The sequence below is a fragment of the Eupeodes corollae genome, chromosome 1 (assembly GCF_945859685.1).
Source record: "Eupeodes corollae chromosome 1, idEupCoro1.1, whole genome shotgun sequence".
NCBI lineage: Eukaryota > Metazoa > Arthropoda > Insecta > Diptera > Syrphidae > Eupeodes > Eupeodes corollae.
This window is the reverse complement of record NC_079147.1, coordinates 269,819,361-269,891,449: the sequence shown is the minus strand read 5'-3', so window position 1 is coordinate 269,891,449 and position 72,089 is coordinate 269,819,361.

The window sequence follows — 72,089 nt, the reverse complement described above, 5'->3', positions numbered from 1 at the left end:
TTTAACAAAATATTGATAACAATGTAATGTGTAAGTTCAGTAATTTAAAGTAAATATCTTTCTTTGTTCTCCTTATACTTGAGTCCAAAACCATTTCTTATCAGTTTTTTGCTGTTTTAATAATATGTATGTTTTGTTGTTTTTTTAAAACATTTGTTTGTTGGAGTTTTCCAAAAAAAAATAACTTAAAAATACCAATACAATTTTTCATATGATAAAATAGTTTGTTTTAAAAATCTACTTTTGTTAACGAGATTTGTGTTCACAATTTAAGTTTCATTTCTTAAAAGTTATATTACTTATATAAGCAGATACAAATCGGATGAATAAAAGTAATTTTAAGTCAATATTTTATATTGTTCAACTTTTACCAATTTTGGGTACTACTTTTTGTAGGTTTTAATTTTGTATAAAAAAACCGAACGATTTTTATTTAAAATTTACTGAATGCCGAATACAATATTTTCTGTGAGCCAAAATTAGTTTGAAGCCAATATTTTTAATTTTTGAAAGATATATGAGACGATAATAAATGTTTACCATAAGTTTTAGAGATTTTTTTTTTTGGTCTTTATTTTTTTGTAAAAGAACTGTCAATTCGATTTTTCACATAATTTTACTGAATGTCAAAAACAATATTTCGTTGCATACAAAATATTTTTTGTTTGTAAAATATTCGAGCTTACAATAATTTGTTTTCAGTTTTTTTTTTATTTATAAGAAAACCAGTAAGTAAGTAAGTAATTCATTTATTGATTTTATAAAGTAATAACATGATTATTACAAAAATGAATTTATAAGCTATGGAATTGCCGTCAGCTTAGTTGGCAATAATATTTTAACAATTTAATTTCTTTTTTTTTTTTTTTGGTTTAAGAAGTTTACATTACAATTTTGTTTTAATCAAATTCAGTTATCAATAACATTCTATAATTATATGCACTTTTTAAGAATAAATAAAGATTTTTCCAGTTCGGGCCATTTAGCAAATTAACTGTTTCTTGCACCGTTAAATATTTAGCTCCTAAATATTGTTGTCTTTGTACTGCATAAATTGGGCACACTCCAATAAAGTGAAAGCAGTCCTCTTTTGATTTGAGGTTACACAATGTGCAAAACCGATCAAAACTTCCATTATATGGTGCACCGTTTAGCCCAAGGACCTCGCATCTAGTTTTAAATATTAAAGAGATTTTTTGGTAACTATGCGAATCACAAAAATAGTTATCAGCTTCTAGATTATAGTTGAGTTTTGAGTACAAGAATCTGCTATCCGACTGCTGGGCTTCCGCTACAAGCAACGCTCTTTGATTATCTTCAAACTTTTGTATTGTACGATACAACCGATCTTTTATTGTTATTCTATCGCCGGGAATTATGTTGGTATTTTCTCCATAGACTTCGCCAAGATTTCGCCATTTCTCCATCCACCAATCTTTATTTCGGATTTCATACTGTAGCATTTTCCATACGAGTCGTGATTCGGGGAAGTCGAGTACTTTTAGAATATAGTCGGCTTGTGTTTTAAGAGTACTAGTAAAAATTTTGGGTAAACCTGTTTCTAAGTAAATAGCATAATTTGGAGTTTTTATTGGTAGGTTGAACAATTTTTTGATGAAACTTCTTTGCAGCTTTTCCATTTCTTCAAATTCATTAGTTCCCCATACTTCTGCAGCGTAACACAATGTCGATTTAACGACTGAATCAAAGATTTTGTACTTTGTTGACAGACTAACGTGTTCATTGAATAAAACATTTTTCCAAGTAGAGTTTATAAGTTTCTGGCAAGTTTTAGTTTTTTCTTCAAAATGTGTTTTGAAATCAAGTGTTGTATTAAGCTTTACTCCCAAATAAGTATATTCTCTCACAACATCAAGACGGTTAATTCCCAAGAACCAATTATAGTTTTGTGTTGGGTTACCCCGATTATTTCTTGAGAAAACCATTACCTTCGATTTATCTGTGTTAATGATAAGTCCCCACTTCTCACAGAATGAAACAAGGCGGTTTATCATCAATTGTAGATTTTGCGGATTTTCAGATAAAATTACCAAATCATCGGCGTACAAAAGAACATTTACTATGGTGCCTGCAATTCTGATTCCACCAGGTAGTTCAGTCACAACATCGTTTATAAAAAGTGCAAATAACAATGCACTAAGTGGGCATCCCTGCTTCACACCACTATCTGTTTCAAACCAATCCGATATATTGTTTCCATCCCAAACAGCAGCATTAGTTCCACAATACATTTCTTTGATGATCTGAATGAATTTGGTAGAAAGTCCGATTTGCGATAACTTGTACAAAAGCGCGTTTCTATGAATGAGATCGAAAGCCGCCTTAAAATCTACAAAAAGTGCGTACACCTTTTTGTTTCTCGCTTGAAAACCTTTCACTATTGCAGTTAGACTAAAAATGTGGTCGATAGTCGAGTAGTTTTTTCTGAATCCTGCCTGTAGTTCGGTCATGGTGTTGTTTTCATCAATCCATTTTTCTTTCAAGTCTAGCGACTAGAATTCCACAAAAGAGTTTGCCAATGGTGTTCATAAACGATATGCCACGGTAGTTTTCGGCTTTATCTAAAGCGCCTTTTTTGTGTATGTTGAAGATTACAGAGTTTTTAAAAGATTTTGGTACAATAGAGTTCGAAAAAATGTTGTCATACAATTTTTTGAGGTGCAACAGAAATACTGGCGTAGCATTTTTAAAAAATTCGTACGGGATACCATCTTCTCCCGGTGCCTTTCCATTTTTTGATTTTTTTAAAACATTTTCAATTTCCACCAAAGAGATTTCACAATCCAGAATATCATCGACGATAAGAGGTTCGGCAGTTAAAAAGGTTATGTTTCTTTGATCACGAAGTAGAGTTTGAAAGTACAGTGATAGGTGTGCTGCAGAAACGCCTGTAACTATTTTAAATTTAGAACCATTTATCTCTTTTGTTGCTTTCCAGAATTCTTTTGAGTTTTTAATATTTGCAAGTTGAATAGCTTTGTTGTTTTCCCAGTTGATTTTCTTCACACGACACATATTTTTATAAGAGGTGTTGGCTTCAGCATACCATTTCTTTAAAACTTCGGAATCTGTTTCTCTCCATGCGTGTAATAGAGCAAAGGATTTCTTACGGAACTTCGAGCATTCGGAGTCAAACCACTTTTGCTTGTAAAATTTTTCTCCAGTTGTCATTTTAATTGAAGAAGAACTCCTAATGCATGATATTACTTGCGAAGAGTATTCTTCTACCGACTCTGTGTTCAACACCGTATTTGAAAAAAAGTTGTCTATAGCTTCATGGTATATATTTATTTTTTGTATTTTCCAGTTCATTCTTGGGAGCAAATTAAGAGTTTTTTCGTTTCTTATAGCATTATTAGTCCATTCAATAACTATAGGTAAATGATCGGAATAAGTTTTTGTTTGAACTTCAAACTTGGTTATAAGATCTACCCAGTCGTTATTTACTGCACAATAGTCTATCACAGATTTGCCTTGACCTCCAATGAAAGTATAATGACCTTCTCGATCCCCTTCGGTACAACCATTTAGAATACATAAATCATAGTTTTGAAGAATATCAAGAAGTTTTGTTCCATTTTGATTGTAGACGGTATCTTTGGATGTGCGGTTGTTATAAATGTTGGTAAGGTTTGTTTCTTGTAAGACAGTAGTTGCCGTCTGCATGTTTCCTATCCTTGCGTTTAAATCTCCAATTACCATTACGTTTTTACTCGATAAGTGAAATAGTACATTATTTAATTCTTCAGCATCTTCGATCCAGTTATTGCAGTTGATATAAAAAGGTACTATAACATATTATTCTGTAGTAAATGTTTAACGACAGTATATCCGCATATGTCCACAAAGTCGTATGTTTTTAAGAGTGAAGTTCTGATCCCAAAAAGATTTCCGCCGCTTGCCCGGCCTTTCTTAGCTGTACGTGTTGCTGCTACCCAATGTAATTTATATTGACTAAAGTAGTTTGTAAATTTAATAATATTTTCCTGTGTTATATGTGTCTCGAATAAAAAAAAGATTTGAAAACTTTGTACATATTTAAAAAAATCTACATATAATTATTTATTATTTAAACCTGATATATTATAAGATAAAATATTTTGTAAACTAATAATACTTGAGCTGACGGTTTTTTCATATCAATGTTGAATACTACTATTTCTACTACTTTCTGCTCCGTTCGAAGAAGTTGCCATCACTGATGTTATTTTGCTATTTGCTTGTTGGCTGTTTGACATCAATGTCAGTTTGACAGCTTCGAAATTCAGTTCTCCAAACATTTTTATTAGCACCTGTTCTCCATCATTATTGTTGTGAATTAATTTATTGTTATTTGTTAAATAAAATATATCCTTTCCAATAACTAAAGCATTGTTTTTTAATAAAATTGGTGCATTGGGTTGTTTAGATTTAATAACCTTTCTATAACTTAACAGAATCCGTCGTTTGTGCTGTAGTTGTTTGGTTAGGTCGCGCTGGATATAGCAACTTGTGCCTTTCAACTTTGTTGCATTTTTAAGCATTCTCGTTGCCAAGAAACTTGAGCCAGTGGATAGTTTCAATTTAGTGATGGATTGATTTTCGCTTAATTTAATAGCTGGTGGCATTTCGTGTTTATCCTGTGTACCAAGCAAAAGGTCAACTATGCCATCAACTGTTTTTTGTACGTCAATGTCGTTTTTAGGGATGGTTAGAATAACATTACTTGCCTTTAGTTCCCGGTTTTGTAATTCTAGTTCCATTTCTAAATTATTGCAACGGGCTTCAATATGTTGGACTTTTGTTGTTAACTCTTCATTTTGTTTTTTTAATGCGGTTATCTCAGATGACAAGGTTTGGAGGTCATCCTTTGTGGCAAGGTTAACGAGCTTTGTTGTAATCTTCGAATCGATTGAACCATCAATGATTGATTTTATTTTAATTAAATCTGAATCAGAAATTGGCATTTTTGTTGAGGATTTAAATATTTTTGCGGCTGGTTTTGAATTTTCTTCTGAGCTAGATAGGTTCGAGTCTTTAGGTGGCGTTTGACAGCTCTTTCTTTTTTTATCGCTCATAGGACTTTACAAAATTTTACAGCACTCAAATATTTGGGTTTTTTCTTAAATAATTAAGATTTACCTGGTGTAAATGTATTTATCAATAAAATTGGATTGAAAAAATGAATTTTTTGTTTTTATTTTTCAAAAAAAGAAATAAATTTGTATTTGATTTTAAATAGAGCAAAAATAATCACAACCGTTTACTTGCACAGCGTTGCCAACGTCCAAGAAAGAAAACCATTAATTGGATTCTTCCCCAAAAAATACTTGTTTGGTATCCCCTTAAAATATATAACATAAAATTTCATTCAAGTCTTTAGCGTTATTGGTTCGTGAGATATTTTGGGTTAAAATGTTCACCTTTTTTTAAATTGTTATGGTAAAGAAACAACGCACTCAATTTTTTTGAGAACCCTTTCTGCATTATTATCGGTATAACAAAACTTATTTGAACACTACTGATGTTTTTTGAGCTATGGACGACGAAAAAAAAAATTGTTGAACATTTTAAAAACGACATTTAAGTCGAAGATCAACTTTTACCAACCTTTAGTAACGTTTTTTTGGCTTTTATTTTTTAAAATTCTACGAATGTCAAGTTAGCACTACAATTTTCGAAATTTAAAAAATTGAGTTGTTTCTTTGTTGTAAATTAATTGTGGAAAAAAAAATTGATTTAAAGAAAAGTTTTATGTGATATATGCTAGGTTGATATCAAGTAATCTTTTTGAAAAAAAAATATTTGACTGTAAACAGTCGCAGTTGCTCTATGTTGCTCGGATTAAATGGAATCCCGATTTATTCGGGAAAATATGCGTCAAGACAAGCTAATAGTCATCTTCTGATGAGCCCAACCATTACACCGGGTCAAAACGCATATACATATGAACAATCATGCTGGTTATATTTTAAATCATATTTGTAAAAATAATCTTTTTGATTTTATTAAAACTAAGTACGCAATTAATTGACAATCATTTGTTGTAAATTAGTTGTGGAAAAAACAATCTAAAAATGTTTTGTACTTTCGTTATTTAAAAAAAAGAAGTATGTAGTATGAACTGGGCACCGTGAGTCCGGTCATAAAACAAGGATATTCAAAAATTAAACGATGCAATCAATCGTTTGCCATCTCTTAAAAAACTTTTATTTAAACTCTAGGGAAATTAAACGTTGAGAAATGTCAAAATTTGTAATCAAACAAATCGGAACGATTACAATTATTTCCTTTGGGAAGTTAATAAAAGACTGCGATGCAACCCACACTGAAAACTTCCCATTGTTCGTGGTTAACATTTATTGGATCATAATGTTTGTAATGCACATGAAGCTGTTTTCAGTCTAGATGTATACAAGAAGTAAGATTAACAGTGTTTTTGGTTGGGCTTTGATTTTTGTAAATATAAATAAATAAATTGGGTGGCGCAACAGTCCATTGGGGAACTAGAGCTAGGTGAAAACTCTCAACCATTCCTGGGACCTACAGTTTTAAGCCGAATCCGAACGGCAAATTTGAGAAAGCACTTTTCATGACAAGAATTAATCTTGTAGAATTTGTCAATTCCTCGCAAGAGGCAGTACCCGTGAAAAACACATTAGGTAGCATAGGCAGGGATCGAGCGCAAGACCTCTCGCATGACATTCTAACGCTTATGCCACGGGTAAAAGTTTCAAAATATTAACAGCAATATTTCCGCTAGATGAAAGTGGAGCGGGTCAAAATGCTGTATTTTAAAAAAAGGTCAAAATTGTGTATAATACTGTATAATACTTACTTACTTACTTAAGATGGCGCTACAGTCCTGTCTGAACTAGGGCCTCATACAACAAACTTCTCCACCCAGCTCGGTCCCTAGTTAGATGTCTCCAGTTTCGCGCTTAGTTATGTGAGGTCACTTTCCGCTTGTGAGCGCTATCTGATCCGCGATCATCCTCTACTGCGCTGTCCTCTAAGTGTGGATTCGAAGACTTTCCGGCCCGGATCATTGGTTTAAATGCGCTCTAGGTGACCCCGCTATATTAGTCATTGGACATTTACCCTTCTTGCTACATCAACATCGCTGTACAGCCCATTCGTCGTTCCATCTTCTCTACCACTCCCCTTCGATGCATACGGGACCGTAGATCACACGAATAAGTTTTCTTTCGAAGCAACCCATCCGCTTTCATCCGCTTTTATCATAGTCCATTCTTCTGCGACGTATAGCACGACAGCGATGATAAGGGTCTTATACAGCAACACTTTGGTCCCTCGAAAGAGGTCTTTACCACTCAATTGCTTTCTTAGCCAAAAGAAACAGCGGTTAGCAAGAGTTATTCTGCGTTTGATCTCAGCGCTGGTGTTGTTATTTCTGTTTTCAGCGGAGCCTAGGTAGGCGAAGTCCTTGACTACCTCAAAGTTACGTCGGTCGATGGTGACATTTTGACAAAACCGTCGGTGTTGTATGTCCTTTCTTGACGACAGCATTTGATTCGGGTTAAGTATCGCTTTTGTTTTTTGTTGGTTTGTACCATTCCATTATGTAGCAATTTGACAAAATCCTGACGATTCTTTAATGTAATGACATTTCACTATGTGTTTATATTTTTAACTTTCCATAGGAAGTTATTGTAATGGGTCCGATTTGTCAAATTGAAAATTTTGACATTTCTCGACGTTTCAAGGTCCCTAGAGTCGAAATAAAAGATTTTTAGAAAGATGTCTGTGCGTGCGTGTGTACGTACGTTTGTACGTCCGTACGTCCGTACGTTCGCGACGTTTTTTCGTCGTCCATAGCTCAAGAACCAGAAGAGATATCGACTTCAAATAAATTTTGTTATACAGATAATAAGGCAGAAAGATGCAGAAAGGGCTCTCAAGAAAATTGCGTGGATGGTTTTTTTACCATAGCAGTTTGAGAAAAAGGTGAAAATTTTGGTTAACCCCAAATATCTTACGAACCAAAAACGCTAGAGAATTTAATTAAATTTTATATAATATATTGTAACGTGATACCAAACAGGTATATTTTTTGAAAAAAATCAATACAACGGTTTTTTTTTAAATCAATAAAACTGAAAAAAAAAATTTTCACCTCCAAAATTTTACGACTGAAATATGATTTCATCTCTAAAACAATTTTGTGCAACGAAGAATAATGTTTTTGACATCTGATAAAATGTTGAGAAAAATCGAGTTGACAGTTTTTTTTACAAAAAATAAAAACCTGAAAAAAAAATTATAAAAGTTGGTAAAAACTGATTTTCGACTCGAATATCTTTTTAAAACTTTGAGATATTGGCTTTAATATACTTTCATCTTTCAAAAAATCTTGTTTTCAACATACAATTAAAGTTTGAAAAAAATCGAATTTACAGTTTTTTTTACAAAAAATAAAAACCTAAAAAAAATGTATAAAAGTTGGTAAAAATTGATTTTCGACGCAAATATCTTTTCAAAACTTTGAGATATTGGCATTATTTTACTTTTATTTTTCAAAAAATCTTGTTGTCAACATTCAGTTAAAGATTGAAAAATCGAATTGACAGTTTTTTTACAAAAAATAAAAACCTAAACAAAAATTTATAAAAGTTGGTAAAAATTGATTTTCGACTCAAATCTCTTTTCAAAACTTTGGGATATTGGCTTTAATTTACTTTTATCTTTCAAAAAATATTGTTGTCACCATTCAGTTAAGGTTTGAAAAAAATCGAAAAAAAAAACAATACTAAAACTTCGTAAAAATTTACTTTCGACTCAAATAGCTTTTCAAAACTTAAAAATATTGGCTTGAAACATATTTTATTTCACAGAAAATATTGTTTTCGAGATTCAGTAATTTTTATATAAAAATCCAACAGTCCGTTTTTTCATAAAAAATAAAATTTACAAAAAATAGTACGCAAATTTGACAAAAATTGATACGAGTACATATAGACAAACTTTTAAGCAAGACAAATCGGCAGACGGGGTGGGAAGTTATCAGTGTGGGTCGCATCCCAGCCTCTTTTTTGAAAAAAAAAATGCCTCCCAATGTAGTTTTGTTAGTTCGTTTATTCTTGACGTTTTATAGAGCTAAAAACAGCTTAAACGTAGGTTTTGTGGTGTTTCTTTTTATACTTAAGGCTATTGTTTAAAAATAGGGTTATATTGTCTATGAATAGCATAAACTGGAGTCAATTGTAGCAAAGATAATATCAAAATTAATCAAAGAACTATAATATTTATAGGCCCAATAAATTTTGTCGAAAATCTATTCCTTCTCATTGTTAGTAGTAATTTCTTATTTAATTCTTCCAAAACACTTAAATGTCAAAAAATTTGTTATTTTTGCATAAATTACTTTCTAGTAAATTTCACTTTTTTCCTAAGATATTTAGGGTGAGTAATAATTATTTTAATTTGTATTATTTATAAAAAAACGGTCGACTATTTTGTTTTTTAATTTTTTAGGTGTCGAAACTTTTTTACAGAAACTTGAATTATTTTACAAAGCTACCGAAAATGACCATTAAAGGGGATTGAATCTAGAATCTAACTTTATATTCTTAATTTTAAATCGAATAAAGCAACAAGGTGCAAGAAAAGCCAAACGAATTATAATAAAATTAATGCACAAATAAAAAGAAGAAAACCTTTTTTATAATTAATTTAAAAATCCTCAAAGTACCTATCGCTGTGCTCGTATACATCAGAGATTTTCCAATTACCTGCTTTGTCAATTTCCACTGTCAAATCGTTAAAATCATCTACTACTGGAATTCCATTGCCACTGACGCCGGCCGTCGCCGTCTCACTATACCACTGTTGCTCCGTTCGTCCTTTCCTTACTTTACTATAATTGAGTCAAAATTCTAAAGTAATTAATTTTGTTATAATTTTGTATTTTCCCATTTTTATTTTTCTTGTTATCTTCTCTTTTCCTTTTTGTATATGAAGTCACGAGCACCACTTGGGAATAAGATGAAGCAGCAGTGCGCTGCTGGTGGCTCCTTGAAAGTCCCCATCATCCCTTCAAAGGGTCTCTGGGATTCTCCAGTTTTATTTTTTCTTCTTCCTACTTAATAAATAATTTTACTGATGGCATAGATAATTAAGTGTCAACTTTGAAATAAGGTTCTCTTTCATTCGCGTGAGTAGATGTCCTTAAAATTCAAATAGGAAACAAAATTAAAGAATTTGGTTAAATAAGTTTTCACAAATTCATTAAGGGCAATATTCTGGGCACAAGCCACTGGAATGAAATTATTTGTGACATTTTGGGGGAGCCACTTATAGGTTTACAATTTCAAGAGGGCAACTAAAATATTTTAATCACTTGACAAGTTAGTATATCCATATTACTTAAGTTATGAATGCAGAATCCTTAAGATATGTTGATGACAAACATTTTTAAGAAAGCAAATAAGGGTAAGGAAATGAATCACATACCTGTGCCAGTGACCTTTTCATGGGATTCCATTGCCGTAGGGATAGAAAAGTCCATCGCAATTTAAGAAAATCTACATCCGTTCAAGTTGTTCCCTTACACATCACAGCATCCTTAAAAGCCATCTAATGACGGTGCATAAAGTATAAACTAACACCAAAAAACCCGTCCATAATTAGCAAAAAAGCGCATCAATCACACATTATATAGCTACTACATTTATATGCACACATTTAATTTTAATTTAATGCGACTGAACAAGAATGTTGAATTACATTTAAATGGATCGTACATCATGTAGCTATAGCTACGTGAAAGAAGCTGTTCCCTATTTACCATAGATTGCCGGTCATTCTGCGCCGGATATCCACAATACAGTGTGTGCGATTTCGTCCCAAGATCGTCATTTAATTTGCATATGAAATAGATTTACATTTTTCCATTCTTCTCAAGCAAACAAGGATACTTTCGTTTGCTTTTAGGCACTTTTTCACTCTAATTATGAGATGGATAAATCTTTGTAAAATGTCCCATTAGGGGTGTTTTTGGACATTCACATTTACAAGATAATGGGATGTCCTTTTTTTCTTTGCTTCTTATACCCTTTTTGCGGGTTTTCCATAGCCTAAGACGCATTCAATTTAAATGGGGTGTTAACAGATTCGAATACATTACTCGTATGTCTTTGGACAATGATAATATACCTTCTTCATGTATATACACCGCATCAATTGAAAGGGTTGATTGATGTATGGACGGTTTTAAAATAAATTGTCAATGTCCTTTTTCTTAAGGTATAAAGTGAAAAAAAAATAAAGAAACAACCGTGAATAAAAGGATTCGCCTTTCAAATGTCCTAAGTTAAGATGCTCGAGGGTTCAAGTTCTCATAATAATTTTTTTTTTCTTGAGAATTATTCAAGAAAGTAACATTAAGGGTCTTTATATTTCTAAGACCGCGGGAAAAATGTTACTTATGGTTACAAATGTTTAAAACTACAAAATTCTTTAAATATAATACACTAATTGATCGACGATTTTTATAATAAAACACAAACCATTTGAGATAACTAAAAGACTTTACTATCGGCTTGAAGTAAAATCAAATCATTTATGAATGGAAATCGATTTGGTTTAAATGGCTACCTCGGGCACGTTTGCTGCCACAAATTCTGTGGACTCAATTTTCGGCAGAAAAGGACGCTTTCGGGCTATGAGCTCTTTAAACGTCGCCGTAGACTTGTTGGCGTAAACCAATGATTTAACGAAGCCTTCTTATGCGATCAATCGCAACAAGGCCGATTGACTATTCCATTTCTTAAGATAACACGCTTATAAAACTTACTGTTTAATAAATCGATTTTTACGTGTGCTCTTTTGCTTATGACTTGTAATAACCAAATCTTTTCCAAGTCCATCCAAATCTTTCGATTCCAGTAAAAAAAAATTAATAATCATGGCACGATAACGCTCGGCATTCACAGCAACATAACGATCGTTATCGTCAAAAAAATACTAATGCATTTAAAAATGCACAAAAAAATATGTTTTGTGAATCATAGTTTATTTTTTAACAAACCCATTATTCCATTGACATAATTGGCTAGAATTAAGGCCGACGATTTTAGTTAAACCCTTAAAAGTTTATATCACCGACTCCAAAATTGTAGTTGGTTTATAGAAGGGTGAGTTCACACATTAAATTTAGAGCTATCAAGTCCTATTGGAAAACCCTTTGAGTATCAGTTTCGCACACAAAATAACTAAAGGATTTTATTTCTGGAGAAGATATTTTCATCGAGTTCATAACTTTCCTAATATTGATTAAACTGTGACAGAATAAAACTTATCCAGATTAGTTTACAAAATAAGACCACGAAAATGATGAAAGAATGCCCGATGAATTTAACCTTATTTATGTTTCCTGATACTTAAAAAAGGAGACCATCTAAACTAAACGAAGTATAGAGGAAGCGCAGTTACTTAATATCGCTTACAAAATCTTCTCCGCCGTATCATAACCCCATCGTAAATAACCTGATAATTCCTTATCAGTGTGGTTTTACAATATGAAAGTCAACACCATATCTTTAACAATTTCAAGGCCGCATATGACAGCATCTACAGGACGTCCTGCCCTTTTGTGCAGGATTAACATAGAGAATTCACACTGCTTCATATAGGTTGAAAACCGAATCTTTCGACGTAAACACAAACGCGCTGCCATGTGATTTCTTTAACATTGTAGTTGAAGGAATAGTGCAGAGCTCGAATACACATTCATAAGACAGTAGAGGAAGGCCACGGACGAGTGGAAAGTCACCTCACCCAACTTGGAGTGCGTAACTATAGACATCTAGCTTTAGGGACCGAGCAAGATGGAGAAGTTTGTTGGGGAAAGCCCTAGTTCACCCTGGGCTGTAGAGTCACCGTGAGTTATTAAGTAAGATCCAAATTGGTTTAAAAAAATTAGTCTACATATGTTAAAACTTAAGAGGATCATACATATATTAATTTCTTACCATTTTAAAACCTTTTTAAAGCAATGTGCGTTAAAAAAAAATTGTTTCCCATATTCCAGCCTTCTAAGTTTTAAAAAAATATTACGTCAGAAAATTACAAGGCATATTGTTTTATTTTTCACACAGCCTGACATGTCTATTAAAAAATTCAATTAATTTTTCATATAGATAATTTGACCGTTAATATTATTACCACTTATTATAGTTTTTGCTATAGGGCCTTCACCTTATTACCGTGCATCTGCTCCATATATCTGTATAAATTTTGTATCCTAGAAGTGCACTCACCATTTTTCAACCAAACATGAAATGCCTAGTTCATGTCAATAAATAAGAAACAAAAATACACTACTTACAAAAACTATCAAAAGATAATGAGATATGAATTTAAATTCAATATTTACATTTTAACGGCTAGTTATATGCACTTAAGTACGCTCTAGATCCATCAAGCAACCATAACATTCCCGCGTATATGGTCTCAACAAAAGTTGCAATAATTTATTAATTACTATCTACTTTAACTATTTTCTCATAGATCGCCTAGAAAAAAAATGAGGAATTAAATAGCATTCAATCACGCAATCTTCTTTTTTGCGAATGAAATGCAAAAGAGAGAATGTATGTCCTTTTTTCAATTAAATGCTAAACACCCGTTAATCTCTCGACCATGGCTTTATGTCATGCTCAGTGAAGTTCATATAATACATATAATATGGTTAAATTGTCGTTACAACCCATTCGTGCTAAACTTAAAGGTATCCTTTGGTCCTTATTGAATTGGAGAGTATTTTTTCGTTTTTGATAAACACGAATTAGCTTTAGATCTATAGATGTCTTTAATACCAAATAATTATGCAGCCTGCCAAGAACAATAATTTATTATGGGTAAAGAAAATTGTTTTTGGAAAAAATGTAACTTCTGAAACGTGAGAATATAGTGTCTTTCAGCTACCCGGGTATCGGGTTTTAAGTTTCGTTTAAGTTTCTGGTACCCAATGCATTTACGGGTACCCGAAAACTTATCGAGTATGTACTCGAAAACTGGTCGGGTAGAACACAGAAAAGTTATTATTTGTTTGTTCATTGAATTTCTGAATTAAGTGAAATTCTGATCACAAATTATTTCCGAGAAAATAATGACATGAGAATGTGTATTTTCTTTCATTTAATTAATTATTCAATGAATAATTCCTTCACAAATAAACAAACCCAACTCCTTGCAAAAATAGCTTCTTTACTGCATTTACTTCAAAAGGTAAACAAATTTCGTTCTTGTTGATACTACGGCTCCCTTTTCCGCCTCTCAGACTGAAAGAATTTTCTCGTATATGGTGTATATGTATTTATTTATTTATAATCTGTCAAAAAATTTAATTATTATTATGATAAAAATATAAATATAAAAAAATGGTTAGTGTCCTTCAATGATTTATAATTTAGGCGACTGTATATTCTTATGAGAATCAACAAGAAAGAATAAAAGTAAATTGATTTATTAACCAAGCAGTTACAAAAGTTAATTTGTTCGATTGTTTTTCTTTACATTAATTTTTTGAAAGATGTGCACTTCGTTTTAAAATATAAAAAATAATTAAAAAGCTAATATTTTATAGGTTGGAAAAAATGCATTCAATTATATTAGGTGCTTGTTTTTATGTTAATGTTCACATTTAAAGTGTTTATGTTGTAAAATTGCTTCTAAACCTATACCTAAATGTTTTTAATTTTAACATTGCAGGTATGTAGATAAATGCAAATTTTGGTCTTAACTGTTTCTTGAATGATTTTGAGATATTAGGTATTTTTTAGTATTGAATATATTACAGAAACCATCAATTCGGGAACGTTTTTGTAAGTTCGATAAAATCAACAAGAACAAAACAAAGCACATGATTTAAACTTTGTTTAATAACATGGGTGTATTATGTATCTATTTTAAATAAGCAGAAATATCATTTCAACGCAAACATTTTATAAAATGTACGGACAATTTCTTTACAGAGTCCTAACGTCATGACCAGTACTAACTAGTCCTAGAATTAGTACTAATATTGGCATCAACTTATTCCTTCACACACAAGTACTAGAACATATAGTCCTATCGATTTGGATCCGAATATTTGATAAGACTCTTTCCTAAGCAACAACATACAGGACCTGGTTATTATTCCAGACGTTAGTGCTCGAATCGGTATCCATTGATTTCGTCACAGATGTATACTAAGCTATAGTTCTTTCAAATAAGTACCGTGTACCTGGTCTAGCTAGGTTATGTACCAGGACAGCTCTCGACAAATGTGAAGAAATTGAGCTCTGTAGAACTCTTGTCAAAAATTTACAAGATTCGAAATGCATTTTTAAGCAATAAGCAATGATTTAAAAGTCTTATAAGCACTAGGCATAATCTCCATGTTTTCTAAGTTCAAAAAGACACGTCTTATATAAAAAAAGAAGCTGGGATGCCACACTGATCCACACTGATAACTAAAAACTATCAATTCGATTTTAAAAAACATTTTATTATTTTAAACAATATTTCTCATAAGTTAAAATTAGATTTAAGGCAAAATCTCCATGTTTTGAAGATATATTAAAGTCGAAAATAAATTTTTACTCACTTTTGTTAATTATTTCTTTGGTTTTTAATTATTTGTTAAAAAACTGTCAATTCGATTTTTCTCAAAACGTTACTCAATCTTGACAACAAAATTCCTTTAAAAATAAAATTAGTTTAAAGCCAATTTCTAAATGTTTTGAAAAGTTATTTGAGTCAAAAATCAATTTTTACTATCTCTTATTAACTTTTTTTTTAGGTTTTTATTTTTTGTAAAAAAAACTTTGAATTCGATTTTTCTCAAAATTTTACCAAATGTTGAAACCAATACTTCTTATGAGATAAAATAAGTTGGAAGCCATAATATAAAATTTTTGAAACGATAATTGTGTCAAAATTCAATTTTACCAACTTTGAGTAATGTTTTTTTTATATTTTTATTTTTTATAAAAAAATGTCAATGATTTTTCTTAGTCTTAATAATTTAAGATTGGAAGTGACTATTTATAGTAACACTTTCAAAAAATGGTTTTGTATTCAATTTTGTTTGTTTTAGGTCCTCAAACCTGTTAAGTCCGTTGGGAACCTCTTAAGGCGCATAGGGCATCTACTACGCCTACACGCCATCGTGTACGGTTACCGGACATGTGTTTCAGCTCCCTCCAACTTTTGCCTAGTGAGATTAATTCCGCCTCGACTGTCCTGCGCCATGTGCTTTTCGGTCGTCTAGCTCTTTTTCCTTCTTGTGTGAGCGGATTCCACTGCATTTCTTGGCCTGCAATGCAGTCGTTATCTTTTTGAAACGTATGTCTATAATCCATTGCAACTTACGTTTTCGTATAATGACCTGCCCTTCTATGAAGGACCTCATTTGAAATACGGTTTGGACAGAAAATCCTTAGGATGTTATGAAGACATCTATTTACGAAGGTTTGCAGCTTTCTTGTTATGGCTGAAGTAACCTTCCAAGTGCTGCACCCATAAAGAAGCACAGATTCAACATTTGGGCGAAACAGTCGTAGCTTTGTTTTTAAGCTGATAAATTGTATTTAATTTAATGAAAACATATTAAAACACTGTCATAATTTTTTGACGGTTTTGACAGTAGCTTTTAAACCTAAATTTTTGTATGAACGATCGTATTAACTTTAAAAAAACAACCCATTTGTGTTAGAAAAGTAAAAAACATGGTATGGATTATGCACTTATGCAGCCAAGATATGATTTTTTCTCATTATTACTTAAATCAACTTGAATAAAATTCAATAAATCTTCGTTTTTATATTCTGGAAACTACCCACAAAATAGTTATATTTTTACAAAGGGTCACTGAAACCCCTTGTGACATATATTCTACGAAACCTGATTTCTATTCAACAAAATTCATGAATACTGTTTTCATAACCTTTAATCTCTTTTTACCCAAAATTTGTTGTTTGTTTTTTAGGTGTTCCAGATTCTCTCCTCAAATCGGGGGAAAAAATCATTAATTTTGTATTTTTTCGATATCTAAATGTCAACAATTCAATTTTCTTTTTTATTAATTTCCTAACTTCCACTTGGCTGACACGAATGACATTCAGTGCAACCAAAGTGACACAACTTGTAGAACGCTCCAAGAACACAACATAATGGCTAAACAAAGAACAAATAAAAAAGATGCATGCAACAATGCCTGTGTTACATCAAATGGAAATGATTTGCACTTTGTAGGTGAATATGAACATAGAACATTTTATGGTGCTCAACCCACATCTTCTATCCGATCTTAACCATTAACATACATACAATACCTTCATCATCAATGGACAATCCACTAAACAATATTGAAGAGTGGTAGTAGATTGAATAATGACAATGGATAATAAAAAGAAATAGAAGTTAAATAATAAAAAAAAAAAAACAATTAAAAAGATGTCAGTTGGTGCATCACGTCGCATCGGTTGTAAGTTCAATGCCCAGTCAATATACCTATATGCCTTGAACGTCTATACAGTGGCGGTGGGCATTCATTTAGTCTTTTAGTCTACCAGTTTGACGAAGGGTGTGTTTTTGTGATGCATGCATAGTGCGACATAAATTTAAACACAGGAATTTTTCTACTATTTTATATCCATAGATTCATAAATATAACTACACTCACATATCTTTTTGCTTATACTCATGGGTATTCAAAATAGGACGAAATTTCACCCCGTCCGGTTGCAGGAAATATTATAGATACATATTATAATATATAGCTTCGAGCATGATATGCAGATATTGCACGTGTTCCATCCATGTCATCATTTTTTTTATATACTTACCCCACCGCGAGTATATGAGACTTAAAGGCTATAGCAATATGTAGCAATCTATTCAAAATTCTATGCGACAGATGGTCAGTCATCATCATAGTCGTCATCATCAACTTAAGGTCTTGTAAGCAACAGCAACTCAGTAACAGTATAGGGGTTGAAAAAGTATTTATTAGTAGAAGAGAAGAGAGAACGGCATGCACAATAGCTTGAGTGTAATATGTGTCTATTATTAATATGGCTAGGGGACAAAATTTTGGATACATGTAGCTAGTTTTTTTTTTTACAGATTCACATACAAAACACTGTTCGGTATTGCTTGACTTAAAGTTTTGTCCGTGCTGTAACTATAACTCCAGCTTTGAGGTGAGTTAAGAAAATTTTAATGTTAACAAGCACAAAACATATTAAAAATCCTCATCTCCCGCCTTCAATTCAAACTCGCGTTACAAAGACTTTTTAAGACAGCCACGAAAATACACACAACATATCGTGTTTTTACTTAGTGGTTCCTGAGATACATGACATTAAAAATTACATTAATCTTAATTGTATGCCACATCGGCAGCTTTATGCAGCACTTTCCGACAGTGAACGATTTTCAAATAAATGTAAATATATGTAGATAGAAAACTTGTAAAATAATATCATCTTGGAAGGCGTAGTATCCACCCACTTTATTAGAATTGTTTTCAAGAATAGAACTTAAAGTACATTCGATAAAAGTTTATGAAATTTTTAAACTGTTTTTGTTGATGAGATGTGGCATTATCCTACTTTCAAAAATCAACAACACCTGATCCGAGGTCTTCTTTTATTGTATTGTCCCGTGAGGAGTGGATTCAAAGACTTTCGGGGCCAGAGCTTTGTTTTCCAAACGCTCGTTGGACTTTTTTTTTACCGTAGATCACGCGAATAACATTTCTCTTGAAACAACCAGAGGATGATTTTGTCCGCTTTTGTCATACATCATGCTTCTGTACTGACGGGGATGATGAGGGTCTTATATAGCGACACTTTTCGTAGCTACTTCTAAGTTACTTCTGTCAAGGTTGACGTTTTGATCGTCATTTCCTTTCTTGATGACATGATGTGCTTTGTTTTGCCCTCATTTAGCTCTAAAACCATTTTTGCCGCTTCTGCCTAAATACCTGCTTATAAAACTCATTGACACTATGCCCAGTTTTTCCGATAGCGGCAATGTCATCAGCAAATGCCAGTAATTGGTCAACATTTTGAAAGAAAGTGTTTCTACTGTTGACGCACTATTCTTTAAGGACGATGTTTAATAAATTGCATGGCAGCGCTCCACCTTGTCTTAAGCCATTTTTGACATCGACATGTTCGGTTAAGCTATTTCCAACATTCTCCATGGCAAGTTTGGCAGGGATGCCTACACTAGACATAGCTCTATGCAGATCGTCTCTGTAGATATTGTCATATGCGGCCTTTAAATCGATAAATGGTTTTTTTCAGGATCTGCCGTAATGTTAATATTTGATCGACTGTGGACTTTCCTGGTCCAAGACCACACTAATAAGGAGCTATCAGGTTGTTGTCGATGGACTTAAGACATCAACATATTACGGCAGAGAAGATTTTATAAACGATGTAAAGTAGACTGATTCCTCTTTAGTTGATGCAGTTTAGAGGGTCTCCTTTTTCAGTATCAGGCAAACAATCAGAATCAATGTTAGTGGAAAAAATAGGTAAACAATTATTTAAAAAAATGACTTCGGTTGTAATTTCAATTCTTTACTATTTTTGAATGATTACAAAATTTTAATTATGTGGCAAAGCAGTCCATAAAGAACCAGGGCCTAGTGACTAACAACTCACACACAACCATTCCTGTGTGCGATTAATTTCAGGGATGGAAGAGACCTACAGTATATATGCCGAATCCGAACGGCTAATTTGACAAAGCACTTTTTCATGACAAGATTTACTCTGGGGAATTCCTCGCAAGACGCAGTACCCGTGAAAATAACTTTAGGTGGCACAGGCAGGGTTTGAACCCAAGACCTCTAGTCCAACGTACTAACCATCATGCAACGGTTACTACTTTTGAATGATTAGTATTTGTAAATTCCGCTTAAATAATTGAAATAAAATACGAATTTTTCCGATTGTAAAATTTTCAATGCGGTTTTATTAGGTTATCAAAAATAAGCTTGATATAAGCCGCAAATCCAGGTTTCGACTATTTTTTTGTTGCGGTAAATATTTTTGAAAAGAAATCCTGTTTTTAATTAACGTGTTTTCTTAGAAATTGTAACTTTTTAAAACAAAATTTACTGCTCAAACTACAATCTTGTAGCTCTTATGCAAAGTTTTTTTTTACTCAATTTTATTTTTAGAACAGTCTTGAGACAATTATAATTGTTTTGATTACAATTTTACTAAATTTTATTACATATTTAACCATTTTTGTGTTAATATATGGACCCAGATTACCTACAACTGTAAGATGGTTTTAATTATTGGTTTGAATCAAAATGATGAAATAAATATAACTCGTGTTTAAAAGTTAGACAAGAAATATGAAATACGAGAAAAATTCTTTTGTTTGTACAGCATGCGGCCATTTTCATGCTTGATATTTATTTCATGTGTGGTCATTTTATTTAAAGAAGGATTTTTATCTCATAAAGGGTTCATAAAAAGGTTTATTATTCAAACTTGTATAGGTTTTGCATTCATATCTATTTGTTTTTTTTTTTTTTTGTTAACAAAGATTAATGACTCTTATCAATTACATTACAAATCAGTAGTCTTTTCTGTAACTAAATATATCTACATAAGCATATAATATCACGAATCCTTCCACTTTGTTAAACAACTATTAAGGACTGTTTTTTTGTTTGTAAAAAACTACGCAGAAGTAAGACGAGAAGGGTCCATCGTGGTCCATCTCTTGATGATGGTCTGGTGGTCATCAATAAACATCAAAAAAGGGGTGAGAATATTTTGTAAGACTTGATTTTTGTCATTTATTTTTTTCAACTTTGACAATTTCTTGTTATTTTTGTAAGAAAAACTTGTTACTTTTCATTTGTGTCATCAGATAAATCAAATTTTTTAAAAGAATTTTCACACCATATTTTCAAAACAAAAAATTGCCTAAACATATAATGAAAAGATACTTTTTTTAAGATGTGCGTATATTTTGTATTTTTTACTAAAAGATAACAAATTGATTTTTACCCTCAATGAACTTTTTACGCGATCGGTCAAGTCTTTCATAAGAAAAAGACTATGAATTTTAAAAAGCGTACAAAAGAATTACGTATTTATAATATTTCGAGTACCGCAACTAATTCAAGTTTTTGAACAATATGAACACTGACTTCTTTTATTATTTGGTATTGTTAGACGAAAAATTAAGTGTTGATCATTAATATAACTTAATGATAGTTTGCATATCATAAGTTATTCGAATACAAAAGGAAATTTGTTAGACCTCTTTTCTGATATTAAAGTTTTTGAAGTCGATTCAATAATAGTGAATCATGGTAAAAATAACAAAAAGGGTATTTCAATTGGAATTATATGTGATCTTAGCATACAAAGAATGTTTTGTGAACGAAAAGCAAACCAATACTTTAAGAATTAAGTATGATTTCGAAAAAATCATTGCAGAATTGCATTTAACTTTTTAAAAAGATATCATGTTAAAGGTGGTTAAATTTTAAGGGCCGATGTTAATTTTGAATGAAACACAAATTATTACAAAAATTAATGTCATTTCTTCTTATTATAATATTATTGGTGTAGTTCAATTTTGTGTAACATACAATTTCGGAAATATGGCCGCCGTGACTTTGGTAGCACACCTTCAACCAATTGTCCACATTTTCGATGACTCTGTGGCATCTAGGTTCTTTTTCGTTAATGTGCAAAGTATCTTATCTTTTAGCTCTTGAATTGTTGCTGGCTTATCGAAGAAAACCTTTTCTTTAAAACTTATCAAAAAAAGAATTCCAACCATTTCAAATCAGATGATCTTGGCGGACAATTGACATAGTCACCACGTGAGATAACACGACCATTGAATTTGTAGCGCAAAAGCGCCATTTTTTCGTTAGCTGTGTGGCAATTAGCACCGTTCTGTTAAAACCACATTTTGTTGAAATCCATACCTTTAAATTGGGGCCGTAAGAAGTTCGTAATCATCTCACAATAGCGAACACCATCCACAGTATCTGATTGGCTGGCCTCATTTTGGAAAAAATATTGCTCAAGGATGATACCAGCCCATAAACCGCTCCAAACAGTCTCTAATTGTGCATTGGTTTTTCGACTATTACTCTTGGATTATTATTAGCCTAAAAGCGGCAAATTTTGCCTAATGACGAATCCACTGAGGTGCAATTACGCCTCTTCACTGAAGATGATTTTCTTCAAAATTGTATTATCCACTTTCATCTACAATAAACTAAATCCAAAAAAAACAGCTTAGACTTTAATTACTGATTGCATACGTTTTTGGAGTAAATAAAAGAGCAACAATCCCAGCCTTGGTTTTAATAGTTAAATCAGTTTTAACATAATCTTCAATTTTAGTCTTTAAAACGCAACTTCAGGATCCTTCACTTTTTAGGTTACATGAATTAAAAAAAACTAAAACTATTCAAAAAAAGCTACTGCGCTGTAATTTCATTTCACTTAATAGTTTTCCCTTTTGTAAATTAAACTGACAAAAATTAATTACGCTCGTCAATTCACACTACTTTGATTATGATTATTCCTTTTCCCTCCGTACCAAATTCTATGTTAATCCGCATGAAACCCAAAATGTTGATTACCAATGTCACATTTCAAAAAAATAAAAAGAACACATCCGTTTACAGTGAAAGATCACCTAATCGGCATAAATAAACAATTTACACATTCCCATATCATTTGTGTATTACAATGTAACAATGCTCAAGATATCAGACCTATGAGGAATAACCCTGTAGGGGACAGAAATATCATCAAATAAAGAATAGGATGAAGTTCCGGTTAACCGCACATAGCTTACAAACAGTACACTAAACCTTTTCGTCCTTTTTTTGTATCTTTAATATTATTAAACACACATTCATTTATAGAAAATGTAACCTCTCGGGGGAATTCAGCATCGAATTACCCCCAAGATAAGTTCCTAAACCTCTTTTATGAAACTTCTTATATTATAAGGACAGAAACAGATCCAGTTGCCCGTCTTCGTTGTCGATTGTCGAAGGATGAAAAGTAGAAACCTCCAACCCTTTGATATGACTGACTTTTCTAGTCCCATTCGATTCACTTGAGGATACGATACCACTTGACCATTCTCCATAAAATAACATTTATATCTATGTGTAGAAAAAGGACCTCTTAGATCAACTCCCTTGAACTTTTTCCTGGACATCCATAATAAAGGATGGTACGAAGTCTATGCTGGAGAGGAACATCAGTAAGGAATATCAATGAGACTTGTATTATTCGAAAGGAGTAACTGGTCTTAGATTTTATACTTACAAATTACTTATGGCTAATAAATCATTCCGGTTGTCAAAATAAATGAATATTTCGCTACGGTATGTTATTGTTTGCATAAAATGTGAATGCTGATGATGACGATGCGGGGATAAGAGAAAAGAGACTTTTACAGGACTTTTAGAAAATTTTCCGATTCAAACGAATTTTGTGTTTTTTTTTCTATCTTTTATAATTTTTCGATTTGTAAGCGAAAAAGATAGGATAAAAAGGATAGACACCAAGAATTTTAGACAATCATTCATTTGTATACCGAACATAGTATATAACTGATGATTGAGTTTGATGGGAATTTGATTGATGACTTAAAGAAGTAATGAAGTACAATATAGGTACAGGAACCGTTTTTCTACTTGTATCCTTTTTATTTGGCGTTTTTTTTAAATCTTTAAGAATTTTTAGAGACGAAAAATTACTCAATACGTCAAAACATTAATTCATTTTGGAAAACCTGTGTGTCCTTTTGTAATCTGTTCGCTTTTTTATAAGGTAAATTCAGAATTAAACGCTATTCAGTTTTGTGCGAGGGATGAAGTTTCTGCAGGCAAAACGTGGAAAGTATTGGTGGCACAAATATTCGATTGACTGGGACCAAACATACTTTGTGGAATATAGAAAGTAAGTGGCACAACAGTCCGTTGAGAACTAAGGCCTTGTGACTTACAACTCTCACCTGTGTGCGAGTAATGTTCTTAGGGATGGAGGGGACCTACAGTTTTAATCCGAATCTGAACTGCTAATTTGTGAAAGCACTTTTCATGACAAGAATAGATCTTGAAGGATTTGTCAATTCCTTGCAAGAGACAATACGTGTGTGTATGGCTCAAAAAAGTGGAACACAACATTTTAAATTTCTGCACTCGTGATTCCTGATTATTTTGTTAAAGATTCCAGTAAAATGTAAATTTAAAAAACAATTTCATCAAATTACAATGCAAACATTTTTGATATGTTCTGTCTTCATATTAGAATCTGAAATGTAAATAGTGGTTTGCACTTAAAATAAAATATTTTAAGTCGACATATCACAAGTAAATTTTTTTTATATAGAACTTGTTTCTATTTTAGGGGCATGCAATTCAATGTTAGCAATGTTCTTCTATCTTCTTCTGTTGGACAATTATTTGTGGCAAAATGCAAATGGGGGAACAAACAAATTTTTAATCTAAAGAATATTATCTATTTAAATTCGTTTTTGCAGACCAAATTGTTAAAAAATTTAGAAAACAAACTCTTAAATAGTGAAGAAAAATTAAGTTTGGTAATCATTCAAATTAGCAGGTTCATAAATACTTTTTTTGTTCTGCAATTGATTATTATGTTAAAATCAAAATAAATTAATTTCCGGGTTTCTAAGGCCAATCAAATTATTATTTTTACAATTGAGGTTTCTAAAAATTGTTTGTAGCCAGAAATGTAGAAGTGTTTGGAATGTTCAAGTTTATTGGTAACAATGTTAAGAAAAGGTAGATATGTCTATTCGAGAGGACAAAAGTTTTAACAAGTTTTTCTCAAGAACTCCAGATTTTTGGTTGTTCCGCCCGTCGCCACTTCCGCGTCGCGGTGACTTCCTGACAAAGTAAAAATTCATAGTTGCCAAGCACCAACAAGCCTCGGTTACAGACGGATTAACTGATGACGAACCGAGCAAACGAAATAAAGACAATGAAATTCGGAACTGATTGTGGAATGTTGGGTTCTTTAATAGACCACTTGCGCAGCCGTATAGTTAGCGAAATCCCTTAATTGCTGTAAGCAAATATAATCGCCATCCAAGAAATGCGATGGGATGGAACGAGTAAACGCAAACTTATAGACTGCGATGTATACTACGGGGACTGCAACCGTGAACAAAGGGGGGATGAACGGCGAGACATTTTGGTAGCTAGTCGGCAGTTTACACATCCTGACATCCTGACATCCTGACAAGGGGACATGGAAATCTCCTGATCAGTCAACTGTCAACCAGATTGACGAAAGGCACTTCTCCAGTAAACTGGAAGTCCAAACATTCCAAGGGACCAAAATTGACTCAGACCATTACCTCATCATAGAGAAGTTACGGCTACTGATATACCGATTCAAGCCAAAAGAAGGAAGTACTGTGTGAAGATTTGACGTTAGAAGACTACAATCGCAAGAGACTACCATATCCTTTTCCGATCGAGTCTCTAACAACCTGTTTAGAGATCCTTTTATGCCTGCATTAAGCATTCAAAACTAGTGGCAATATTGTATAGCAGTCATCAGAGATGCCACCCCTAAAGTGATAGGTTTCACAAGGCCACCACTTTGAAAAAAAATGGTTTAACGGCTAGTGCCGGCAAGGGCACGTAGCTAAGCAAAAGGCATACAAAACGCCGCTGCAAAGAAGGACTAAAGCTGCTCGCATGTTCTACAAGCAGAAGAAGAGAGAGAAACATACTCTTCTTCGATGGAAAAAAATGGAGCATGAGAATCGCATGATTCAGAAGATGGAAGGATGTCACAGCAGGAATTTCGCAAATGTTACCAAGAAGTAAAACGGCCTCCACATAATATCAGACGATAAAGACAAGCAAAGAAACATTGTAGAAGAACCGCAGTCTTTGCTGAGAATATGGAAATACCACTTCTCCACAGAGATAAAACAACAATTCAACCTACCTGATCTCGACGAAATGATGATAGCTATATTAAAATTGATGTCCGACAAAGCTGCTGGATCTCGCAACATCGCTGACCAATCATTTAATTATTATTATTAAAAGCCAGTATCATGTCCAAAATAAAATCGAAAGAAACTATGGCCGTTCAGTGCAATCACAAGAAAGAAGACCCTCTGAAATGCGCCAACTACTCCTATCCTATAGTCCTATAGTCTCCTATGTGAACGTCTGAAGCCATTTGTCAACAACCAGGACTAAGAAAGTCCACCATTGACGAAATATTCACATTGGCGCAATTTGTTTACAAATTTTATTGAAAAATGTTGTTTTTTATTTAACACTTTTAAACCAATTAATTACTTTATGAAAGATCGAGGTACATATTTTTGGTTTGAACGACAAATTAGAAAAGCATATAATCAAATATAAGTTCCGATGTTTAATGTTTGTTATTCTTCGACAAATAATCCCTCTAAGGACGATTAAATGTCTAAGGTTGTTTATTTTATTTTATTTTAAAATGAAGTGTGACTTAACAAAATTTTATCACAATAGTTTTAATTGTCATTAAAAATACTTTTCATTTAAAAAATAAAAACGTAAGAAAAAGAAAATTATCTCATAAAATGTTTTAGTAGTATTCGAACATAAAATTCTTAAAATATGAACAATGCCTGATTAGGAAAAATTTCAATTCAATAATTTCATTTACATCTATTAGACTTATTTTTGGATCTCTTGGAAATTAACAGAAATTTAGTTAAGATGAATAACTTTTTCATCGAAAATTTTACAAGTGAACAAGTCAAAATCGATTATATGAAGTCTTTGTAGGCATTTTTCTAAAAAACTTTCAATTATTTCTCTTACTTTAAAACGGAATTTCTTGACCACTTAATCCAGAAATTAAGGAACAGAAACTTACAGAATGAAATATGATAACCAATGCTTTAGATTTTTTTTTCTAAAGTGTTGACTATAAATCACTCATTTCCTTCAATTTTCCCAAAGGACTTAAATTTCCAAATGTGTAATATTACCTTCACCCATTTGCCATAATTAAATGGTTTTCTCCTTAATCCTTTTCATAGTTTCCTAATTGATATTGGCAATATCTTTGATTAACCTAAAGTCCCATAATGCCACAAGTTAAACCAAACAAATGTCACCCCAAAATAATATTCCTAAACATAACTCTATATATACTCTGTAACTTATACACATCTATCCAACATCCTTAAGGAACTTTCACATCCAAGGATACACACAATGTGTGATTAATCGTTTGTTATTGAATTTTATAAGAAACTGACATTTTGGCATTATTTTATTGATTGATTTTGAAAAGTTGCATAGTTTCTAAGGAAAACCACATATAATATAACTTTTCACCCTTTATCCCAAAACAACATTAATACATACAACCGCAAATAATTTCGTAATTATTTTAGAAACATTTATGAAAACACAAACTATCCAATGATAGGAGTAGATGATGGAAAAAAAAATGTCAATTTATCACGTAGATTTTTCATTTCGGAAATTACCCATGAAGAATCCAAAGAGTGTAACTGATGTCCTTTTTTGTGTTGTTGTGTGTATTTTAAACAATTTTGAACCATGACACAATGGAGTCATATAAAAGTGAAAGAGAGTTTTAAATTGATTTACACACAATACAAAACAAACAGAGACAGACTCACAATACAACAATTGTATCTCTCTATAGTTTAGATACACATATTGTAAGGATATGTTCTACATATGAAAAGTAACACCCGGGGAATAGAAGAATCCAAAGGAAGGATATTCATGTCAGTTGCTTTTCTTCTCTTTTTTTCTTTTTGTTGTAGTTGAGGAATAAAGAAATAGCTTTGCTCTATGTATCGAAAACAAAAAACATTTATATGTACATATCATACATTTGTGGGAATATCCTGGTTATCCTTTGTGTGACGACGACATAGTATCAAAGAGTATCATGTCCTAGGGAAAATCTGATAAAATGTCATACTTTGAACCCTTATAATATGCGGGTTTTGTGTTAACAATATACCTAACCAAGCCAAGCACACAGGTAGGTATACCTAAGATTGGATATTTTGAATTTTTGTTGATTAGGAAAGTGATCCTTTCATCGTTTGATTTGAAAATAGTTTACCCATCAGGGATATTGTGATATTGTATAGTTTCTTTGTCTGTATTTTATTTTTGTTGGTAATTTGTTGTTTTGGAGGGAAATTGTTTACCTTTTTAAAGGGCGCTAGATTGGTCATAGTTCGTCAACCTCAATTTATTTTAAACCAATGATGACTTAGAAATTGGAAGGTTGAATACATTTTTATTGATTAACATATATTAAAGGTGATTTTTAAGCAATTAAACATAAGTAATAAGTTATGTTTTTAAACAAAAAGCTATATACAACAAAAGAAGACTACAATGCGGAATAGATTGATAACTTCCTATTGGGAACTTTATTTATTTTTACAAGCTATTATGATTTTAGGATCTTTAAAAACTACGCAATGAGAAATTGAAATATAATCTGTTTCCTGAGTTCTGACTAGATTTTTGAGAGGTTAGAGGAATTTTTGGTACGACTTTAACTTAATTTGCAAATCCTGGCTTTCCCCTTTGGAGTCTAAATCAATGAACTGGTCCCTTAGGTTTAAGTACACCAGAGTGACTTCTTGACCACGTAAACAAAACATAGTTGCGAAGCACGAATAAGCTTCGGATACCGACGGATTTTCTGTTGACAACCCACCTAAGCGATTTAAAGACAACGAAGTTCGGATATGCACGTGGAATGTTAGGTCCCTTAATAGAGCATGTGCAGTCGAATAAGCGCAGAAATTACCGCCATCCAGGTGGCGATAATTTCCGATAAAGGGCTAAAGCTCATCGATTTTTCTGCAGGAGAATGCCTTTCCATACCTCAACATCCACAAAGGAACTTGGTGTTTTCCAGATCAGTCAACAGTCAACCAAAGTGACCATATTGATATCGACGCTAGACACGCTTCCATCATTATCGGTAACCGAATTTTCCCTGGAACTAATATCGACTCGGACCACTACCTCGTTGTAGGCAAGTTAGCACTTCCGGTTTCCAGACCCAAAGCAAATCAGGGAGATCCTGGAAAAAGATACAACTTCGAATGGCTACAATCACAAGAGATCGACAAATCCTTCTCCTACCGATTCACAAGTAACTTCTTCGAAGTTCTCTGCCACCAACACAATGTTTCGAAAACCAGTGCCAATGTTGCCAAGAAGTAATCATGAAAGCCGCTTCTGACGTACTATGTTTCAAACAGCCAACAAGAAGAAACCTCTAGTTTGATGAGGAATTTCGGCAGTCAAATGCAGCCGAACAAAAGGCACTCAAAAAGGTGCTGCATAGAAGGAAGAGAGCTGCTCACGATTGGTATTATATAGATGACGAAAGCCAACAATCTCATCTTCCCGAATAAGACGAAGTAAAGATTGCCATATCTAAGTTGAATTCTAACAAAGCCGATTAGATGGCTTGTAAGCTGGGCTCTTCAAAGCAGCTGGAGATAATTTAGTTAGGAGCGGGCCCCAATTCATCTTTAAAATATGATTACAAGATCTCGTTTTTTTAAGCAATACGCAGATTTTTTTTTCCACTCATGGGGAAGCTTTTGGTAGTCCAGGTTTCTTTTATGAGCAGATGAAGCAGTTCTTTGTTGTTCTTAAGTGCTGCGGTGCAGATCCGGGAATTCGTTTGTCTTCAGAAGGAATGGGCTGCATATATTGTTTGTAAACACTCGGTTTAAAAACGAGGAAAAGTGTTCTTTTCACCTTCTGACTTGCTTATTCACCGAACTTATCACAGTACCGTCTACTTCAGGTGTTTCTTGGAGATGTAGTTCACCGGTCAGCTCTATGATTATTCTGTAAACGGTCCTGCTGTCGCACCTGTTTTGCAGCATCTTCTGTTTCTTGCGCTAATGCGTTGAAGTAGCTACGCTTGTCACGGCGGCCCACACTGTATTAAACCTATCTCTTTTTAATGTGGTACGAGAACTAAAGCTCATTTCTTTTTTTCCCTTGTGCAGCAGTTATTCGAGTCCTTAACTGTTTTCGTTCGTGTTGGTGTTGTTGCTTCCTTCTTTCCGACCGATTATTCTGTCAGCACCTGAAAACATTTTTTACAGCATTCCAATGATGTTCGAAGTCGTCATGTACTGTGCTGCTTATTTTTCTCAAGAGATATGTGGTCCCTGAATTGTTGACGGGTCGTGGAATTCATTAGTCTATAGATATTCAATTTGGGGGCTCGTGTTATTCCTTTGGATCTTCCAACTGTAGCAGTACGAAATCTTAGGGTAGCTATCATTAAGTGGCGGTGCCTCTCCTGTTTTGGACATCCAAAACAGGACAGGACATCCAAACATCCAAGAGACTTCTCTAAAACGTCGATTTATAGCAAAGTGGTCAATTTAGTTGGAAGACGCTTGCCTATGTCCTTCGAAACCCAGCTAATGTTATTACACAGTTTGTGTTCAAACATAGTGTCACCAATCACAAAGGCATTGTCTTTGCAGACGTCGGGGCGTAACACTGTATAATGGTGACGGGTCGTACTCTCCTCTGAAACCTATCTTTAATAAGCTTTTCCCCAAGGGGCTCCCACGAAATAAGGCTTCTGATTTCTTTTTTTGTAAAGAGTTACCCAACTCCATCTTGTCAACCGTTGCCTGGATCGTGGCCAGAGTAGAGCAGGACAGAGTTATGTGTCGGTGACTTGTATTTGCCCGATCCCAACCATCGCACTTCGCTTAACCCTAAGATATCTATCCTTTAAGCATAAATTCTCTCTCTAATTAGAGAAATCTGGCATTATGCAACCCTTCACTTCCTGCGTCCAGAAGCGTCCTCGCATTCCAGAAACCAATCTTTGTCCGGGTTGAATAGTCAAAAGTCGTCAGCAAGTTATCATAAATTATACGATACTACAAAGAGTGCTAATCTCAGTAAAATATCCTGAAGATTCATGAAACTTCGACCTTGCAATTTTAGCTAACTTATGTATATAGGGAAACACAAATCATTGCCCGTGGTACACCATGAGGAGGTAAACCAAGAACATCGACATGGCAGGAAAGTTGATTTGCTGGCTTAAACCTAGTTTTCACCAACTACCCGATCTGCCATGCCGGAGGCACTCGATCGAATAAAGCGCATCATCAACAACCTAATAGGTTCTTATCAGTGTGGTTTTAGACAAGAAAATTCCACTGTCCATCAAATATTCATATTACCGTAGATCCTGAAAAAAAAAACAAGAGCATCAAATCGAAACCCACCATCTATTCACCGATTTCAGCATCTAATTGGCTAAATGGCACAAAGATGGCTCCAACAAACAACAACACCTTGCAACACAGTTTTAAAACCTTATTAAGTCAAAATTATTTGAACTTTTATTGGATGTTACTATTACTAGATTAAAGATACATTTATTAAAAAAAAAGAAGAGTATTTGACAAAATATGAAGTACATATATATTATATATATTCCAAAGTGTACAATTGACTAAACAAACAGTTTTTATTGATGTATTTGAGTGCAAGTATTGGAATTAATGAAATTGAAAATAAATGGAAATTTGAATTAAAATATTTCGTTTTAACAATCTAGGATCCTTTCTCAAACATTAAACATTTTTCTGTTAAACTGATGTACCTATTAAGAACTTTTGGTCAAGATATTATGTAGGGTAACCACTTCGGCTAACCAAAAATATAATCAAAGAAAAGTCCATAGTTTGTAATCCATAAAATTGGACGACTAATACCGCAGAAGATTTTGAGGTATTAACTTTTTGTTCAAACATTTTGGTACTGAAAAATCCACAACGAAAAACAAGAACTTAAATGTGCTAATGGAAATAATGAGCTGCTAAAACCACATTTACCACATTCAAAAATCATGCATCCGTAACTTAAGGTTTGATTTGTTTTTATTATTATTTCGTTGTTTGGTTCTTTTTGATTGCTTTGTGGATTTTGTGATACAAATTAATTTTGACATTATCGAGTTGATCAGTAAGAGTTGTAGTAGTGATTCGATTGTACATTACAATTTTACACTTGACTGACTTAGGGTGTTCGAAACACTGCAGAGAGGGGCTCCATAATGGGAAGCTCCCATATCAAAAGTACTTCTTTTACAACTTTTCCACCAACTTTAAGGTACGATCCGTTAATGTTATAAATTTATAATGTACTTGATGTTCTGTGGTAGGTACTTGAGAGCAATCGGTTGCTGTACTCATTCATGCGTATTGTTTGAAGTTAAAAGTGTTTTTGATGTGTTGTTAAACAAGTTCAAGTGTTTGTCTGTTTTTTTGGAAGAGATATTCGATTTTACGTTTTCGGAAGAACATTCAACTTGATGAGCTTCTTGATGGAAGTTGGAGGACAGTTCTAATGCATATGCTTGATGATGTGGGTATTTATTTTTTGGTTGAAGAGCACACACGTGTTCAAATTTTTGTCCACTTGATGAAATTTATCTAATCTCTTGAAACATTTCGCTTTTTATAGGCGTTTGGTCTTTTCTAAAGTGTGAACTTGTCCTAGAAGCTCGCAGAAGCATTTCATGTTATGGAACTGATGAACTTGAATAAATTGAAACGCGAAAAAAGAAAAGAATATTTTGACCTTTACAGTTTTTGCATGTATCTAAAACTGTTTCTAGGTAAGCCTTGGTTCTAATATCCTGCCTCAAAGCCTACTACATGTTTCGGAAACCAAAGTTTGATCTTGCTCTTAATACCTGAATATAGAGTTTCTTTGTCCATGCTAACGATCTTCGGTGTAGTGTTTATACACACTCTTTGATTATGAATACTGATTACCTTATTTTTGGTCTTCAAATAAAGGCACACGAAATATGATTTAACTCAATAATAAGCCAGGTGGTGTTGTGTCTGCTTTATAATGAACGTAAAGAAAACATCTAATTTGAAATTATGAAATTTTAAAAATACAGCGGTCATTCTTAAAAGATAAAACGATAAATAAATGGGATAATCATTAGGCTAGGCGACGCGACGACAACACGGTGGACGATGACGAACGGAGACGACGCAGACGACTGTGCAACGCAAACGTCGCGTCAGTAGCACTTCAGACATTATTCTATCATCAGAAGAAACAGTAGTCGCCAGCCATCAAGAATTATAATGACCATAATTATTAGGGCTATTATGACAAATCATTCTTATACCTTAAGACTTAGAGGCACAAAAGTAAATATATAATAACACAAAAAATCTCACATAATTTGATTAGCTTATGAATAAAAAGGAAAAATATTAATGCTTGTGTTTTCTTCTTTCTTTTTTGTAAATGCATTAGACCAAATTTTTGTTTATACAGAGAAGTTATTATTGTTTATGATTAGAAGTCTCAATTCCGACAACAGAACGGCTCTGAAGTGGTCAATGAATTCTAAGATCAACATACCTAATTTCTTTTTTCTTATTTCTTACTTTGATTATGTGTTAAAAATGACATTCGGTAGTCTTGTTTGAAGTCCTCAAATAGGAAATATTTATTGGTCGTTTTTTAGAAAAATACCAGATAAAATCCTACTATTTAAAGGGGTGAGTCCTCAATTCAGTGAGGTGAGTCTCTTTTTGATTTTATTATCAATAATAACCTAGTTGTCGGAATGTACTTGATGTTAGTCTTACATACTAACACTAACATATTGGTGGAAAATTGGTGACTCTCCTTTGTGAATTCTTTTTGGAACGATAATTGGATTCTTTTAAACATACAAAATCCGAAAAATTAGATTGAATAAAAATGTATTCAAATGATATTTAGTTGTTTACATTTTCTTTTTACAATTTTTCATATAATGAATAAATAAGGACATGACAATTTATGTCGTTTGCTGAATTGCTTTACATGTTCGTTAATTTACATAACAATTGTATATTAATATGATACGTTTGCCTTTTTCACTTAATCAATAAATATAACTAGAATTGTAATAACAAAATATTGTTCAAATTTTCATTTTAGAGAACTTGGGTTTCAAATTATAAAACACTAGCTTTTTACCCGCGGCTTCGCCCGCAGTGGAGAAATTAAATAAGTATGAGAGATAATGGGTAAGGGTATAATAATATAAATGAGTCAATATAATAACCAAATTTTATTGCTTGGCTGAGATCAACAACTTTTAAAAATTACTACAGACAATGAAGTTTCAACACCTTAATGTACGCTTATTGAAATGCAACAACAAATGTTAAAATATATTTTACCGTCACAAAAATAAATAATTCTGAATTCTGAAGAAAGAAGAGTCCACCATTGCCGGAGTCTATTTAACGTAAAACTTGATGGAAAACATGATTTTGCTCTGGAAGTAATTGAGGGACTAATTCTGCCACTTGATGTTGCAGTGCTATGAAATCATAATCTAGCTCTTGTGCAATTTCATTATCAAAATCATCCACATTGTCTCTTCGAGGGCTGGACATTCCAAAATCATCTAATTTTTTTCCAACCATCGTAAAAACATTGTTTTCGTTTATAATTAGCGTTTTATTGTAGACATGTTCATTGAAAGTAATTTCTGTGTACTTGCTGCAGTTGATGTAAAATATCTTCAGTCATGTATTCTTTGTACTTATTCCAAAGAGTTTGAGGGTTAGAAAGACCGAAAGAAGATAAAAGCGTAGCGTAAAGTTCCCTGATTTTATCTGGCGATCGGTATTGTACAGCTTCCTCCATAGTTTCATCCCAAGGATTGTCATTTTCTAACAGTCGCCGAGCTTCACATGCTTCTCGGTAGGTTTGACATTCCTGACCATTGACAATTTTAAGTTCTGTAAAGCTAATTGGACCTCTAACATGATGCAACAACATGCGCAGACAAAAGCATTCAAAATTCGTAACATTTACGGTAAATATAGAAAAATTAGAAACAGTGGAAACTATATTCAATTGAATTAGATATTGAATTAGATATTGTCGTCACCGTCGGTAATACAGTGAGTTGGTATTACAGTATTCAGGGTTGAAACTTCATTACTATGATGCTAGATGGCGATGAAGTAGCTGAATTTGACGATATTTTGACAAAAAAAACTTCTTATTTTTCGTATTTTTTTTTTATTTTTTTAATAAAAAGTATCCTATGTTACTTTTAATGCCTTCAAGAGTTCATGTGCAAAGTTTCATGATGATCGGTTAAGTAGTTTATGTGTGAAAGCGTAACAAACAAACTTACATTCGCATTTATAATATTAGTATGATGTTGTTTTGAAATGACTTTTAGTTAAGCTTAAACGAAAAGAAAACTATCGCAACGCAAATTGACTAACAAATAAAGACTTTATGTTAAGTTAAAAAAAAATTTAGAAGAAGAACTTCAGAAGCTTTCACTTATCATTCTCTCCTGGTATGAGGTCGCGGTATAGCCTCCTACTAGTTCTCCACAAGCTGCATCCATTTCTCAATATTCCGGAGTCGAAGCCCAAAAACTACACTTTTTATTTACTTCCCATAGGAAGTTATTGTAATGGATCCGATTTGTCACATTGAAAATTTTGACATTTCTCGACGTTTCAAGGTCTCTAGAGTCGAAATAAAAGATTTTAAGAAAGATGTGATGCGTGCTCGTGTACGTACGTTCGCGACGTTTTTTCGTCGTCCATAGCTCAAGAACCAGAAGAGATATCGATTTGAAATAAATGTTGTTATAAAGATAATAAAGCAGAAAGATGCAGAAATTGCTCTCAAGAAAATTGCGTGGGTGGTTTTTTACCATAGCAGTTTGAAAAAAGGTGAACATTTTGGTTAACCCTAAAAATCATACGAACCAAAAACGCCTTATTATAACATATTGTAACTTGATATCAAAGAAGTATATTTTTTGAAAAAAAATCCATTTAACAGTTTTTTTTTATAAATCAAAAAATATGAAAAAAAATTGTCACATCCAAAAATTTTACGACTAAAATATGATTTCATCTCCAAAAAAAAAATTGTGCAACGAAGAATAATGTTTTTGACATCTCATAAAATTTTAAGAAAAATCGAATTGACAGTTTTTTTCACAAAAAATAAAAATCTAAAAAAAACATTACTCAAAGTTGGTAAAAATTGAATATCGATTCAAATATCTTTTCAAAAACTTGAAATTTAGGCTTCAAAATTATTTTATCTTATAAGAAATATTGTTTTTAACATTCTGGAAAATGTTGAGAAAAATCGAATTGACAGTTTTTTTACAGATATCTTTTTAAAACTTTAAAATATTGTCTTTAATTTACTTCTATCTTTCAAAAAATATTGTTGTCAGTACACATTACACATTAAGTAAAATTTTGAAAAAAAATCGAACTGACAGTTTCTTTACAAAAAATTAAAAACCGAAAAAAAAATAACAAAAGTTGGTAAAAAATGATTTTCGACTCAAATATCTTTTTAAAAATTTGAAAAAATAGCTTCTTACTAATTTTTACTCATACAAAATATTGTTTTTAACATTAGGACAAATTTTGAAAAAAATCGAATTGACAGTTTTTTTTTACAAAAAATTAAACCTAAACAAAAATTAATAAAAGTTGGTAAACATTTATTTTCGATTTAAATATCTTTTCTAAATTTACAGATATTAGCTTTAATTTACTTTTATCTTTCAAAAAATATTGTTGTTAACATTCAGTAAAATTTTGGAAAAAATCGAATTGACAATCTTTGTACAAAAAATTAAAAAACCTAAAAAAATTTAACAAAAGTTGGTAAAAAATGATTTTCGACTCAAATAGCTGTTCAAAAATTAAAAATATTGGCTTCAAACTTATTTTATTTCACAGAAAATATTGTTTTCGCTATTCATTAATTTTTATATAAAAATCCGTTTTTTCATAAAAAATAAAATCTACAAAAAATAGTACGCGCAATAGAAAAACTTTTAAGCAAGACAAATTGACAGACGGGATGGGAAGTTATCAGTGTTGGTCGCATCCCAGCCTCTTTTTTCCTTTAGTATCATACATTTTCCCAGGAAGTATCCTTCATCTTCATTTTGCTGAGACATTGATATCCTGATCAGATAATCCGCGTTTAACTTAAGGTTTGAAATAAAGAATCTTGCTAGACCACTTTCCAAGTAAAACATATATTTTGGAGTACTTAGAGGGGATGAGAAAATTTTTATAGGAAAGAAACGAAGTATGCTTTCCACATCATCGATTTTTTTGTGCCCCAAAATTGTGCACTGTAAAACAAAAAAGGTTGCGCATTTGCATTGAAAACCCTGTACTTTGAACTTAGAGCAATGTTTTTATTGTAAAATAATTTTGGCCATTCCAAGGTAAGTGTACTCTTTTACTACTTCAAAATCTCTTCGATCAAACCTCTATTGTTCACCACTTGAAAGTCTCCAGCTACTTTTCTGCAAAATCGTAACTTTAGCCTTATCTATGTTGACTTCTGAACTCCATATTCAACAGTATTCTGCCAGTCTATTTATCATCAGTTGAAGTGATTTTGCCGACTCTGCTAATATGCCAATGTCATAAGCATATACATATAATAACTTTCCATCAAACACTTCCGCAAATGACTGTTTGTAAAGTTTTCCTAATTAATTAACAATATTGCTCAACACTCCTAAATTGTACAACTTGAAGAACATCGCATTTCGGTCTGTTGTGTCAAGGGCAGCCTTAAAGTCAACGAAAAATGCATCCAGATTTTTATTGTTACTTACCTTCGTTCTTGCCATACCATTTAATATGAAAATATTGTCTGCTGTGCAGTAACCTCTGCGAAAGCCAGGAAGCGATATTCCTTAGTAGTTTTTGGGACCAGGCCTATCACCTATTTTAATATAGGTCAGTTCAGGGCTTCGTAAAAATGAACTGGAGGAATACTGAAATTAAAAATAGTATTGTAAGGCTTTTGCTAACTTTTCCTCAAAACCAGGTAAGTTGTATTTAAACAATTCTACTACTATTTGTCCTAGCAACTTTACCAAATTTCATTGAGTCCAATACTATCTCCAGGTCCTCTAGTTTTATATCTTTGTCTAAAAAATTGTTCCGGAGTGGGAAGTATTTAATTCTTGTAAGTGACTCCTTTTTTAATAATACTTCAATTGTTCTATTTTAAATTCATCGGTGAATCTACTTTTCCATTTTAAGACGCGTAGATTTTTATCGAAAGCTATGCGGGAATATTTGGCGATATCTAATTCAATCCTAAACGTATTGACTGGAAAAAAATCAGTCAAATAGTTAAGTCCAAATCAGACAAAATTCAAATTCTTAAATCGTCACTTAAAACTGCTTTTCATGCCATGTAAAATACTGCGGTAAAAAATTCCCTCACCGGTATAACGAAGACCTTTCTGCTCTAGGGAAAACGATCAGAACGATCAATATCTGTCACAAGAAAGATTTTCATCAACCATTTAAAGACTCCCTTAAAGTTTATGAGCGGGTTGTAGAAACTGCCAAAAAATGAAAGGTGGGGAGAATATTGTGAACATCCTCTCCAGCTGTGTTCTTGAAAGTATTTACGGAGATATATTTTCCGGTAGTGCCGAAACGCTTAGAACTCCTAGCAATAATCTAGCTCATGTAGAACGAATTAATTTGGTAATTACAAGAGCTGTTACTACTTTCTTGTCCCTTAAATCTCCAGGTATGGATGGCATTTTACCAGTAATGCTATAAAAACTGCAAGACATGAGTATTCGAATGATTTTCATTCAGAAGAATCATAGCACGCATACCTTAAAGGCAAGTCTACAGAGTACTGAGATGGCCCTGCATAAGGTAGTGCGAACTATTGGAAAGACAATTTATTGTAAAGAATTTACTCTTGTTATCTTCGTAGACGTAAAAGATGATTTCAATAACGTCCCTACCGAATCGATTCACGAATCAGTTACTCACATCGTGGTAGAGGTTTTTATTCAAGAATGGATCATTTCTATGCTTATTTATAGAGAGATTCTAGATTCGTTAGGTAACACAATCTTTTTTAAACGTGTGAGTAGAGCAAAACCTCAAGACTGTGTTCTCTCACCGTTCTTATAGATTTGAGGCATAGAGTAAAACAGTTGTTCAGAAAGGTGTCGGGTAAGTTCGTCCTAGCGACTATCGAAATCACGGAGATGGTTCTGAAGAAAGTAAACAGCCAGGCCACGAGCAGTGAACTAGGTGTTAATCGAAGCATAACTGAACTGATGCTCTTTAAGACCAAAACTAAAATACCTTCCTTCACCCTACTCCGACTGAACGGTCATGTCTTTATCCTTCAGCGCCAAATATCTAGCAGTCACTCTAGATTCCAAACTAAACTGGAAAGTAAACATTGAAGTACGTTTTAAGAACGAATTAATTGCCTTTTACGCATGTAGAAAAACCATTGGTAAAAATAAGAGCCTTAAATCGAAATTGATTTTGTGGACGTACACAGTTGTTGTACGTCTTTATTTGTCTTATGGATCGATTGTGTGGTTATCTGCGCTTAACAGGAAAGAAGGAAAGGGCCTTCGATGCCTTAAATTGCATTCTGGACCTACCAGTAGACCTACACATAAAATATGTATTATCGTTCAGCGCCCTAAGGCTTAAAGAATCAATTTGTTGGTTTTTCAGACCCTATTGGCGTGGAAACACCAAAGAACTGATTAAAGCGGATATTTTTGAGAAGGACACAGACTACTGCACTCCTGCCAAATTAAAGATTTTAAAGAAGTCTTTCCTGCAAAAAAGGATACGTACAATGGCATGGTTACGAAAGACTTCACCACCACTTTTCTTACTTACGGGACAAAGATGAAGTGTGGAGTTTGGTTGGGAATCTTCTCTGAGTCCTTAAGGTATCTAAGTGTTTTTTGCTAACGGATTGTGCAAATGTATTTCAAGCAGAATTACTAGCATTCAGAGAAGCATGCAAAATACTCAAGCTCTAACCAAAGTAGAAACACAGCTATCTGTGCAGCCAAGCGGCTGTTATGTTTGGCTATAAGTTCGGCCACAACATTCTCTATGCTGTTCCAACAATGTAAGTATGAACTATTCAGCCTCAACATAAACTTCCGTGTCACTCTTATTTGGGGTTCCAGGTCAAAGAATAATTGATGAAAATTAACGGGCTGATGAATTGGCCTCGGAAGGATCGGCCTTGTAAGCTCTATGCAATACAAAGACCTATGAAAGGCAAAATTTTCCTGACAGAATCCAACCGCAGTTGCAACAGTCTAACGGACTGTACTATATATCCAAGAAGATATTGCCTGCCTATAACAAAAAACCGTTCTATCGAATTTTTATGATATATCCTCAAAGATGAGTTTTTGAGATGGAAATAAAAGACCCAAGTCTTAAGAAAGAGGCCTATTGATTAAAAATTATTGTAACAGATATAAACTTTACGATGTTCAGATAGAACTTTCACACATTTAGTGTGTGTTAACAGAATGTGGTTAAACTTTTCACATTCACGTCGTACGCTAAACGAATACATTTCTGTACTATAGGCTAAAGTTCTCAAGGTGACATTTTGGCCAAGTTTTTAAAAGCACTAATATAATAAAGTTTATAAGGTTAGGCGCATCCTAAACCCTTTTTTTAATTAAGAAATTATTAAACATCACAAATTCAACAAAATAATCATAAAGCAATTATTTATATTAACTCAAAAGCATTTTTTTCCTATTGTTCCACTATATATGGAAAACTTCCAGAAAAAGGCGATCTTTAAAGTTCATATGTAATACAATTATATACAATATTGAATTGATCGATATGAAAATTTTAATACCTAATTTTCTCAGTGGGGTGGCTTTTAACGTCCAAAAGCCATAATTATTTTGTATCGCTTTCAGAAATCAGTGGCGAATCAACAGATTGTCTTTATGATAGAAGATTCGGGGCGCCTTACATATTTTTGGTGTGATTTTACATATGTACATAAAACCTCTTATGAGTCAAAATCATGTCTTACAGTCCAAATCGTTGGTTAGAAACATTCTATGAGACGTATCTATTTCCTAAAAATTATTAATACTAAAGCAATCTACATAGATCCAGTGCTGGATTCCTGAATATCAATTCCCAAAAAAGTTTATTAATCAAAGATGTCCATTTTTCTTCATAGTTGATCACGCTCGTTTATGGTTGTTCTTTATTGATTACATTTTAATGAATTAATTTTACGTTTCCATAAAGTGATTCAGAAAATTAACAATCACAGTTCGAATCCTAAGGCAGCTGGAAGACTATTGTCGGCATCGTATTAAAGAATGATTTTTATACATTCATAAGTGTTCAAGCTTTTTATAAAGAAAAACGATCTTCAAGTGTTGTCATGCTTCACATAGAATGCCTGCAGATGAGATGAGACCATAACAAAATGATTTTAATTGCATTTTTTTAAACCATATACCAAAATGATTGTAGGGGAGTAGAAATATAAAAGTTGAATTTGACACATTAATTACTGTTTCGCAAGTTTATAGATTGTAAATAGATTTATGGCAACTCAAAACTATAAAAATTATATTATTTTTATGTTGTCAATATATTTATGTAGGTATGTTAGAATTGTATGCTGTCTTAAATATATATGAATACAAATTCATTTATTGCTTTTAAAGTAGAACACAGCGAATTTGTTTTTATTACCAAAAGTTTTTGGACCATATGTGTAGAATTTATTTCTGATATAAGATAAAATTAAAATTTCTGTTTTTATTCTACATAAAGAAAGTCCTAAAATGTAGAAAGTTTTAAATTTGTTGCCATGTGTGTAGAAGTCTTGGAAACCCTTAGATCAAAACACATTTATGGCAATTTTATTTCTTAAAATTCGAATACAAATAACTTCACTTTACTTTACACAGAAATAAAGAAAAAATAGAAAAAATTAAAACATTCATCATTAATTCGATACTTTCTATATAAAAAGGAAGAAGATATTAAAGTTGAAATGTTTAAATAGATGTTGGATCTAAGAACTCTGATAGAAAGTGGAAGCTTGTTGAAAATACGACATAAAACCACATCATACTATTTGCGGAATGCGGTGTCACGAAAAGTCGGTGCAAAAACTAGATTTTAAAAATGTTCATGTATTTCATAATTTTAAATGATTCTGAAGTTGAGATCTTTTCTGTCTTCAAGAAAGATAATTTCAAGAAATTCGTTCAAAATCTTGAAGAAATACAAATTTAGTATTTGAAAAACCATCAATTCATTAAAAAGTGAAAAACTAGAGTACGTGAGTGGCTTACGGCAAATTTTTTTGAGAACACACTTTTGCATGCCCAAAAGAGGTTTGATTTTGTTGTGATAAGTACCTCTATAACATGAAGTCCAATATTGAATTTTTGAATGAAAGATATCTACCACAATAAATTTTTGTAAGTAGTTGAAAAGAGCAAACATACCTTAAACTGTCTCAGAATATTTTTGTGCTTAGAGAAACACATTCTAGAATCAATGACAAGTCCCAAACAAAAACAACTATCAGTGCAGCTGGAAGGACTAGAAAAGGTGTTAGAGGAAGACGTACAAGTACAGTTTAAAAGTTCAACATTTGTATTTTCAAATAAATTTAAAACATAGCCTTGGTTTTTGAGCTGATTACTAGATTATGCTCAGCAAACCAAGTCCTTAAAAAACTTAAGTCCCAGTTCATATCAGCTATAAGATTTATGTTGCTATTTGCACTAAGGACATAACCCAAATCGTCAGCAAATGTAGTCAATACTTAAAAAAATCACTTAGAAACTTTTCCAATTACCCGTACGCAAAGATGGAGAATGGAGGAGAAGATATAACGACGAACTGTACGGGCTGTACAGCGACACCGACCTATAGTTAGCCGAATTAAAGTCAAACGGCTTATATGGCACGCTCCAGCCCGGAAGGTCTTCGAATCCAATCCCGAGGGACGTCGCAGTAGAGGAAGACTGCGACTCAGGTGGCGCACCCAGGTGAGAGAGGACCTCAACCAACTTGGAGTGCGAAACTAGAGACAGCTAGCTAGGGACCGAGCTGGCTGGAGACGCTTGTTGGTTGAGGCCCATGTCCGCCCCGGACTGTAGCGCCCGCTTAAGTAAGTAAGTTTCCAATTACCTTAGCTAAAGATAGTAAAAGTGAAATCGGTATAGTCGGTTAAATTACTTAAAACACCTGTATTGAAAAGAGGTACAACATTTTCACATTTGAAGGCAACCGGAAATACACCACCAAAAATACTTTTATTAAACAGATGTGCCAAGGCATCACTTAAGAAACAATCTACATTTTTAAAAACAAAGATCGGAGAAACAGTCGATCCTAGAAGATTTTGATCTTTGCAAGGCGCCAATAATTGTAAGACCTGTTATAGGCTGAAACACAAAACTAAGCCTCTTAGAAAGTTCGCCATAGAATTACAAACTGAACAACTTGATCCATTTATATGAGACATGTGCAATTCATTAACATTTGTCAAAAAGTACTCAATAAAGGCTTTTGCCATTCCAATTCTATCGGAGACAGTACAATCATTAGCATAAATAGCAGACGGAAATTTTCTAGTGGATGTCTTGTTAATAAGAACAAGAATCCAAGTTAATATTATGAAGCCCTACACATACCAAAATCCAAGACTTAGAATGACCTATGCAAATAAGATCGAAAACACATTTTTTCAAAAGAGATCACTGAAGAAAGAGCGAAGCGGCCTAAAATATGATCAAGACATTTAGCAGATTTTTATCCGGTAATTTCTCTGATAAAAGAAATAAGATCATGGAAGGCTAATAGGTCGAAATAGGTTCCAATTTGTTCATTGTTTTCCAAAATATTTAATATATACTAAAATCTCCAATATTGAAAAAAATTTGTGACTTTTCACTTTCAATGACGATTGAAATTTCTTATAAAAAGACCTCGAAGTTGAACATATATGACAAGTTCGTCGTCGTCGTCGTCAGTGGGGAGTTTGTCCAAGATATCAATACCACAAAGGTATCTCGGGTACGGGTGTAGTTCCTGATTGGTCATCCCTCTCATTAATTGGTTAGGGTGGCTGGCGACTTTGGTGATTATCTTCCCTGCTGCCTGTGCAAGGAACTGGTCAAGTGGCTTGATTTCAGCTACTTCGTAGACTTTACGATTCCTATAGTGCTAATGTCGTTGACGGTCGAATTTTAGATCAGTGCATATCCTTAGTATCTTCCTCTCGAAGACTTTAAGTTTTTCCATTGTAATTTTTGGTATGGTGAACCATATCGGAAAACTGTAGGTGATAACCGGTCTTAGCAGTTGTTTGTATATCAACAGTTTCGTTGGTTTACTTAATCCAGTTTTCTTCTTCAAGAAAGGATGAACTCGATGGAGTTCGATGTTGGCTTTCGTTATCACAGCCTTAGAGTGTGAGTTAAAGCGTAGCAGCTCATTATAGTGTATTCCCAGGTATTTGGCGTTCTTCTTCTTCCCATCCGTGAACGTCAGAACAAGGTTTCGGGCCACTGCCGCTGATCTACAGCGGCTGTTGTTGGTGACAGGTCTCCGGAAGCATACCATTTCCGATTTGGAGGTATTTATCCTTATTCCCAACTTCTGGTAACACTCGTTAAGTCTGCTTATTTGTGCTTCTAGCTTCGGGCTGCGATCGTAGGAAACATAGAGGACGAATAGGTGAGTGAATCATCCGCAAACAGCAGGTTCTCACAATTCGTTGGCACTGGCTGGTCAGATGTCATCAGGCTGTAGAGGAACGGCCCAAGTTTTGATCTTTGGGTGACTCCGGCCTTTACTTTTCTAATCGTTGACTTGCAAATATCTATTTCTACGAAGAAGTTTCTGAAAGAAAGAAAAGAAAACAAAATTGTTATTATTGGCTGTGGGATATTAAAAATTCGGAGGTTATGGATGAGGGCCTCAATCCATACGCTGTCGAAAGCTTTCTCGACATCCAGAGAGCATCCAATCGCGGCTTGGTGGCTATTGAGAGCAGTGGTGACGTCGGATTGAAACCTTAGGAGTGAATGGATCGTTGATTGAGCTTGTCGGAATCCAAACTGCATGTCGGGGATAATGCTATGCTCGTTGCATATTTTTTCAGGCTCCTTAAAATGACTTCTTCCAGAATTTTGCTGATGTTGTTGAGGAGTGAGACTGGAGTTGGAGATCATATTGGTACTGCCTTTCTTTCGGAATTGCCACTACTTTGGCTGTCTTCCACTTTGTTTAAAAAAAGCCGTTGTTGATGCAGTTATTTATGATAATAGTCAAGATTATCATAAAAACTTGCGGAAGTCTTTTCAGGATATAGTTGAAAATCCCGTCCATCCAGTTGACTTCTTCGGCTTTAAGTTGTTAATGATCTCAGCTATCTTCTCAGGATTGCAGAATTTATGGGTATTAGCTGGTTCATCGGCTTTGCAGTTGTTGTCAAATTGAACTAAAATATATGGCTAATAAGTCAGCTGGATGGAGGTTTCTACTTTGTTCAGAAAGGCTTGGTCCGTTGATGGTTTTGGAGTGAAACTATGTTCGAAGTGTTTGGCAAAAGCTTCTTCTTTGTCATTCGTTGATATTAGCTCGATGTTGTTGCTCATCATGACTTACGGCAGCGCTTTTCTCCTATTTCCTTGAAGGCATTTGGTCCTAGTTTTATTTCGCTCAATCTCTTTTTGAAGGAGATGTCGTTGTGCTGTCGGATGGAGTTTTGGAACATGATGTTCACACATTCCAGTTCGCTCTTGATAGTCCGGTATTCGGGGTTAACCCTGTTGAGTTCCCTCTGATGGATCCTCTGGAGGCACTTTCTCAGCCTTTGTCGGTGGGAGTATAGGTTTTGAACATATTCCGAGAGGTGTTGGTATCTGTCCTTCGTTGTCCTGTGGGTTTTTTGGGCATCAAGTGTAATTGTTATGGTTGATTCCATGGACTCGACAGCCTCATCAATTTCATTGTCCTGGAGGTTTCGGTTTGCTGGTGGAAGCACCAGGTTTCCATCGATGTCCAACTGCAATCTCTCGAAATTTAGTCTCTGGTCGATGAAGTCCGCTTAAGGTCTCGCTGCTAAAATAGCTGATTAATGAACTCCAGGAGCACAGATTCATTTATTAATACTAATTCTGAACGACATTTCATATCATACAAATGTTATTCTATGTTCGTACGATCATTTTGATAGTGATCATATAAAGTTGTTTAGAACAAAGTACTTTTCAACTATAACATATATTTTTTGATTGATTTTGAAACTAACTTTTAAAAAATTTTAGAGCTCTGAAATCTGCTCATATTTGAAAACAACTTTTAATTTTTTTATTATTTTACAAATTTAAAAACTATTAACATATGTAAACCCTACACACGGAAATATTTACACATTCATCGAAGCATACACCTCTATTGTTACGTCAAAAATTATTAACACAGCTTTAAAACCGATAGCAAAGTGTTCTTAAAACATACCCAAAATATTTCTTGCTCTCTTATCACGTTTAATATGTCAGGTTTTTGAACAAACGCAGATGAAATCTATCATGTTCCTAAGTTCCAAAGTTCATGATATCAATATGACATATTGCTGATGGGACGGTATACCCCAAAAAGATTCCGGCTCTTAATTTATTTGTCTTTTCATCTCGAGGGCTAAACACAACATACCCAACACAAACCACACACAATATAATAATTATTAATATTCTATTTTCGGCATTTTTGAATTTTTTCAAAGACTCATATATTTTGAAAACGAAAATCTAATTGGATTTTCTGGTTGTTATTTAATCACGCAGAGAATTCCCTATTCCAAATGTTTACATACCATAAACATTTTTCTCGTGTTGATTTGGTCCCTAAGGCGAGGACAATATACGTTCAAACATTTTAGAGATGTCAGTCTGTATAAAAGTATACGAAAACCAAAACCAATTTATCTCAGTCTCAATTAGGCGCGTTAATCATTTTATTTGATTTTATTTGGATTTTGGTTCATTTTATGTGTATGTGTGTTTTTTTTTTAATCTTTATAGGGAAATCTTAATTTGAGTACCGAAAAACTGTGGTATTCAAAATATTTTAAATGTGAGTTGATTGAGCAATGAAATACTTAGCATTATAACAATTCAATTTTAAAGACTTTTGTTTCTGTTTAATTTATGTGTAACAATTCACAATATTGATTTACTACGTACAAAAATTTAAGAAACTTATTAAAAAGTGAAAAACCTCAAATCGCTTAGGTATACTTTATATTTAAGGAAAACTTATGTACTGAAAAAGAGAATATATATCACAATAAATATATATAAAATGTCAGCATTCCATCTGTTAAAAAAGTTTTTGAGTTTTGAAAAAAACTCCAGTCGGATAAATTATGTATAGCAAAGAAAATACGTTTGAATTCATAATAAGTAAAGAGAAAAACCATTAATTAATTTGCAAAACCCTTGCCACTGAAATTTGAAATCCGAGTAGATTCTTAAAGGTTTTTCTAAACTAAAATCTATACCATTTTTGAGATATTTTCGGACAATTTAAGATTTCAAAAAAAAAAGAAGATTTTTCGAAAATTCTTGGATGGCCGAGAATTAAGAATTTTAAATAACTTTAAACGTACCTTAGACGTGTTTTTAATTATATTTTAAGTAAATTACTGACCAAAGTCTGATTTTATTTACAATATCTTCTAAAACTCGTTTGTTTGAGTCTGGTTATCGTTTTAACGAAGAGAATAAATTTACGGCTAAGCAATTTTCGAAAAGCACTTTTTTATTATGTTTGCTTTTGTAGTCATCAGGAAAATTTGTTAATTTCATTCACTATAGAAACAAAAAAATTGCATCGAGCACTAATTAGTATATATTTAAATGCCCTAACAATTTAAGTATTTTAAAGGGAGATTTCTTAGCTATTATTTCTTTGGAAACACTGTTTTCAACAGCTGACGCACGTTTCGTGTTTTGTTTTACTATCAAACATCTTCAGATTGGTCTATAATTTAACCATGTACTGTCACGTCGTACAAACGAGCAACGCTTGCAAATTATCGAATTTTATTGTCAGAATGCTCTGTTAAGAAAGAACATCGCGCGCTCTTTACCGAAAAATTGTGTTCAGCGACGAAGCTCATTTTTGGCTCAATGGGTACGTAAATAAGCAGAATTGTAGAATTTGTAGTTAATATAAAGATAAAGATTTCATGCATTTTTTTTATAATTGTATGTGTGTTTTTTATAAACTTTCCTATAGCTATTCAAAAATCAACCTTTAACTTATTGACTTTCCATAGGTATTGTAAGCGGTCCGATTTTTCGAATGAAAATGCTGACATATCTCGACGTTTCAAGGTCCTTATAATATTAATTAAAGACTTTTTACCATTTTTCGTCGTCCATATCTCAAGAAACAGTACAATAATTGACATCAAACAAATTTTGTTTTAAAAGTAGTAAAACAAAAAGATGAATAAAGGACTTTCACTTAGCAATTTTAAACAAGAGTGAACATTTTGGTTGGACTCAAATAGTTCATGAATCAATTAAACTATAGGAAATTCAATTGATTTTTTTTCTGCATCTCAGTTGACATTTCTTAATTTCAGACTAATTCAATTTGTGACTTTTTCGGTCAATTTAATAGTCCAAATGTGCGTAAAATTGTAATAATCCTGCAAACATTTTAATAAACCAGCAAAAACACGACTCGTCGTTGTACGTAACAACTGCACCTCTCAAGCTCGTCGTTGATAAACATTATGTATAAAGACTTGCATTTACACACTTAAAAGCTACAATTTACTTAAGAAATAAAACCTTTTGACCATTTTCAGAATAGATGTCAATAGTCAGAATTGTATCAAGAAATGGCAGCAGTATATTATCAGTTTTCAAAGAAAATCATCTTCAGTAATGCGGTTCATTATCAGTTTAGTGAATTGGTCAATACTCAGAATTAACGTATTTGAGCGAATGATAATTGAAGAGTGATTGTCGAAATGCGTCGGTTAGGCACGGATGAAGAGTTCTCAGCGTGGGTTGCATCCCAGCCTCTTCTTCGATTTTTGGAATTTTACTCGGAGCAGTCAATTAAGTTCTTCAGTAATAGCTTCTCCGAATATCCAATGATAGATTTCAACATCCATATTCTATGGAGACTGTTATTTCCTTTTTTTTAAAACGTGTTTTGTTGTCTTAGAAAAAGAAATTACCATAATATTGTAACAAATTAACTTCTCGTCTTTTATCTTCAAAAAGAAATTGTCTACAAATGTTGGTAAACAGAATTTAAAACATTATCTTACTGCTGCCTTAGAAATGATACAATTTTTTTTTATTTTCACTTGCTTTTCTAAATAACATACTTTTTCCACAAACATACAGAACAAAAGCTTCGGAATTGTTTTATTATGCATCTATGATTTTAAGAACTAAAAAATAGGAATGTACACTCCGCTTTACATTTTTAACTTCCCATAGGAAGTAATTGTAATGGGTCCGATTTGTCGAATTGAAAATTTTGACATTTCTCGACGTTTAAAGATCTCTAGAGTCGAAATAAAAGATTTTTATAAAAATGTCTGTGCGTGCGTGTGTACGTACGTTCCTATACGTCCGTATGTTCGCGAAACTTTTTTAGTTGTCCGTAGCTCAAGAACCAGAAGAGATATCGACTTCAAATAAATTTCGTTACACAGAAAAAAAGGCAGATAGATGCAGAAAGGGCCCTCAAGAAAATTGCGTGGGCGGTTTTTTTAACATAGCAGTTTAAAAAAGGGTAAAAACTTTGGTTAACCCTAAATTTCTTGCAACCAAAAACGCTAAAGGCTTGTATTAAATTTTATATAATATAATGTAACGTGATAACAAACAAGTATATTTTTTGGAAAAAAAAAACAATTAACGGTTTTTTTATAAATTAAAAAAAAATTGTCAACTCGAAAATTTTACGAATACAAAATGTTTTTATCTCCAAAACAATTTTGGGCAACGAAAAAGAAAGTATTTAACATCTCGGAAAATTTTAGGGAAAAAGCGAATTGACAGTTTTCTTACAAAAAATAAAACCTTAAACAAAAAAATTAATCAAAGTTGGTAATAATTGATTTTCGACTCAAATATCTTTTCAAAAACATAAGATATTGGCTTAAAACTACTTTTATTATATAAAATTTTGTTGTCAATATTCAGTAAAATTTTGAGAAAAATTGAGTCGACAGTTTTTTTACAAAAAATTATAACCTAAACAACAAAATTAATAAAAGTTTTTAAAAAATGATTTTCGACTCATATATCTTTTTAAAACGTTGAGATATTGGTTTTAAACAAATTTTTGCTTTTAAAAACTATTGTTGTCAACAATCAGTAAAATTTTGAGGCAAATTTTATTGACTGTTTTTCTTACAAAAAAATTAAACCTAAAAAAAAAAACAGTACTAAAACTTGGTAAAAATTTACTTACGACTCAAGAATTTTTTAAATATTGAAAATATTGTCTTCAAACTCTTTTTATTCCACAGAAAATATTCTTTTCAATATTCTGTAGTTTTTTTTATAAAAAATACAACAGTCCGTTTTTTCATAGAAAAATAAAATCTACAAGAAATAGTACGCAAATTTGGTAAAAATTGATGTTGGGTTTCTAATATTTCTCAAATAAATTATATTCATGGAATTTGTAAAAATGTAAGAAATGCTACTAAAAATGGTAAAATTTTGTTTTCGACTAAGGATCTATTTAGTAAAACTAGATTTTCAAACTAAACTATTTTTTTATACGAAAAACATTGGTGGTAGTTAAATTTTTTTAAAGAATTATTCAAGTGACAACTTTTTTAACCCAACACTAAAACGTACAAAGTTCTAAGGAAGACAAATCGACAGACGGGATGGGAAGTTATCAGTGTGGGTCGCATCCCAGCCTCTTTTTTCAAATATTGCGGGTTTTTGTGCCGTCGTCGACTGATGCTAACTATTCCCTTAAGATGCGAAGAAAAGATTTACATCAATTTTTCTTGCGCTTTTTTTCATATCGTTCTACTAGGAAAAATTGAATATTTTTAGAGTCAGCTGAATAAGTACAAAAATTAAAATTGCTATTGGATTGGACAAAAACCAATTTTTTTCAATTTACTTCTACTTTAACTTTTTCTAACTCATAGTTAACTTCATTGCTGAAATTAATTAAGGATTCTTTGTTTTTAAACTGACGACCACTCCCATTAACTGTTTGTGTGACCATCTTTAAGTATATTTAATAATTTTAACACCAGATGACTACGGCAGTTATTGATGGAAGTGCAAATGTATGTGTCTCCTCTGTCGAAGGCAAAGTTTATCGGTCAACTAAATTTAGGAATATTTATTCAAATGTCTTTCCAAGATTCCCTTTTAACCAGCTGCATTCATTTTTGATGTTACGATCTTAATGTGAACTGTTCCATAATTACAGCTTTTTATATCACAAAATAACCTTAACGGCTATGATTAAACTTTAAAAAACATTTTTTTTTCTCAAATCATGACAGGTCACGACCATTAATAGTTTTCGTGTGAAAAAACCTCGTTATAATATTCTTCTTTTAGCTTATGAGAGTTATGAAAAAGTCTAATCGCATAACTTTCCGGTGTTCGTCAATAAGCGGTTTTTTCGTATGTTTAGTGTTTGCTCGGGAATCTATAGAATCTGATACACACTTTAAAATTGCTCGTTTTCAAACTGATGTTTTTATGCGTTTCTCTACGAATCGTTGTTTTTTAAGTACGAATAAAAGGCATTAAAACTTTAATCAATTTTAAGAACTGTTGCTTGTCTTGTTGGGTCTTGGTGTTTAAGCAAGTTAATTTTAGCTTTTGAAACAGATCATAAGTTGAATTTCACTGAAAACCTAAAAATGTTGATTTTAAAAAAAACTTCTACTTTACGTACGAAACACTTTAAAAGTGGTCAAACACAATACTCGCAGTTTTATTTGAATAATTTGTTGACTTAAAAAACAGCAATATTTGGGAAACAAATACAAAGTGTATTTTTAATAAAATGTGTGCGTATTCAGTTGAAGCTGAGTGTTAACTTTTCTTTACTTTTGTAATTTTTGAACATCGAAATCCTGTTGGTTTAAACTTTAAACATGTCATTTAAGCAAATCTCCAACTATAGTCTTTCAAAAGCGAAGTCTGTTTCTTTTATGAACTTAAGTTTTCTAAAAATAAATACATATAATAAAATCTGAATTTTACTTTTAACGACTACAAAAATAGGACTCATAGGACTTTATTTTTTTTAAGATCATTCTACTTTTATTTCCATATTTTATCTCGTTACGAGTATTATTTTTATTTAAATATTTTTACTGTTTTATTGCACCGTCCACACTATATACTACACTGAGTTTTTGAGTACAACGCCTTCATTGAAATAGCCAATTATTTTTCATGCTTGGTTCAATTTATTGTTCCAGCTAGTGCAATAAAAATCAAACAGCTAGAATGCTATAACTCATGCAAAGATAAATAAACATCAAAGAACATTATATTCCTGGAAATATAGTACAGAGAAATGTACAGAATTTCCCATTACATGTTTATACCTATTCTATATACTAAAGTTTTCTATCAGCAACAAAAAGAAAAGAAAAACAATTTGACTGACAAATCCAAGAATGAAAAATAAAAATGGCTGAAAAATAAAACATCATAAAATCATAATAATAAAAGATTGGAAATAAATTATCCTTGTGGCAATAAAAACACTCATAATTTTCCCCGATTTCAAAAGGATAAGAAAATATGAATGTGACTTCCCGAAAGTTTTCTTTCAAATTGAATCATTTTTCGCTGAACTGACGCAAAGGAATGTCTGATGTGCAGGATTTTTCTATTATACTAACATTCAAACCGTTTCAAAGGTACTTCCATTATGTATGTTTTTCTTCAGCTAGAAAAATATGGTACTTCCTATACTATTCGAAACAGAAAAATCAAATTATGCAAATTGAGCACTGATTTTTCACGCTTGAAAAGATTTTTTAAAAACCTTCTTTTGCTCTCTCGCGCCACTGATATGCGCTTATTGCCGTTGAGTGCTTCGTCGTCATCGCTATCGTCGTCGTCGTCGTCGTCGTCGCCCAATTACATATTCATGAAAATTTTACAATAAAATTTTCTATCCTGTCTTCGAATGTCACTCTAGGCGGTAGATACGGTATAGAGAGACATCCTTTCATAATATCCTTGAGCTATGTGTAATATCTTTTCGATTTGGATAAGATTTCCTTTTATGATTTTCGGTGTGTGTGGTTTTCTGGTTGATTTCGTGTTATCCTTTTCAATTGTCATGGAAGATAAAATATTTATGGAATGTATGAAAGCAAAGCCATCAGTTGTTGGTCTTAGGAATGTCAAAATATTTTTTCTAAAATTAAAATCACTCAAGTGGAATATTTTACAAGAAGCATTTTATAGAAATTAAAATGAAAAAAAGCATCTTGACTGGTATTAAAAATAAAATGCATAGCTGGGTTGGATAAACTTGCTTTTTTGAATTTTAGTATCCTAGAAACTGTTGCTACAACTTTTTGAAACTCAATAAATTGCGGATGGTATAGTAAATCCACTTAATTTAAATGCGTAATCATTAACTAGAATTATTACTAAATTTTTTTGTTTATAGCAGAACTTGGTTACTTTTTACGCTTGTTAATTACGGCCAAATTAAGATGGGTGCACCGTAGGAGAAATCTTAAGCACTTAGCAGCATTTTCGGCAATGTCGAATATGTGATCATTTCATAAGAGGTGATCTGTGATACACATACCAAGTCCTGAAAATTGAGTCATTTCCAAGAAGCATGTGCTTTTCATGATTAGCAGCAAAGCAGCATTGGGGCCGGGTTATGCTTTAACGATACTAGACAGCATTGTTTTTGTGGAGTATCACATTTCATACGGTTAATAACTCCCCATTGGACATTGCTGTGAAGATTGGAATTTAATGAGCTTAACATGCGCTGCCCTTGAAATTAAACATTTGAAGGACAAGGATGTGATTCTAGAAAATAATATAAAAAGCTGGAATATGATTTTTTTTTTTGACAGTAGGAAATCTTCAAAAGACACTTGGCAGTATTCGACACCAAGTAGTGTGGGACTTTTAACCACTAAAACCACCTCTTCATCAGGACCAATCTTGAAGGATCGACTTCCGATTTTTCTTTCTTAATTTTGAACAATAACTTTGGAGGAAGTTTAAACTTTTAATACTTTACCATGTTTATTTGGACCATAAGTTCATGAGGTTTGGGTCTTCTTAATCTCCAAACATGGTTTCTTATATTCAAGACGGACTCCATTTCAGAATTAGTATGACTTTGCAGTCTCTGGTTGTGCGATACAGCGAATTTTTTAATAACTTCTGTAACCATTTCTATTTGTAAGTCACGATGTAGATCGGTATTTCTTATGTACCAAGGTGCATTAACTATTCCACGAAGGACTTTGTTTTTGGAATTTTTGGATGATTTCGGTATTTGTTTTCTTTGTACAGCCAATTGGATTCCATAGGTCCAAACAGGCTTTAGTACTTGATTATACAGCATTATTTTGTTTTGGATTGATAAATCAGAGTTGTTACCAAGCAACCAGTACATTTTTCTATATTTCAAGTTTAGTTCTTCTCTTTTCTTTTCTTTTCTTTTCTTTTTGATGTGCTCTTTCCACTTAAGCTTTGAATCCAAAGTCATTCCAAGGTATTTAGCCGTATTGGCGTAAGGTACAGCTTGTTTATTAATGATTATTGGAATATTGTTTATCTTTTTATTTGTAAAGTTTATATGTGAAGATTTTGTTTCATTGAGTTTAATACGTCATTTTTCGGGCCAAGCTCTCACTGTGTCGACGGCATTTTGTAGTTTTACTGCTGCCTTATAGACACATTTGTCGGGTACCAAAATTGCGATATCATCTGCAAAAGTAGCCATTATGGTGTGATAACCAACTGGAATATCCCTTGTGTATAGTAAATACAGTTTAGTACCTAGGACACTTACTTGTGGTACACCGGCTTCTATTTTCTTTAATTCAGAGTATTCTTGATCGTACCTTACTCTATAAACAATCGGTCTGAGATGAACGATTTTAATATTTCAAAGTACTGCCTGGGAAGATCCCTTTGCAGTTTGTACTCAAGTCCCTCATGCCAAACCTTGTCGAAAGCTTGAGCAACATCTAAGAAAAAAGCTGAACATAATTGTTTTTCTTCTAATGCTTTTTCTATTACATCCGATATTCTATGAACTTGGTCTATCGTGGAATGTTTATTTCTAAAGCCAAACTGATGGTTTGGGATTAACCTTCTTTCTTCTATGATTTAGCTTAGTCTCATCAGAAGCAGTTTTTCAAAAACTTTTGCCATAATTGGTATAAGCGATATTGGTCTGTAAGCCGTCACTTCTGTAGGTGATTTACCTTGCTTTGGTATGACAATTACTTCAGCAATTTTCCAATGGTGCGGGACATACCGGTGCTTAAGGCATGCATTTATTATATATTGGAGTTTTATGAAGGCTTTCAATGGCATTTCCTTCATAACCTGAGAAGTAATTAGATCGTAACCTGGTGATTTTTTATTTGGTCTTACAATTGGTATTTCACTTTCATCTATCTTATCAACAAACTGTAAGTTATTTTCAGCCGCGTTTGATGAATATGGCTTAAAAACATTCGCAAGATGGTCAGCGAAAAGGTTAGCTTTTTGTTTCGGGTTACCGATCCATTTGCCATCTTGAGATTTCAAAGGCGAGTTTTTTGGCTGCTTTCCATAGCGAAAAATCGGTTGAAGCATCAGTCGTTAAATTCTTTAGGAATGTACTGAGTGAATCATTTTTGAATTTGTAAATTTGTTTTTTAAGATTGTTGCTTATATGGTTAAACGTTGTTTTATCATTTGGAAATCTACTATGTTGTCATTTTCTTCGAGCTCTTCTTTTCTCTATTATCAACTCTCTATCTCTAAAGGATATTTTATTTCATTTTGTCTTCTATTAGACAATGTTGGAGTACTTTCTTCAGCGGCCTGTTGCACATCAGCAATAAATTGTTCCACTTCATGGTCAATTTGCTCGATTGTATCCATAGGAGATCTTAAATTTATAAACCTTAAAAGCTTTTCTCTAAAATCACTACAATTTGTTTTCTTATTTTATTAGTATCGGAAGGCCAGTAAGTTAGCGACCTGGAGGAATAGAATTCGCAATTGTATTTACAGCCTGCTTGGAAAAGTCTTTTGCGTTTTGTTGATATAAGTCTCGAACCCCAATGGGTGTGTTACGCATTGAAGACTCCGCCAACAAGAAAGTTATGTCCAAGAAGATTAAATAGATCTGTATAGTCATCATGGAAGTCTCTTCATTCTTCCGCACATTTTTAACAATCTCAGAATAGGCTTTCTTTTCATCATTTTTACTTTGAACAGCCTTTTTAGGCGGTTCCTTCTTAGTATTGTTTTCAGCAGTTAAATCGTTATTTACTGTGTTTCTGGGTTTGTCTCTAGCAGATGTATTTTTGTTCTGAACTCTTTATTTTGGCAACTGGGCAGCCTCTATAGCTTGCTGGGTGATTACTCTTGCAGTTCACACATTTTGCTTTCTGATCTTTGCTCATAGGACAGTTTTTAGTTGCATGTTTTCCTTCGCACTTTACACAAGCAAACTCTCGGTTGCAGTATTTTTGGGAACAACTTTAGATTTTCGGAGTGGTTCAATTTTAACAGCTATGCCCAAGATTGATCTTATTTTATAAATCTCTTCGAGACTTTGTTTGCAGTCAAAAGTAAGCATGAATAAAAGCAGAAACCTCTTACTTGTCATTGATTCTCCAGAGGAGAATGAAATATTTATTTGAATCAATAGTACGGTCCAAATAATTTAATGTTTGAAGATTATTGCATTCAAATGTTGACCTTGACTGCTCCTCAAATGGTCCATCTGCTTAGTACAATTTTGGCATACTCTTTCCAACATTTCGGCCGGTATCTCACTAATAAACGCTCCAATGCGTCAATTGAAACGTGCTTGTCTGTATAGACATAAGTTTAACATAGCCCCACAAAAGATAGACTATCGTTGAATTTCACGATCTAGGTGGCCAATTAACCAGTCCCTAACTTAAAATAAAATGTTCACCAAACTCGCTCGAATACGTAGACATAGTTAACAATAACATTGTATAATAAGAATAGTTAGTGACAACAATTGTTTAAAAAAAATAGTGGTGATGCCACATCGATTTTATTATCTGTGGGGTTACAAAAAATATAATGGAAGACAAAAAATTTAATATAAATTATACATAGAAAATTATGAATTAGAAAAATAAAAATAGTATTAGCAAAAATAAATTTGAAAATTAAATAATCTTTTTTAAAGTTAAGTTTCATCAAACAAATCGTATTTGTTTATATACATAAGTTTAATTTTAGACAGTGTAACGTAGCAAAGTTTCTATTTCTTGGTGGTCTACAGCAAGAAGCCATAACTTTATTATATTTCTTATTTTACGAACTTCTATAGGAATCGTGTTAAAAAATTTGCAGGAAGCAATGGAATAGGAGTTCCTGTAGATCAGACTTTCCAAATATCCAGCTCTTTAAAAAAAAAAAACTTTTAAAATTTAAAAAAATATAAATGTCTTACGGGAAGAAAAAGTTCCATTGAAGGTGTTAAACGATGGGTTTTACAAACGTTACGTATAGTTGATTTTTGAATAACGGTGAGTTTTTGTAGTTTGTTGACATATGCACCGCCCCAACAGGGTATTCCATATTGTAACTTGGAATGAAAAATGCCAAAATAAACCATCTTCAACAAATTTGAAGAGCAATGTTTTTTCAGGTGGTAGAAACAACGGGTGTGTGAGAGAAGATAGTTTTTTAAAATAGAAATGTGCTTGTCCCAGTTAAGGTTATATATAGATGCCGAGGTACTTAAAGTCTTCAACTATTTCAATTTCAAAACAGCTACCACTGCATTAAACGTTGGGATGGTATGATAGAGTATGATGACCATTACACTCACCATAAAGTAACTTATGACTGAGGCAATCTTGAGAATGAAAAATTATTGGTATGTCGGGAGAGAAACTACCTAGGCTGAAAAACATTAACTTTGTTTTGCTGCTTGCAATTAACTCATGTTTAGCAAACCAAAATCTTAGCAAGTGAACATCATAGTTAATATCTGAAATTAGATTTAAAGGACTATTGCTACAGTATGCAGTTCCAAGGTCATTGGCAAAGGCTCTGACTTTACCTCCGAAATTAAGTGAAAAAAGGGAATTAATATAAACCAAAAATAAAATTGGGCCCAGCACGGATCCCTGTGGGACACCCAAAAGACTATTTTTAGAGGAACTTATACTGCACCCAACTTTTACATTGTGTGATCTAATTTTTAGATAAGACTCCAGCCATTTCAATATGAATCCACGAAAAACAATTTTATATAGTTTATCCAAGAGTATGTTATGGTTCACCATGTCAAAGGCTTTAGTAATATCCACAAAAAGTCCAGCACACTTTTTCTTAGCATATAAACCTCCTTGTAAAATGCAGCAAAATTCTAGAAGAGCCTCCTCAGTAGAAAGCCCAGCCCTGAATCCAAATTCGAATGGACTCAAAAAGTTTATTTTGACTTGATATTCACTCAAAATCGACAATTCTGCTTCTTAACGTACCCACTGAGCCAAAAATGAGCTTCGTCGCTGAATGGAAGAAGCGCGCGATGAACTTCCTTAACAGAACACGCATTTTGATAATGAAATTCAATAATTTACAAGGGTTGTTCATTTGAAAGACGATTCATGGTTAAATTATAGACCAAACTGAAGATGTTTGAGAGTGAAACAAAACACGAAACGTGCCTCAGCTGCTTAAGCCAGTGTTGCCAAAAAGTTAATAGCTAAGAAATCACCCAAAACAACTTATATTGAACGGTTAGAAAGCTAGTTTCTTTTCCAACGAAGTCGAGGTTTATTAATGTTGCGAAACTCTATTAAATGTTTTCGAAATATCAAGTGCAAATATTTTATTTTCTCAAAAAACGATGTAAAGATTTATAGACGTAAGTGCTATTGGATGATAGTTTTAGGTGGATGAAGATTTCCATCTTTTAGGGACAGTTGGGACAAGCGCTGTTTTCCAGCCGCTGTTTTTTTTTTTTTTTGACATGGGAAGTTTGCAGATAAGATTTAATGGTCTGATGTGCCTGGAGGCGGTAATGTATTAATTGCGTACTTATTATGGTCATAGATAAGAAACAAGGCTATGGTATTGGTGCATTGACCTGCAACGTCAGGAATTCGAGTGGGCCCGACAACAAGCTGAGTTAATTGATTTAAGTTAGAAAAGACTTCAACATACCTTCCTTCGGATATTGTCTTTCCAGAAAAGATAATCGAAGGAAATTTTTAGTATGATGATAATGGGGAAAAATTAACTGGATGGATTCGGACAGAGCATTAAATTCTTAAAAAATTTATTTTTGTCCAGATTTGGATTAAGATTAATTTTTTAATATCAATATCAATTTTTGTTACAAGGCCAGCTGAGCGCTGAGGGTGAATGTCTGTTACTGAGACAAAGCAGATATTGTATAACTTTCACGAGACTGAAACAAGACTACCTAAAGTTTTAAATGGTCTTGCTATGCACATGATGTCAGTTTTGTAATCCCTGTTTTGAGCCCCTAAGTTATAATTATGTTTCAATAAAAGCATTAGAAATTATACCTTTTTTATTGCCCTTGAACTCTTTATCTTAAAGTCCAATGAAACGGTTCACACAACTTCGAATTAAGCAATAAGTTGAAACTTGAAAGAAGCGAATTTTAAACTTTATAATTATTAATTCATCGAACACAGTAATACAATGCAAACTGCACAAACAGAGATACATAATTTATATGTACCTCTAATTCATCAAACATTCTAACGATAAATATTATGGACACCCTCTAAATTGATGATTGCTTTAGTAAGTTTGGTAGCCAATTAATAATATTCTTGTTAGCATAGATCGTCCTGAATTATCACGATAATTGAGTTTAGATAGATGAATGACAAAGTGCATTATAAAGCGCATCATACAGCCAGCGAAAGATATTATATTGCTATATGCCTCCATCCTCGTATACGCTAAAGTACATGGATTTCCAAAACCATCGTCGTCGTCGATTCTATATAATGCAATCGGGTGCCGTTAAATATGAAAGGATGTCAGAATTACAAACATGGTTAGGTTCTATTCCTGGGCTAAAGTGCAATAAATTGAGGCTGAGCGTCATTAATCATCACCTGCCATTTTAGCTCATATCCGAATCTAAAGACACAACACGCAGGAGGCAATAATAATTTGATAAATTTGCAATTCACACAAACACACGCTCGTAAAATGCATACTTGTACTCTGTATATGAAAATTGAACACATATAGGCTCCAAAAACATCACATCAATTGGTATAGGAATATACGCAGTTATGCATCTTTCAAGGGAATCCTTTGGCCTGTATAACGTATACGGCACTTTAAGAATGAGTATCCTTCGAATATGAATATGGAAAGAGTTGAAATGTCCTGAAGAAACCCTCTTCGATATTATTGATGTAAAATGCACTGTCCGTGTTCATCGACAGACGATGGCGAAGGAGTGGGCCAGCAGAACCACACATCCCATACATGTGTGTCCTTAGGCACAAAATTACACCGGAGGTGAGAGATGAGTATTTAAATTACTTTGACACATGAGTAAATCGACAAATTATAAATGACCATGGCCACAATCAAATAAAGTGAATGTAATCAGCTTTAGCTAAGATAATATTGGAAATATGGCTTAGGTATAAATTACCCCCGAACAGTTAATCTAATAAAATACAAAAAGGACAATGACTTTTAAGATAGAAGGTGAATTATCGCTATTTGAAAGTGGAGCGTGAGAAGGTTGAAAGAAGTTTTTGCATTCTAGGCAACCAGATTTGATAATTTGAATTTTGTACATCCTTTTATTCAAATTGGAAGAAACAGAAGATGGAATATGAAAATTTTCCCAGACTACCAAAGTTTTCGACATCTTAAACAAATATGAAGCTAAAATTTATTTAATCTTACAAAAATTAAATTTTGCTCTTCTTTAAATTTATCTGTTTTAAATTTTGCGTAAAAATATATCATTCTCTATTACTTCCTTAAGAGAAGCTAAACCTATACACCCAGAGAAAAACACCATCATAGATTTAAGTAAGAAAGTATTTAAAACTAAGTTGCTATAACTTTTGATTTATACACTTTAATTCAAATATGATCAACTTTGTTTTAAATAAGAAAAATGTTTGATTGATCAAAGTATTGTTAAACACCTTTGAATTAATGTTTTTCTATTTTGAAATGTAATGGAGTAAACTTAGAAAACTTTGTTGTTCATTTAAAGACATTTGACATTAAATTCATTTACGTTTATTTTTGATATGAAAATAAATGCTCTTTGAATCAAAGTTGAAACTCATTACATCAAAGTGGCAACTCATTTGATTTTTGATATGCACTACTACTATAAGATCTAGACAATAATAGTCTTATACATATGCAGTATGCACGTCCTCTTTTGTTACCAACACCAATACGATTTTCTGCGAATATTCATGTCGAGACGCGTACGCCAAGAAATGTGTTTCATTCAAAGGTGTTTCGATTTGAATCATATACATATGCACTTTAAACCAAAGTAAAAATGAGACAAATCAAAGTTGTTATCCTTTGACTAGTGAATGATAACGGTAAACATTCTACAAGAATATCTCATATGCCGGTCGAGTAATTTATTTGCCATTCGCTCTAGTTTCGTGGCTGTGAACAGTTCTAAGAAAAGTTTAAAGTATTAAGTAAGACAAGTAAAATAAAATAAAATCTATTTATAATGGTGTCATACATCAATCATAAAATTCATATAGTGGACGAAAGTGGACAACTATTGAATTATATTGGACGACCAGGACATCGCCGCCGTCGTCGCTTGGTAGCGCACTGAACTTATGAACTCATCATCAAAAGAAAAAGCTGTGATCGATTTCTATAAAAAGGGTAATCAGTTTGAAAATGCCCAAAGAGATGCAATTATACAAATCATAATTGGGGAGGCAAATTGTAGAATATTTATAAGTTGTAATATTTATAAGTTATGTTATTAATTTAGTTTATAAAAAGAAGTTTGTCAATGTTATATAAAACTTATATTTATATCGTAAGCTTATACACAATAAATCATGTTGAAGAATATTCTTGTTTTTTTTTTTCAATTTTTTGATAAAGGTATTATTTAAAGACAAATATAATATTTATATTTGATATTCTGAAATTGAAGCTTCATAATTCAACATTGCAGCTTTAGTGCCGATTGCTTCAAAAAATTATATGGTAATGTATAAAAATTTGTTGGTATGTATAGTTAAAAAAATCAATTGATATAATGTGAAAATGACTTTAAATCCCTGAATTTTTATATTGTTTTTAATTAAATTATTCTCGATACCTATTTACTATAAGCACAAAGCTTGTTTAAAATGAATTGATATTTTTTTGAATGAAATTCGGATTGTATTTAAAACAATGATAGAGCACTTTAATTTAATGTTTACTAGTAATTAATGTAAATATGTTTCGAAATGATTTATTTGCGATACCTATTTACTTTGAGGACAAATCGTGTTTAAAATGAATTGATATTTTTTAAATCAAATGCGGATCGTATTTAAAACAATGATAGAGCACTTTAATTTAATCTTGGCTAGTAATTAATGTAAATATGTTTCGAATTGATTTATTTCCGATACCTATTTACTTTGAGAACAAAGCGTGTTTAAAATGAATTCATATTATATTGAACCAAATGCAGATCGTATTTAAAACTATAATGCTACCACTTTAAATCATATGGGTTTCAAATTTGATTTAAAATGAAGTATGGAATCACTTTTCATTGATGAACAACTTTGATTTAAATATTTTCGGCATTAGAGCCAAATCATATTGATTTTACTTTGATTCAAAGTCGTTTTTTTGATTTTACGTAGTTTTTTCTCTGGGTGTATTAAGTATCAACTATCCATGAATTTGATATTTTGATCCCATTCAAATAATTATTTTGTCCTATCCTTGAACTGAAATTGTTGTTACGGGCGATTACAATGTACCCAATTCCTTATGGCTTCAACATAAGGGTCAGAAAATATCCGAAGGATTTTGTGCTGAGATCTTCGCTGATTTGAACCACCAACTCAGCTGGTCAACAAGGGCACTCGATTATCGGAGGTGGAAGGTCAAGCATAGAAAACCCTCTTGACTTCTTTCTTACCTCTGACCCAGTTAGGGTACTCGTGTCAAAACTCTCCAGTTAAAGGACTACTAAAAGAACCGTTTTCCAATACAAGAAAGACAACTAGGACGGTCTGAATATTTATTTCAGTATCTTTAACTGGTCATAATGCTTCCTCGATAGTGACATTGACGCCAGCGTTGATATGATCACAAGTTTGATTCTTCTGGGATATGAGAACTTTTATCCCGAACAGAGTTAAAAACGCCACATCCAATTGACACGCATGGTTCGATGCAAAAAGGTAATTAGGGCCAAAGACTTAAGTTTCTGTTGCTATAAAGCCACCTTTAACAAAAATTCAATGTCAAAAAGGCAGTAAGAATTGTTAGTCATTTCCAAAAAACACGATGAAATCTTTTTCTTCCTCGGTTTCTACGCTTGTTGTCAATATTACTTTATTTGTTAGCCCTTTAGAGAAAGCCAATCCTTAGCTGCCAGTAAGTGTTAAGACTCCGTCCGCACTTCAACGAGCTAGTGATTTTATGGGACCAATATTTTTTCGCACTCGTACTGTGAAAAAAGTACTAAGAAACCCTTACACACCTAAATCCGCTGGTCCAGATGGTATCCCCGCTATTGTTCTCAAAGGTGACCTTCAATGCTGGCAAAACCGCTGCGAAAGCTTTTCTCGTAGATCGAAAGCTTTTGAACAACTGTCAGTTCGGCTTTTAAGGAAATAGGCTGACTGGTTATCTCATGGTTTATCTTACCGAACTGTGGAGCAAATCTTTACATCGTTTTGGAGATAGTACGATTATTGCATTTAATATTTCAAAAACATTACCTCTCTATTATCTAAAATACGAGATTTCGTTTATGATGACTCCCTCCTTCATTGGATTAGTAATTACCTTTTGGATCATTTAATGCAAGTAGCATTGGATGGGTTTAAGTCTGAAAACCACAAAATAAATTCTAATGTACCTCTGTTCTGTCTCCAACACTTTTTCTTATTTTTATTAATGATCTCCTGTCTGCAACTTCTAATCCAATCCATTGTTTTTTCTTCGGGTATGGAACTGCAACAACAAAATATGATAAGCTCATTGAATTCCGACCTTAACAGCATTGTTCAATGGGGAATAAGAACCGCATGGAATTTGATATTTTGAATACCAAATGCTGTCTTGTATCGTTTCCTAAGGCGGTTTAAAAAATGTGTCTTAAATTCTGATCTAGTTACCTACAGACATTATATGCGTCCAAAGCTTGAGTATAACTCCCATCTCTGATGGGCTGCTGCTGATGCAACTTACTTAATTCTCTTAAACAGTATTGAACGTTGAGCATATAAATTGATTGGCGATAATATCATCGTTAGTTTTTTGTCTCACCCCTTCTAACCGTTTTTTTAACGGTTTATAGTCTATTTAAATAGCCAGTTGCATTCTTAACTTAAACAGTTTAACCGTAGTTCTCGCACCTCTAGGAATGATCATCAGTATACCCTTGAAACTTCTGTCAAATACCGAGATTCGTTCTTTAGCGGTACTACGCGAATGTGGAATGCTTTATGACACTCTGTCTTTTTCGAAGTTCTTTAAATGAAAATTTGGCTACTTACAAGAAATTAAATATTTTAAAGGGCATGTTATTAGTTAAAAAAATTAAGATACCAACATTCTATACACATCAGAAAATGAAGGCTCGTAAACAAATTTTTGGATTCTTGAAAACGTTGAGTTTTGTGTATAGAGCATCGAAATGTCTATCTCTTCCTCATGAGAAGTCTCCAACAAAGTCACAATAAATACATATAACCATTATCACAATTAAACAATCGACACGCAGTAAAATAATAAAATTTTATGTCACCAATTCGCAGACACTCAACAAAATGTTCCACAGCTCCCCTATACCAAGCTACCAAGTTGCCAGACGAAAAGTGTCAAGGATTAATTAGATTGTCACACCATAGAAAATCAGCTTCTTGCAGACATCACGCAAGAAATCTTACAATACCTAAATAATAATAATTAACGCTTCCTTCAAATGCAAAAGACTCATTAACTGTATTTAGCTGTCAAACAAACATAAAACAACACAGCAACAAAAAAAGTATCCTTTTTCTGATGCCTTTGATTCAATGACAAGGACGACAAAGATAAGGTAAGTACGAGTATAAGTGTATGAGCAATTTCACTCATGAACTTTTGGGTTTGGTTTGTGTGGTATATCTATATTTTTAATCTTTTCTAATCCTTATTGAAGTCCTTGTTTTTTTTCTTCATCCTTCTCAACAAAGCCAATTTAAAAGGTGCCACAACAAGGATTAGGTGCATCAGATAAGAATTCCTAAATTGCAAATAGGATTGTCCCTTTTTTGATGATGGTTCTTGCTGCTATGGTTTTATTTTTATCCAAATGATGCGCTTTACAGACAACTGATTATATTTGCGCCATCCAGGATTTGAGTTTGGTTTTTAATTTCCTCTTGGGTGTCTTTAAAAGCACATTTAATTGCTTTTGGGTGCAGTTATAACAACACTCTGTCCTATAGTACTCGGTACTCACTGTGTGTTGTCTTCCATATCACTGAATGTCCAGCTGAACGCTTTAACTTTCCCTTTTTTGTTGTTGTTGTTGTTCTTGTTGGTCGTCCATTATCGACAGATTACCGTCACATGCATTTGTCGTAATGTTCATTCGAGGATTTTGATTGCGTCATTAAGTGAAATGCATAAAGTGACCAAAAGTCCATATAGATGTTAAGGTATAGCATCGTAGATAAGTTTACCTTAATCAAGGATTCGCTCATAAACTTCAGTAAAATAAACATTATATTATTACGTTGTCTGTTCACCGTTGAGGTAGTAACTCGCCCACGATACTTTTTTGCTGTCCTGCAGGACGAACAAGACACTCACGATACACTCACGATACGGCAACGGAGGCAGAGGCGGACATGGAATCGGTCAAACCAAACCATCATCGTCGGGATGAATTGTGTCCTAGTAGTTTGTAGACAGTGATGAGCGAGAGCCTTGATGGCCAGTCTTGCAATTGTTGTTAATGTTGGGGACCACCCAGAACTAGAAAGAAAGGACTCTATCATGTTGTTACTTCATTTTTCTTCTTTTAATTCTTCTTAATGTTTACGATTGCCATCGTATAATGTGACTTCTCACTGCTCGCTAACAAATGATTGTGCACTTTGACGTAGTACGTTTTTTAGTTTTGTGCGGTAGGTAAGGTAGTGTACGGTCCTTTTTGTATGATGAATTTCACTAGCTCAACTTTTTTTGTGTCATAAAGTTGCTGGTCATTACGAGATGGAAGGTAAAGATAATGTTTCCCTCAAGTAGTAATTAATGATAGATGAACCAGGATTGCCAAGTATCTTATTCAGATTTCTTTCACATAGTAAAATTTCTTATACATCTTAAATCGTGTAGCTCATTTTATTCTATTTGAGTTGCCACCCACCCTCGATTATTTCCAAAGTGGCAATTCAATATCTTGTTTACGCAAATAAGGAATGGAAAAATATTTATTTCTTAAGAAGTTACTTCGTATTAAGTCAGTAAGTACAAAATTATTGGTCTTGAATTTAAAACTAGGTACATTTTTAGTAGAAAGGTATTTAAATTAGTTTAAGGTCACTGAGAGTTTCTCAGCTTGTAAAATTCACATTATTTCCATTTTTGGTCTGTGCTGTTTTTGAAAAGCGTCAAAGTTAATATCATTATATGAATATGCCATTTCTTTTACCACCCTTTTCCAAAGGTGTCTGAACCTTAAAAAAATAACGTGAGTTTAAGAATGTAAAAAAAAATATCAAAACAACGAGTCCTTACTCTGCCACGGACAAGTCAGCTCAGCACAGCACAGAGCGGTGTTGGTGATGGAATTACTTTTTGTCTATATTTTATGAAAGCATTAAAAAATATTTTTACACAAACAGTTACAAAAAAGTGTCCTTATACAGTGTATCCCTGTCCCTGTAGCCTGTGAAGCCAGAGTATAGTTTAACTTTTTGTTCTGCCAGCATGCAATTGCTCCTTCGATTCTTTTTTATTTCGTCCTTTTTGATGGGTTTACTTTACTTATGTACAAAAGAAAGAAAAATTATTTATGGGATCGTATAGCCAGTCTACCGTTTGTTTATATATGTATTTGTTTTTATTGTTGGTGCAATTCTTTTCTTCCGAGCAACAATTTCTCTTTTTCTCTATGGTGGCGCAATGTTTGGATTTAATGACAATAATTAAACTTTGTCCCATCACTTTGTGTTTGGTGACGATCCTTTTACTTGATATAAAGTATTTAGGAAGTTGGTATTGGTTAAGGTGGTGTATTTTTAATGTTTGGTTTTTATTTTTAAGTTCAGCTATTTTTTAAGGTAACATTTTTTATTACACATTTTTAAAGAAAAGAAAAAAACAGAGAAAACTTTTAAAAGACGTGCTAAAAAAATATCATTAATTCAATTAATGTTTTTCAGTTATATTTATGTTTCAGTTGGAGAGCGTTTACGTATTTTAATGGATTTTTTAAAAATTAAGTAGCTTTGTACTTTACACTTTATTTTTAGGAATTTATTTTTAGTTCCGTCTGCTAAAGATGTGTCCTAGGTAGATTTTAGTTTTGATACAGAAAACAGGCATTCTTGGACAATATTTCAAAAATTAAAAAGTCCACAAATTGAAAATTCGAACATAATGAGAACATTGATTTGGTAATATCGAAACCAAAAAAAAAAGAGGCTGGAATGCGACCCACACTGATAACTTCCAATCCAATCTGTAGATTTGTCTTCCTTAAAAGTTTGTAGGTTTTCGTGTTGGGTTAAAAAAGTTGTTAGTTGTATTATTCTTAAAAAATTTAAAATTACCATTATTTTTTACTTTCTGTGAAATAAAAATAGCTTGAAGACAATATTTTTAATTTTTGAAAAGATATTTAAGTCAAAATCAATTTTTATCAAGTTTCAGTATTGTTTGACCATAGTGGGGCTGCAAACGAGAGAGGGGGGAGATGTGTTTATACTAAGCCACCTCTCCTTATCCAGACGCCAGCGAACGAATTCTCAAAACGGAATCAACGGTGGCGTCTACTCTACAGTTCCAGTAAGGTTGAACTACTTAGTGAACACCTTATAGGGATTCTTCGACTTATTCGGAGCCCAGGCCTATAAGGAGCGGTTTTATCCGGCTCCCGATCCTTGGAGTTATACTTAGGATCTGGCCCTCCAGTTTGGGGGTTGTGCCGTCGGGGTGACTTCCTGGCCACGTAAAAGCTTTCATAGTTACAAAGCACCCACAAACCTCGGATACGGACGGATTTACTGTTGACAACCAACGCAAATGAATTAAGGAGGACGAACTTCGGATATGCACCTGGAATGTTAGGTCCCTTAACATACCACGTGCAGCCGTAGAGTTAGCGGAGGACCTAGACCACTATAAAGCAGACATCACCGCCATCCAGGAAATACGATGGGATGGGCCGGGCAAAAGAGGATGAAAAACTGCGATATTTACTATGGTGACTGCTGCCACGAAAACCAACAGCGCTTATTTGGATGCGGCTTCGTCATTGAACCCAGACTAAGGCAAGAAGTCTTAAGCTATAGGTGCATCAATAGCCTGATATGCGCGAACGAACCCACAGAAGAGAAAGACGAAAACACCAAAGATATGTTTTTCGAGCTCTTAGACAAAACATATGAGCAGTGTCCTAGCTACGATATTTAAATTTTCCTGGGCGATTTTAATGCCAAGCTAGAAAGGGAAGACATCTTTGGTGGAATAATCGGGAAGAACAGCCTGCGTGACAACATTTCCGTCAACGTACGCGTTTTCCACATCTCAGCATCCACAAAGGAACTTGAAGTTCTCCAGATCAATCTACTGTCAACCAGATTGACCATATTGGGATCGACGCCAGATACGCTTCCAGGATCATGGATGTCCGAACTTTCCGAGGAGCTAACATTGACTCAGACCACTACCTGGTAGTTGCCAAAGTAGCACTTCGGATTTCCAGACCCAAGGCCAAACAGGGAGGAGAAGGTACAACGTCGAACGGCTACAATCTCCAGAGATAAACTCTCTCGAAGTTCCTTGCCGCCAACACAATGTATCGAAAACCAGTGGCAACATTTCCAAGATGCAATCAGAGAAGCCGCCTTTGATGTGCTGGGTTTCAAGCGGTCACCAACAAGGAAGCCCTGGTTTGATAAGGAATGTCGGCAGGCAAATGCAACCAAAACAACAAGCACGCAAAGCGGCGCTGCATAAAAGGACGAGAACTGCTCATGAGCTCTATGAACAGAAGAGGCGAGAGGAACGCCGACTTCTCAGAAGGAATAAAGAGAGGGCATAAAAAGCGTGTGGTCGAAGATGTTGAGAGGTTTAAAAGCATAAATGAAGTTCGAAAGTTTTATGAACAGGTGAAACGAAATTCACAGGTGCATAAACATAGAACCGAAGGTTGCAAAGACGAAAGTGGAAACATCATAGTGGAAACGCAGTCAATTCTAAGGATATGGAAGGATCAATTCTGCAGACTCTATAACGGCAACGACGAACCGAATTCCGCTGACAGGCAGGATGATCCATTCAACATAGACGACGAAAGCCAACAATCCCGTCCTCCCGAATTAGACGAAGTAAAGATTGCCATATCTAAGCTGAAGTCTAATAAAGCCGCTGGAGCGAATGGCTTGAATGCCGAGCTCTTTAAAGAGCTGGAGATAAGTTGGTTAGGAGCATGCACCAACTAATCTGCAAGATATGGTCGGAAGAAAGTATGCCCGATGAATGGAACCCCAGTATTGTTTGCCCGATCCTGAAAAAAAGAAACCCTCTAAACTGCTACAACTAGGAATAAGGAGGAATAAGTCTACTTAACATCGCCTATAAAATCTTTTCTGCCGTAATATGTGAACGTTTAAAGTCCATCGTCAACAACCTGATAGTTCCTTAACAGTGTGGTTTTAGACCAGGAAAGTCCAAAGTTGATCAAATATTCACATTACGGCAGATCCTGGGAAAAACATAAGAACACCAAATCGACACCCACCATCTTTTCATCGATTTCAAGGCCGCATATGACAGCATCTACAGGGACGAGCTGTATAGAGTCATGTCTAGTTTTGGCATCCCTGCCAAACTCGTCTGTTTATGCAGGATGACTATGGAGAATTTACTCTGCTCCATAAAGGTTGGAAACAACTTAACAGAACCTTTCGATGTCAAGAAAGATTTTAGAGAAGGTGATGCGCTGTCATGTGATTTTTTTAACATCATGCTTGAAAGAATAGTGCAGAGGTCACACGTCGACACTAGAGGCACTATCTTTCAAAAGTCTTCCAATTACTGGCATATGCTGACGACATTGACATAATCGGAAGAACTCAGCGTGATGTCAATGGGGCTTTTGTGAGTATTGAGGCAGAGGCGGCAAAAATGCTTTTAACGGTTAATGAGGGCAAATCAAAGTACATGCTGTCGTCAAGAAAGGACATACAACACCGACGTCTTGGTCAAAACTTCACCATCGACAGACGTAACTTTGAGGTAGTCAAGGACTTCGTCTACTTAGGCTCCGCTGTAAACACACAAAACAACACCAGCGCTGAGATCAAACGCAGAATAACTCTTACTAACCGCTGTTTCTTTGGACTAGGAAAGCAATTAAGTGGAAAAGTCCTCTCTCGACCAAAGTGTTGCTATATAAGACGCTTATCATCCCCGTCCTGATAAACGGTGCAGAAGCATGGACTATGACAAACGCGGATGAAAGCACCTTGGGTCGCTTCGAGAGAAAAGTTCTTCGTGTGATCTACGGTCCCGTGTGCATCGAAGGAGAGTGGAGGAGAAGATGAAACGACGAGCTGTACGGGCTGTACAGCGACGTAGACATAGCCAGAAGGGTAAAAGTCCAGCGAATAAGATGGCTGGGTCACGTAGAGCGCATGGAAACCAATGCTCCGCACCGGAAAGTCTTCGAATCCACACCCACAGGACAGTAGAGGAAGACTGCGGATAAGGTGGCGCGCAAAAGTGGAAAGTGACCTCACCCAACTTGGAGCGCTAAACTGGAGACATCTAGCTAGGGACCGACCTAGATGGAGAAGTTTGTTGGGTGAGGCCCTAGTTCACACAGGACTGTAGCGCCACCTTAAGTAAGTTAGTAAGTAAGTAATTCGTGTCGGAAATCAATGTTTACCAACTTTTGTTAAATTTTTTTTTAGGTTTTTATTTTTGGCAAGAAAACCGTCAACATTTTTTCGAATGTTGAAAATTATATATCTTATTAATTAAAATGCTAGAAGCCATAATCTTAAATTTTTGAAAAGATATTTGAGTGGAAATTCAATTTTTACCAAAAAACTCTCAATTTTATTTTTCTCAAAATCTTACCAGAAGTTAAAAATGTTCTTTTTCGTTGCACAAAGTTGTTTTGTTGATGAAATCATTTTTTATTGATCAAATTTGCGAGGTAACAAAAAACAGTTAATTTGATTTTCTTCCAAAAATATGTTTGTTAAGTAACACGTAAAAAAACATTTGATTCAGGTCTCTAGCGTTATTGGTTCACAATTATTTTAAACTGCTATGGTAAAAAAAAGGACACGCAAGTTTCTTGAGAGGTCTTTCTGCATATTATCT